This window comes from Dasypus novemcinctus, chromosome 2 (assembly GCF_030445035.2).
Source record: "Dasypus novemcinctus isolate mDasNov1 chromosome 2, mDasNov1.1.hap2, whole genome shotgun sequence".
In the NCBI taxonomy this organism is placed as follows: domain Eukaryota; kingdom Metazoa; phylum Chordata; class Mammalia; order Cingulata; family Dasypodidae; genus Dasypus; species Dasypus novemcinctus.
The window spans coordinates 19,589,153-19,661,241 of NC_080674.1; the positions used below are offsets into that span (position 1 = coordinate 19,589,153).

A 72,089-nucleotide genomic window follows, 5' to 3' on the forward strand; every position below is an offset into this window, starting at 1 on the left:
TGTTGAGTTATCTTGTGGTGTCAGCTCTGTGTGTGTGTGGTGCCATTCTTGGGCAGGCTGCACTTTCTTTCGTGCTGGGTGGCTCTCCTTACAGGGCGCACTCCTTGCGTGTGGGTTCTCCTACACCAGGGACACCCCTGCATGGCATGGCACTCCTTGCGCACATCAGCACTGCACGGGGTCAGCTCCACACTGGTCAGGGAGGCCTGGGGTTTGAACTGCGGACCTCCCATGTGGTAGACGGACACCCTAACCACTGGCCCAAGTCTGCTTCCCTGCTATCCTAACTTTTGACCTAGCTCCATCACCAGCACCTGAAGAGTTGGAGCCTAATCCAAGTATGGATTTTGGACCAGCTTTGGAGGAAACTTCACTGTCCAATCTTGGGACTTTAGCCCTTACTGTGCATTTGAGGTCAGCTCCCAAGATTGGGCACAAATACTAACAGGGACAGGTATGGGCTGGATATAACACCAGTCCTGGTTCCAGCATCACTGACTCCAGGAGAACTATCTGAAGAGCTGGAGCCAGCCCAAACAGCAGATGAAGCCTTAGACTTCCTCTTCCATCTTGAGCCAGACCAAGAAAAGGAGCCTTCTACTGTGGAGGCCATTTTTTCAATGTTTGTAACAGTTTTCTTTGTTTTCTATATTTTTCATGGTTATATATTCTTTCATTGTAAATACATTTTAAATTAATTTATTTATTGTTGCCCTGTCGTAGTGTGCATATCAATGTCTTCGTTACATTTAATATTGAGCAACTGTCGTCACTACCTTGTCCAGAACCTATCTTCATCCCAAACTGGATACTCAACCTATCAGGCAGCACTCTTCATTCCCACCTCATTTGCATGCTAAGACCCAATGATCTACTAATTTTTCCTTGTATCCACATGGCATGGGCCCTGCTGTCAACATGTGGGGGGTGGATTTTAGGGCCTAGCCCAGAGATGAGCATGGTTAAGGAGGCATTATCATTTTTGACATTCAATGACACTGCGGCACAAGGAGGTTGAGAGATCAGCCAGAATGTCAGCAAACAGGGATTGGAACCCAAACCAGGGCTCACAATAGGACGAGGTGTCTGTTGTCTCATTTTCCTCTTTGTGGAAGTGATTCTCCCATCTTCTGCCCCTTGCCAAGTGCTCAACCCCACACAACTTTTCCAGTTCTGGCAGGATCTGTCCATGAGATTATGGCCTTATTGACATGACATATCCATAATCAAACTGAAAATTGTCCACATGATCTCCCCCCACAAAGTAGGGCAGGTGGGTATCCAGTAGCATAGTGGAAGAGGTAGGCGGAGGTCCTGGTCATCCTGAGGATGTCAGGGGTGAATGCCCAGTTTGGATAGGTACTCACTGAGGGTACCCATCCTAGAGAATTTCCTGGAGGAAGGCTGTTAGGGGAGCATATAATGGTCTGCTGAATATGCCAGAACTCTCAAAGAACTGGATTCTTAAGCCTGGGCAAGGAAAAGTTATAGGCCTTATTTATGGATTTTACTATTTTAATTGAATTTATAGCTCACCTCCATTCAACATTTTGAGGCATCTTCCTCCTCTAATTCTGTACCAAGAAAGATTTTTTTGTTATCTCTCCAAGTGAATTTGTATTCTGAATTTAGTTGGATAAGATTTGTGCCCTCACCTTCTCATTTTAACCTTTCTGACAGGAAACTCAGAGCTACATTTTCACCTGTCTTGCTGCAAAGCTTCTTTACATATTTCTATGTATATTTACCTTATCTTTTAAGAAATTCCAACTTAAAAAAATTTTTAATTGACTATTTGTTTATGGAGATCTTTAAAGTGTTCACAGTCTTGAGCACTTTTGATAGGGATCAAAAAATAAAGTCTTTAAGAGTCATTAAGCAGAGTCCATCTTGCCATTTTCCCTCCATCCACACATGAGACCAGCAAGAAAGACTTAAGAATTTTCCAGTTGATGGACTAAAGTATGCAGAAGTGTATGCAAGGAAGGGTGGGACAGGCAATCATGGAAGGGTTTTGTAAATACCTTTAAGACTGGGAGGTTAGAAAGGGAATTCTCAGTTCTCATCAGATGTGGTCAAATCTAATGAGGAAGGAATACATGGGATCATGTGCCAGACTTTTCCAGGAGTCCCAGAATTATGTGAGCTGCCCACTGCAAGGTCATGGCAGGATTGTGATGGGTCTCCCCAGGGACCCAACCCACACCCAAGTCCTTCCTTGGTGTTGGCTTTTATGCCTAGATCACTGTGGGTGGTCATTTAGGAGAGGAGCTTTCCATGGGGAGCTAGAAGAAAAGCAGCAGGAATCTCTGAAAGAGATGGAAATACAGGTCTCAATAGCAGAGTCAGCCCCAAATGCCCAAGGCATCCCAACTTCCAGTAATAATGATTTTATATCAATGTCCTCCCTTGGTCAGGCATTAAGTATTCACTCCTGGGACAGGACGGAAGATGGAGGGAAGGGAGGGTATCCTACAGAGCTTCATCTGCATGTTTGGGAACAATGAATAGTTCAGTCCAGATCAGTGTGAGGAGCCACAGCTGACACATGTGTGATGATTGGGACTTCACTGCAGAAGGATGAGCACATAATGTATGTGTGGAGAGATATTGTGAAGGTATAAGTGGGCAAAGGGGTCAGACAAAAGAGCTTCTGGTGAGCAACAGGGTAGAGCAAGAAAACTGATCTTATCAAAGAGGGCACCATGCCTTTTAATTGCAATGTGCATTTTGGACTCAGTCTAATTGGGATGGAGGGCTCAGCTCCGGGAACAAGGGAAAGGACTAGGTCAAGGGCATGAACACATGACTGGGAGGGTCCCATGGCCAGGTCAAGTACATACTAAGCCTCCTGGGCTCCCAAGACACAGGGACAGGGTCCAGGGTCCAGTGAACATGTTGCCTGGGGGATCTCCAGGTTCCCAGACAGCACTTAGGGTATTCATTTGCTGCTGTCTGACCTCAAGGTAGTATCAAACATGACAATGTACTTGCTGACTGATGGAAACCCAAGGATGGGATGGCCAGCTACACCTTCCCCAATCTTACCTCCCATCAGGAAGGGATCACTGCTGAAAAGGACTGTGTTAGGGGAGAGTGGTCTCCATAGAATATATAATCATAGATATTATAAATAAGTCCTGCCATTTTATGGGATCTTATCGCTCAGTAGGATCAGCAGCTATGGGGCTCATAGAGAGAATTTGCTGGGTCGCTAGAGTGGATGAATGAATAAGCAGACTGGATGTGGACAAAAAGCAGAAAAATCTCCCTTTACTTCCTCAGAAATGGCTTTGATTAAAGAGGACTTCAATTGAGCAGAGGTTTAAATATATTTGTAACTAACAACAATAGTAATTCTGAGAAGTGTGCATTCTCAAAATTTTCAAAACATTGTATTAATAAATTGACTTCTACCTGTTCAGCTAGAATTTGGTCATCTCTTACTGACTCTCTATTACCCTCACTGCTCTGTCAAATGGACAAGAATTTAATGGTCTTGAACTGACATCTGACCAATAGTAACATGTGGTTTTGCTACCCAGGGTTAGATCTCTGAGCATCATGCAAGATGTGACCCTAGGGCCTCCTGGGCAGCTTTCACACAGTTGGCAAAACCAACCCTCCCCAAGGAAGGGCATTCAGTATTGGTCACCTCTCTATAGGTAGGGAATCTCTGATGGATCCTGGTTATGTCCCTGAGTTCACATCTACAGTCAAGTGATTTTAATGTCTCTTCAGCCCACCCAGCTGGGCCTGATCAGTCTATTCCACAAATAGTGCTGGGAGAACTGGATAGCTACATCCAAAAGAAAAAAGAAGACCCCTATATCTCATACCTTATATAAAAATTAACTCAAAATGGATGATGGCCCTAAATATCAAAGCAACAACCATAAAAATCCTGGAGGAAATAGTAGGAAAATACCTTCAAGATCATGAGGTAAGTGATAGTTTATTAGACCTTACACCCACAGCACAAGCAACAAAAGAAAAAACAGATAAATGGGACTTACACAAAATTCAACACTTTTGTACCTTAAAAGACTTGACTAAAAGGTGAAAAGGCAACTGGCTCAATGGGAGAAAAGATTTGGCAATTACCTATCTGATAAGGGTTTATTACCATGATATCACACAACTCAACAATAAAAAGACAAATTTTGCATTAAAAAATGTGCAAAACACTTGATAAGACAATTGTTAATATTAAAACACTATTATATTTATACAACTTGAAATGATATTTTGGATGTACTAGATGAATTAAATACATTCTTGTAATTAATTTCACCTGCTTTTCAGTTTTTTGAATAGTGGCTAATAGCTAATATAAAATTACGCATGTGACTTTCATAATTCTCTTTTGCAGAAATGGAGTAGAGTGTGCTATAAGCTAACACACACAATTTTGCAGTATGCCTTGAAAATTTCTAGAGGAATTGAAATTAAACACTTAATAATGATTAGCTCTGGAGTAACATACTGGAGGTCTGAGTTGGAAGAAAACTTACTTTACATTAAATTTTACAATGTTTAACCAAAGAATAGGGTGTAGGATGGTTTGGTCACCACTAAGAGATAAAAATATAGACAGAGTGCTAGTACCTTAAGATTTGTAAGGGGCTTTTTCTCATTTCTCATTTCCTTTGCCATAATTCTGTAAACATGAAGCAGAATGTGAAAATAAAATACTTGGCAAGATAATATATCTGTGAGTTTCTTTGATCAGTAACAATTCATGAATTGAGGCAGCATCCAAATCGCACATGCGTAGGAGATCCCACAAGACAAAAAGAGATTATAGAGGGTGAATGTGGAAATTTAAAGGAAATATTGATTTGGTGATTTGGGGGTTACCTAGTAGGCATAAGGCTTCCTTATATTGCATTTACCCTCATAGGACCTGTTAGTGAATTTTCTTGTACTCATCAATGTTCCTCTTTGATCATATTCTCAACAAAGAGTTTTTCAGAAGTTATATTGTACCAATCACCATCTGCCCTCATTTGCTAGATTCAGTTGTAGTGGGTTAGCCTCACACCCATCATATCCCTCTTTCATTTCCCTTTTAATGTTTTAATCACAGAGATATCACCTGCAAGGTAAGTGGCTGCAACTCTGCATCTAATACTTGGACAAGGCACAAGGTCCAGGAAGGGTGGAGTGATAGTTATCAGATAATAAACACAACAGACTGCAGTTGCCTCAAAGCCAGGGACCCAGTCCCCAAACTAAGCCCACTGAACAAGTACCAAGGACTGGGCACACCCAATTCATCCAGTACATATGTTTTTTGTTTAATGTCATCTACTGACTGTTCGATGCTTTTAGATTGGTGTGTACATAACAACCTTTTCTACTAAAAGGTCACAAGTACTCTCAGATGGTGTTAATAACTAGGGCCCTTTAGTTCTGGACACTACTTCTGCCACACTATTTACTTTTGGTTACACATTTTCAATGGCTCTGATGCTATCATTAAAAGCTCCCTCTACAAATATAAATACTTTGGATGGCTTGCTCAGTTGGAAAAATTCCAGGTAGGGAAATTTTGATCTGAGACAATTCCATCTTTCACTGGTTTTCAATGAGGGAATTTTCTTAAGTAAATCAGGTTTCCAAAATTGGGTTCTTAAATTATAAGAAAACAATGCTGAATTTAATGTATATCAGATTTTAAGGTAGAAACTAAAGTGAGGCCAAGAATCAGGGATCCAACATTAGATTTCCCTAACCAGTAAATGGGAAAGGACTTGTATTACTCATGGTTCTCTAGGAAAACAGACAGAGGGAATATCTAAATATTTTGAGATTTTGTACAATGATCTCACATGACTGTGGAGATGTGGAATTACAAATCTTATAGGACCGGCTGTAATCCTTGAACACCAATGAAGGTTTCCAATGAATTTCCTAGAAGAATCTGACTGGCTGATGTAGAGATGAAAATTGTCTCTTCTGAATTCATCACTTCTTCTATGAAGGCTTTCAAATGATTGCATGAGACATTTCTCATTGTTGAAGGCAATCTCCTCAGTTGAATGTGGATGTAATCAGCCATAGGTGCAACCAAATACTAATGATTAAGACAACAAAATATCCTCACATAACAATTACACCAGTGCTTCCTTGACCAAATAATGGGACACCATCACATGGCTATGTTGACACTTGAACCTAACCATAAAAGTCTATCACTTTTCAGTTGTCACAATATCTTAAACCACACAATCTCTAAATAAAACTAATAACAGAAATGAAATGTATTTCACCAAACAATACTCGACTGACATGTGTATAACCTTAAATGCACTAAATTGCTCCAGAATAGGGTGCCAGCCCTTAGCTTGATATTATGGCATGAAACTAATACAACAAATGTTATTTGATAAAAGGATAAGATATGGAAGAAAACAAAGATATTTTATTTATGTACACTTACATACATACTTATAACAATACTAGGAAGAAAATCCATAACCATTATAGTCCTAATTTCTGGAAATGGTCACATGTTTATGATTCATACCATCTTCCCGTATCCAATTCTCACTTTTTCTCTCAGCAAGCACTTCAGATGGCTGTGGTTCTCGCATTGCCAGGGTGACCCAAAACTTCATCCCTGAAGTTTCTGGGCCATTAGCAGTCCTGACTGGATTGGGTTCTTGGAAGTTTCCATTAACTTTAATCTCAGAGCATAGTAGTACTAGAAAATCCCTTAGGGGATCTCCTACATTCCAGATAAACTCTTCTTTACCTCCTTTGTGTACTTTCAATACTATTTCCCATGGATAGTCAGGGTCAATCCCCTAAACTACACAGTAATTTCCAAATTGGCCTGTTGATTAAGATGCATGGTGAGCCAGGTGGCAGTTCTTAATTTCCAGTTTCTTGGAATCATTGTTTTGAATCTTAGAGGAAGTACTCCTTTTGGAACTAAGACTTATAGTCAAGCAGAGTTTAAGGTAGCAGGGACAGAAACAATTATTTTTTCTAGTGGATCATAAGGGATTCTATTGAGTGGTGCCACTCCCATCACCGCCCCTTGATTACTGGACTCATGAATACTGGCAATGGGAGAAAGAGCCCCATAGAGTGAATGCTAATTTAGAACATATAGAGCCACCGGGAGAACACCGCCCCACGCAATCAAGAAAAGCCCAGGAACAGATATCTTCACAGGTGAATTCTACCATCAATCTCCAGAGAACTAATGCTGGTCCTGCTTAAAATCTTCCAAAAATAGAAGTAGACGGAACATCTCCAGACTCATTCTATGATGCCAACATCACCCTAATACCAAAGAAACATATAATTGATCCAAGAAAAGAAAACTACAGACCAAAATTTCTAATCATCCTGGATACTAAAATTCTCAACAAAATACTTGCTACTCATATTTAACAACACATCAAACAACTCATAAACCATTAGAAGGAGGTTTCTTCCCTGGTACGTAAGGATGGTTCAACATAAGAAAACCTATCAACAGGATAAACCACATTAACAGACTAAAAAAAAAAATCACATGATCATCTTTATTGATGCAGAAAAATCATTTGACAAAATACAGCATCCTTTCTTGATAAGAAATACTTCAAAAATAGGAATAGAAAGAAACTTCTTCAAAATGATAAAAGGTATTTATGAAAAACCTCAGCTAACATCAATTCAATCATGATTTCTAGGCTTTCCCTCTAAAATCTGGAACAAGAAAAGGATGACCACTATTACCACTCTTCTGTAAAACTGGGTTAGAAGTACTTGCTTGAGGAAATGAAAAAGATGTAAAAGGCATCCAAATTGGAAACGAAGATGTAGACCTTTCACTATTTTCAGATGAAATGATCCTATATGGAGAAAGCCTGAAAAATCTACAGCAAAGCTTTTAAATAAATGAGTTCAGTAAAGTAGCAGGATATAAGATCAACATGTAAAAATCAGTAGCACTTCTGTTCACCAATAAGTAATCTGAGGAGGAAATCAAGAAAAAAATTCCATCTACAATAAAAAATAAAGTAGCAAATACCTAGAAATAAATTTAATTGAAGATGTAAAGGATTTGTTCACAAAAAAATAATTAACATTGTTAAAGGAAATCAAAGAAGACCTAAACAAATGGAAGAATATTCCATATTCATGGACTGAAAGACTAAATATCATTAAGATGCCTGTATGATACAAATTGATTTACAGATTTAATGCAATCCCAATAAAATTACAACATTTTTTACTGAATTGGAAAAACCAATTATGAAATTTATTTGGAAGGTAAAAGGGCCCTGAAGAGCCAAAAACAAATAGAAAAATAAAAGAAATTGGAAGAATCATACTACATGACTTTAAATCATACAACAAAGTTGTATGTTTTGAGCTTCAAAGAAGTTTGTTAAGAAAGTGAAAAGGCAGCCTCCCAAAGTGTTTGAAACTGAATGGCATTGGTGCAAGTACAAATACTGACCCACGGAAATGAATACAGAATTCTGACATAGATCCTCACATATATGTTCAATTGATATTTGACAAGTACAGCAAACCCACTCAATTGGGACAGATGTACACTTCAACAAAATGTGCTTGGATAACTGGTATCCATATTCAAAAGAAAAAGAATCACCATTTCACGCCTTATACAAAAATTAACTCAGATGGAACAAAGACAAAAATATAAAAGTCAAGGCCATAAAGGTCCTAGCAAATAATATAGGGAAGACTCTCCGAGACCTTGTAGAAGGAAATAGTTTAAAAACCTTTAAACCCAAAGCACATGCAATGAAAGATAAAATAGATAAATGGGACCTTCCCAAAATTAAAAACTTTTGAGCATCAAAGAAGTTTGTTAAGAAAGTGAAAAGGCAGCCTCCCAAATGGGAGAAAATATTTTGCATTCATTTATCTGAAAAGGGCTTAATATCCAGCAATTATGAAGAAATCCTACTCTCAAAAATAAAAGGATAAAAAAACCCATTTAAAAACTGGGCAGGAGATTTGAATAGAATCTTCTCCAAAGAAGAAGTACAAGTGGCTAAAAAGCACAGCATCACTAGTTAGGGAATTGTAAATCAAAACTGTAATGAGATATCATCTTATACCTATTAGGTTGGAAGCTATCAAAAACAAAAACAAAAACAGAGAACTTCAAGTTTTGGAAAGGATATGGAGAAAAGGGAATACTCATCCACTGATGGTTACCGTAGGTTCTGAGGGGGAGAGAGAGGGAAGAATAGAATAATAGATGGATTATAGGACACTGGAATTTTTCTGCATGATCTTGCAAGGATGGATACGGTATATTTCAAATTTTGTCAAAACTTATAAAAGTGTATGGTGCAAAATGTAAACCATAATGTTAACCATTGACTATGGTTAGTAGCAATGCTTCAATATTTGTCCATCAATTGTAACAAATGAACTACATACATATAAAATGTTATTAATAGAAGAGAGGAGAGAGAGGGGTATGCGGTTCAGGGTATGGGAATCCCCTGTATCTTCAGAGTGACTTTTCTGAAACCTAGAGAGAAATCCCAAGATAAAGTTGAAACAAAATAAGACAATGGGGGCCATATGGAAGAAATTGACACTGTACATAAAAGATACCAGATCTTAGGATGGTGAAAGAAACATCAAAATTTTTTATTTCACTTTATATTTTAATTTTTACTTATATTTCTTATATTTTATTTTATAATTTAATTGTTATTATTATTTTATTTCCTTATTATTTTTTCCTCTACCTTTGGGGAGGTTTTGGATCACAGAAGGGTCATAACTGTGGCAGGGGAGGATCACTGTTGTGGGGTGTCTGTGACAGGGAAGATGTGTGGGGACAGTTGACATGAGGCATCCCTCTAAGACATATGAAATTGTTCTAGTGGTCATGAGCACTGTCCCGGTGGGTGGTGGTCTACACAATAACCAAAGAATATTGAATTCCAATCCTGGTAATTCCTGCTACATACTCTAACAGAGCGGCAAGAATCCCCTAGTAAATGGGCAAGGGCTCAGCAAAGGAGGACAGACCATTATGCTGGTCCTTGATACTTTTTCTTTTTTATTTGTTTCTCTCCCCTCCTCCCCACCCAGCCCGCCCCCCCACCCCCACCCCAGGCGTTGTCTGCTCTGTGTCCATTCACTATGTTTTCTTCTGTGACTGCTTCTATCCTTATCAGTGGCACCAGGAATCTGTGTTTCTTTTTGTTGCGTCATCTTGTTGTGTCAGCTCGCCAAGTGTGTGGTGCCATTCTTGGGCAGGCTGCACTTTCTTTCACGCTGGGCGGCTCTCCGGACAGGGCGCACTCCTTGCGCGTGGGGCTCCCCTACGTGGGGACACCCCTTGTGGCACGGCACTTCTTGCACGCATCAGCTCTGCTCATGGGCCAGCTCCACACTGGTCAAGGAGGCCCGGGGTGTGAACCACGGACCTCCCATGTGGTAAGTGGACGCCCTATCCATTAGGCCAAGTCCACTTCCCATGGCCCTTGATATTGATAGTTGTACTTATGAACCTTCACTAGAGAAATTGAAACTTAGCCTTATATTATATATTGCCTAAGAATTACCTCCTGAAATCCTCCTTGTTGCTCAAATGTGGACTCTAGCTAACTCAGCATATAAATGCACTACTTCCCCATGGCATGGCACATGACTCAATGGGATGTGCCTCCTTGGCACTGAGGAATTACAACCAAGCAGCAACTAGTGATGCATTTGGAAAAGAACCTTGAACAAAGAGGGGAAATATTAGATACAAATGTGTTTTTATGAATTTGAGATTTCAAAGTGACCTGGGGGGGTAATTCCAGAGCATACACTTATGCACGTCACAGCAGGATCTCATTGACTTCCACAGTAAAGAGTGCCTCAAAAAGCAGAGCTCCTGAGGGTCCTCAAGACATGTAGATACTATAGGCAGGGCAGAAAATCTCAGGAATTTGACACCTTGTCAGAGGCCATACTTTGGAATACATGCTCCACAAAACAACAGTTAATTCATTTATAATTTCCCTACACATGACTCCTCTGCTCCTTTAATTGAACCTATAATTAGTCCATAATCATTAAATGTATGTCCTAGAGCCTTAAATCTTTGGTCTGTTCACACATCAGTTGAGCCCTGAATCTTGGCAAGACGTGCAACTCCTACTTTCCTGTTTATTGGACTCACCCAGGACAACTAACAAAAGGATGATGATGGGCAATGCAAGCAAGAAACTGATAGTATCTACAACTGCAAGCAAGAAAATTCCATCCATTTGTCCCATGGGATCTAAGGCCCCTCTCAATCAGAAACAGAGTGGGCATCACATCCCCAAATCCTCAAGATTGAGGAATAAACAAACATAAGGGGGGAATGCACCTACAAACTTAAATACACTTATGATTATTCCAGCAATGGAAGAAATTGTATCTTTGATAGGAAGACAGTGGCCACCAGAGGTTGTGAGGGAAGGGAAAGGGAAGCATAGGTGAATAGGAGAATTTTGGGGACATTGGAATTGTCCTGTGTGACAATGCAATGATGGATACAGGCCATTATGAATTTTGTCAAAACCTACAAAATTGTGAGGTGCAAATAGTAAGCTATAATGTAATCTATAGTCCATGGTTAGTAGCAATGCTTCAGTGTTCATCAATTATAACAAATGTACCACACTAGTGAAAAATGTAGTTATTTGGGGAAAGGGATACAGTTGGTGTATATGGGAATCTCCTATATTTTGACATAACATTTGTATAATCTAAAGCTTCTTTAAAAATAAAAAGATTAACTCAAAAAAATATATATTTACCTCACCAAAAAAATAAATAAATAAATAAATAAAAGTACCACTGGTCATTTCTCTTTCCAAGGCAAAATGAACAAGCAGGGTCACTTAAAATTTCTGCCCACTGGGAGGATTCCTCTTCATTACTAACCTTTGTGGATGTACCAGAATGGGGCTATAATACTGCAGCAGTCCATTTTCAGTGTGGTCTTGTGTATTACGCAGAACCATCTGTAAACCAGGCCACAGTTTTCCCTTCCTCAGTAAACAATTTTAGGGAACTCCACCAAAAGCCCTGGAATGAGAGAAGGTAATGTGGCAGAAATGGGGACTGTGGTATTTGGGCCAATTCTTCATGTAGCTTATTTGTGCCTTCAGAGTCTACTCAATCCCTATCTCATATACATTACTTCCATTTGATGATGGAGTGCTGCTGTACATACTGAACATAATGGCTTGAAGGGCCAGACAAAACCTATTTTATGAAGGGCGACTCACATGTCATGGTAATTTAGTGGCCAATTGTTAAGGGTATGGTCTGTACTGAGACCCAGTAGTAGGCCAAAGCTTTTTCTTAAAAGAATAGTTATCTACGGAAGATTGCAGGGTTTTGTTACAAATTCGTAAGGTTCTGGGCTGTGATTCTCCTATAGAGGCCCACCAAGTGCTCTAAACAGCCTCTCTATTTTCCACTGCAACTTAAAGGACAACTGGATCTGCAGAATCATATGGCTGAAATAGTAGAGCAGTTGCACAGCAGTCTGGTTCTGTTGAAGAGCCTCCTTTTATTCCTCTCCCTACACATAACTTGCAGCATTTTGAGTAATTTGTTAAATGGGCTACAGTAAGATATAGCTTATTTTGCAGGATACCAGAAATAGGTTAGATTTTAAAATGGAATTTGTTTTTTTAAAAACTTACAGTTCTGAGGCAATGGAAATGTCCGAATCACCACATCATCAGAGGGAAATATGGCATCAGATTAATCAGCCAGGCAGGGCTCAGGTCTCTCACAAAAACAATGGTAAAAGAGTCAAACGCAGTCTGATGAAGTGGCTGTGGAGGTCAGTGGATCAGGTCAGAGCTTCCCAACTCCCAGGAGGGTGAGGGACAGAGAGGTAAAGAACCTGAAACAAACAAACAAAAAAAAAAAATGTGAGTTACCAAGCACCTGCAGCAGCCAGGAAGGGCTCCCCTCACACACCCCCAGGGAGTAAGCTGGGGTAAAAGCCCTGGCTCACTGGACATGACTGAGCGTGAAATGGTCTTCTTCCTCCCTGTCAGGGAAAAGGGAGCAGGATTCGGGGGCTTTCAGCCAGGAGACTCCACTTTGAACCTCAGTTTGGCTAGACCAAAACACAGGAAAACAGGGACTGAATCTTCTCTGTGGAAAGATGCTATGACACACGCCATCTGCTGGCCAGTCTGGAAATTCATGGACAAAAACTGCTTTTGGTGCTCTCTACTTGAACTCCTGGGAGAAAATCTTTGCCCCTTTTGTGAATCCCTGGCACGTTTTTGATAATTTAAGCTGGAAAATTCTAAAGATGTAGAACAGGTTGAACAACATATCAAAGAAGAGCTATGAGGATAAAATGATAGACAAGAAAGAGAAATTGTCTATCAGAGTAAATTCACCAACATACTCAGATGCCAAACATCTGCAGAAAATTACAAACTAGACTAAGAAACAGGAAGCAATGTCCAAGCCAAAGGAACAAACCAAATATCCTGAAGAGATACAGAATTTAAGAGAATTGATCAATGAGAATCACACAAAGATTAAGAATCTCTTAAATCAATTAAAAAATTGAAAGAAAATATGACAAAAGAGATAAAGGATATTAAAAAGATGCTGGGTGAACATAATATTTGAAAGCCTGCAAAGGAAACTAACTGATCTTATGGAATGAAAGACAGGACAATGAGATTAAAGATATATAAGAGGCACGTAAGAGCAGATTTAGAATTGCTCAAAAATAAAACTGGTGATTTCAAAGAGAGAAGACCTGAACTGGAAAAGACAGGAGAATGGAAAGAGAAGAGAATGGAAAAAAATGGAACAAGGTCTCAGGGAATTGGAGACAATGTGAAACTCATGAACATACAAATCTTCACTTTCCCAGAAGGGGAAAAAATGGAAAGGGGGCAGAAAGAATATTTCAGGATATAATGATAAAAACTTCCAACCCTTATGAAAGACATAAATATCAATATCCAAGAAGGACAATGTACTCCAAACTGAATAAATCTGAAGAGAACTACCCTGACACCTACTATTCAGAATGGCAAATATCAGAGATAGAGGATGTTGAAAGCAACCAAAGAAAGGTAAAGTACCACACAGAAGGGAAACTTGATGATATGGAGTGCCAAACTTTCATCAGAAACCATGAAGTAGAGAAGAAAGTGGTATTATGTATTTAAGGTATTGAAAGAGAAAAACTGCCAACCAAGAATTCTATATACAGCAAAATTGTCCTTCAAAAATGAGTGTGAGTTCAAAGTCTACACAGACAAAACAAAAACTGATAGAACATATTATCAAATACCAGAATTACAAGAGGTAATAAAAAGAGTGCTGCAGTAAGAAAATATAGTCTGAAAGGGAAAAAAAAAAAGGGTGAGAGACTTGGAGAAAAATATAGAACTACGATTATTAGAAATGGAAAACTGAGAGGTGAAAAGACATGCAATAGTATATCATGACAACAGAAAGTCAAAGAACAAAATGGATGAATAAATAATGCATTTACAGTAATGAGATTGAATGCTAATGGCTTGAACTCCCCAAATCAAAAGATATAACTATAAAAGGATAAAATTATATAAGCCATCTATATGTTGTCCACAAGAGACTTCCCTTGAACATAAGTACACAACAAGGTTAAAACTGAAAGTTTGGAAAAAGGTATTCCATGCAAATAGAAACTAAGAAAGAGCTGGAGTTGAAATACTAATATTGGACAAAATAGATTTTAAATATAAAACTATTATAAGGGATGAAGGTGGTCATTATATACTAACAAAATATGTAATTCCCCAATTAAAAAATAACTATTCTAAATATTTATGCACTTAACCTGAGTGCCCCAAGATATATAAGGCACACACTGACAAATCTGGAAGTGAGAAAGAGATGCCTCTACAATAATAGCTGGAGATTTCTATACACCACTCTCAGCATTGGAAAGAATCTGGAGAGATTATAAGCAAAGAAATAGAGACTGTGGGGAGATTATAAGCAAAGAAATAGAGAGTCTGAAAAATATGACAAATGAACTAGACCTAACATATATCTACAGAGCATTACACCACAAAAAAGCAGGATATACATTCTTTTCGAGTGCTTATGAATACATGTCAAAGATAGGCCATTTGGGTTACAAGAGTAATCTCAATAAACATACAAAGATTGAAATTTTATAAAAACACACTCTCTAATTACAGAGGACTGAAGCAGAAATTAATAATGGATGGAAAAAGGAAAATCCATAAACATATTGAGATTAAACAACACATTCTTTAAAAAAAGCAGTGGGTCAAAGAAGAAATTTCAAGAGAATATAGCAAATATCTTGAAGAGAAAGAAAATGAGAAAACAGCATATCAGACCTATGGGACACCAGAAAGGCAATGTTAAGAGGTAGAGAAATTTATAGTCCTCAGTGATTACGTTAAGAAAGAAGAAAAAGCTAAAAATTGAAGATCCACTTCACATATGGAGGAACTGGAAAAAGAGCAGCAAACTGATCCTAAAGCAATCTGAAGGAAAGAAATAGTAAAGAATGAGGCAGAAATAAATGAAATTAAGAGCATAAAATCAATCGAGAGAATCAACAAAACCAAAAGTTGTTTCTTTGAGAAGAGCAACAAAATCGACAAACCCTTAGCCAAACTGACAATGAAAAAAGTGGAGACACAAATATGTAAATTCAGAAATGAGGTGGGGGACATTACCACTGACTGCACAAATAAGAAAGACCATAAGAGGATACTGTGAACAACTGTATGCCATAAAAGTGACAATCTAGATGAGATGGAAAATTTTCTAGTAATATATGAACAACCTACACTGACCCTAGAAGAAACAGAAGGCCTCAAAAAACAAATCACAAATAAAAAGATTGAAACAATCATAAAAAATTTCCCAAAATGAAAAGCCCAAGACCAGATGCTTCACAGGTGAGTTCTACCAAGCATTCAAAGAAGATTTAATACCAATCCAAATATTGAACAAGGAATGCTACCAAACTAATTCTATGAAGCCATTATCATCCTAACACCAAAGCCAAGCAAACATATTAACAAAAGAAGAGAGAAAATTACAGTCCCATAAATCCAAAAATCTTCAACAAAATACTTGCTAATCAAAGCCAACATCATTAAAAGAATTATTCATCCAGTCTCTAGCTCTCTGAGACAGCTTGGTTTATTTATTTTATATCAGAGAGGTCATGTAGTATTTGTCCTTCAATGCCTGGGTTGCTTCACTCAACCTAATGTCCTCAAGATAAATCCATGTTATCATATGTGTTTGGACTAGATTCATTATTATAGCTGAGTAGTATTCCATTGTATGTATTTATCCACATTTTATTTATCCATTCATCTGTTGATGGGCATTTGGGTTGATTCTAACTTTTGGCAATAGTGAATAGTGCTGCTATGCACATTGGTGTGCATATATCGGTTTTTGTCCTTGTTTTCAGTTCTACTGGGTATATACCCAGCAGTGGAATTACTGGGTCATATAGCAAATCTATAGCAGTTTTTTTGAGAAACTGCCAAACTGTCCTCCAGAATGGCTTGACACTTCTGCATTCCCACTAGCAGTGGATGAGGGTTCCCATGTCTCCACATCCTCTCTAGCACATGTAGTCTTCTGTGTTTTTGATAGCTGCTAGTCTCATGGGATTAAGACGGAATCTCATTGTAGTTTTGATTCACATTTCCCTAACAGCTAGTGATTTTGAGCATTTTTTCATGTGCTTTTTAGCTATGTGTATTTCTTCTGGTTTAAATCTCTAGCCCATTTTTAAAATGGGTTTTCTTTTTCTTTTTTAAGATATAGGAGTTCTTTATATATGCAGGATATAAGTCTTCTATCAGATATATGGTTGTCAAATATTTTCTCCCATTGGATAGGTTGTTTTTTCACTTTCTTGACAAACTCCTTTGGGGTGCAAAAGGCTTTAATTTTGAGGAAGTCCCATTTATCTATTTGTTCTTTTGCTGCTTGTGCTTTTGGTGTGAAGTTCATGAAACCATTTTCTATTACAAGATCCTGTAGATATTTCCCTATATTGTTTTCCAAGGTCTTTATGGTCTTGGCTCTCATACTTAGGTCTTTTGTCCATCTTGAGTTGATTTTTGTATAAGGTGTGAGTTGGTAGTCCTCTTTCATTCTTTTACATATGGATATCCAGTTCTCCAGGCACCATTTATTGAAGAGGCCATTCTCTACCAGTTGAGTGGGTTTGGTGGCCTTATCGAATATCATATGACTGTATATATGAGGATCTATATCAGAACTCTCAATTCAGTTCCATTAGTCAGTGCGTCTAGCCTTGTGCCAATACCATGCTGTTTTCACTATTGTAGCTTTGTAGTATGTTTTGAAGTCAGGTAGTGTGATTCCTACAATTTCATTTTTCTTTTTCAATATGTCTTTGACTATTCAGGGCCTCTTTCCTTTCCAAATAAATTTCTTAATTAGTTTTTCTAGTTCATTAAAGAATGCTATGTTGATTTTTATTGGGATTGCATTGAATCTGTACATCAGTTTTGGTAGGATAGACATCTTAATAATATTTAGTCTTCCTATCCATGAACAGGGAATATTCTTCCTTTTATTTAGGTCTTATTTGATTTCCTTGAACAGTGTTGTGCAGTTTTCTGTACATAAGTCTTTTATATCTTATTTAAATTTATTCCCAGGTATTTGATTTTTTATTTACTATTGTAAATGGTTTTTGTTTCTTGATTTCTGCCTGAGATTGCTCAGTATTGGTGTACAGAAATGTTACTGATTTTTGCACATTGATCTTATAACCTGCAACTTTACTGAACTCATTTATAAGTTTTAGAAGCTTTGTTGTAGACTTCTCAGGGTTTTCTATGTATAGTATCATGTCATCTGCAAATAGTGAAATTTTTACTTCTTCCTTTCCAATTTGGATGCCTTTTATGTCTGGTTCTTGCCTCAGTGCTCAAGGAAGTACTTCTAACACAATGTTAAATAGAAGGGGTGATAGTGGGTATCCTTGTCTTGTTCCTGATCTTAGAGGGAAAGATTTTAGAATTTCACCACTGTAAAAGATATTAGCTGTGGGTTTTTCATATATATCCTTTTTATCATGTTCAGAAAGTTTCCTTCTATTCTGATCTTTTGCAGTGTTTTTATCAAGAAAGTGTACTGTATTTTGTCAAATGCATTTTCTTCATCTATAGATATGATCATGTGATTTTTTTCCTTCAATCTGTTTCTATGGTATATTACATTAATTGATTTTCTTATTTTGAACCATCCTTGCATACCAGGAATGAATCCCACTTGATCATGGTGTATAATTTGTTTAATGTGTTGTTGAATACGATTAGCAAATATTTTGTTGAGGATTTTCACACCTAGGTTCATTAGAGAGATTGGTCTTTTATTATCCTTTCTTGTGGTGTTTTTGTTTGGCTTTGGTATTAGGATAATTTTGGCATCATAGAATGAGTTAGGCAATGTTCCTTGTGTTTCAATTTTTTGGAAGAGCTAATCAAGATTTGTGTTAGTTCTTTCAGGAAAGTTTGGTAGCATTCACCTGTGAAGCCATCTGGCCCAGGGCTCTTCTTAGTTGAGAGGTTTTTAATGACTGAGTCTATCTCTTTACTTGTGATTGGTTTGTTGAGATCATCAATTTCTTCTTTTTTCAATGTAGGCTGCTTATGTGTTTCTACGAATTTGTCCATTTCCTCTAAATTGTCTTTCTTGTCAGAATAAAGTTTTTCAAAGTATCCTCTTATAACAGTCTTTATTTCTGTGGGGTCAGTGGTGATATCTCCTCTCTCATTTCTTATTTTGTATATTTGCATCTTCCCTCTTTTTTTCTCTGTTAGTCTAGCTAAGAGTTTGTCAATTTTATTGATCTTCTCAAAGTACTAGCTCTTGGTTTTATTTTTTCAGGTGCTTTCTTATTTTCTATTTCATTTAATTCTGCTCTGATCTTTGTTCTTTCTTTCTCTTCTTTTGGGTTTAGTTTATTGATCTTTTAATGATTCCTCCAAGTGTGCAGTTAATTCTTCAATTTTAGCCTTTTCTTCTTTTTTGATGTATGAATTTATGGCTATAAATTTCCCTCTCAGTACTGCTTTTGCTGCATCCCATAACTTTTCATATGCTGTGTTATCATTTTCATTAGTTTCAAAGTAGTTATTGATTTCTTTTGAGAATTCCTCCTGACCGACTATTTTTCTAAGAGTGTGTTGTTTAACTTCTATATCTTGTTGCCAAATCTGGGTCTGTGGCCCTTGTAGATTTCCAGCTCATTACACTGTTTTCAGATAAATTATTTTGTATGATTTTGATCTCTATGAATTAAATGAGACTTTCTCTGTGGCCTAGCATGTGGTCTATCTTGGAGAATAACCCATGTGCACTTGAGAAGAATGTATATCCTGTTGTATTTGGGTGTAATGTTCTGTATATGTCTATTAGGTCCAGCTCCTCTAATATACTGTTCAAAGTCATTGTTTCTTTACTGATCTTCTTTTGAGATGTTCTGTCCGAAGTTGATAGTGGTGTATTAAAGTCCTCCACTATAATACAGAACCATCTTTGTGGGGGCATTTTCAGGACCTAAGAGTTATCTTGGGTGGTACTGCAGCAACAGATGTTGGACATTGTCTGTTCTGCCATGGCCCACTGGGTGGACTGGGGGAGAGTGTAAACTACAATGTAAACCATTATCCATGTGGTGCAGCAGTCCTCCAAAATGTATTCACCAAATGCAATGAATGAAAGAGGTTGTTGTGGAAGGAGTGTGATGAGGGGTTGGAGAGTATATGGGGACCTCTTATATTTTTTTAATGTAACATTTTTTAAAAACAGAGAAAAAAAGGAAGAAAAAAATGTAAAAGAATTATTCATCATGATCAAGTGGGTCTATACCAGGCAAGCAAGGATGATTCAACACAAGGAAATCATTCAGTAATACACCACATTAATAAATCAAAATAGAAAAATCATGATTTTATCAGTTGATGCAGAAAAGGCATTTAACAAAACAGAACATCCTTTCTTCATAAAAATACTACAAAAGATAATAATTGAAGGAAATTTTCTCAACATGATAAAGGCCATATTTGAAAAACCTACAGCAAACTATGTACTCAATGGTAGAAGACTGAAAGCTTTCCTGTTGAGATCAGTAAAAAACAAGGATGCCTACTGTTGCCATCGTTATTCAACATAGTGCTAGAGGCCCTAGCTAGAACAATCAGGCAAGAAAAAGAAGTAAAAGGCATCCAAATTGGAAAGGAAAAAATAAAAGCTTTTCACACACAATATGATCCTATGCCTAGAAAGTTCTGAAAAAATAACAACAAAGTTGCTAGAGGTAATAAACGATTTCAGTAGAGTGTCCAGATATAAGATCAATAGTTGAAAATCAGTGGTGTTTATATACACTTGTAATGTGCAATCTGAGGAGGAATTCAGGAAAAAATTACTTTTACAACAGCAACTAAAAGAATACAATATTTAGGAATAAACTTAGTCAAGGATGTAAAAGTCTCGTACTCAGAAAAGTACAATGTACTGTTAAAAACTTTTTTAAAACACCTAATCTAAAGCTTCATTAAAAATTTAAAAAAATAATTTAAAAAGAGACCTAAATAATAGAAGAATATTTCATTCTCATGGATTGGAAGACTAAATATCATTAATATGTCAGTTCTATCCAAACTGATATACAGATTCAATGCAATCCAATAAAAATACCCCAGCATTTTTCAAACAAATGGAAAACACAATTATCAAATTTATTTGGAAGGGTTAGTGCCCTGATATCCAGAAATATCTTAAAAAGGAAATGCAAAGTTGGAGGACTCTTACTTCTGGAGTTTAAACCATACTACCTAGCTACATAGTAAAACCAGCATGGTACTGGCATAAAGATAGATGGTAGAATAGTCTATTTAACAAATGGTGCTGGGTGAACTGGATATCCACAGCCAAAAGAAAAAAAAGAAGATCCTCATCTCACACCTTATTTGGAAATTAACTCAAAATGGATCAAAGACCTAAATTTAAAAGCTAGAACCAGAAAGCCCCTACAAGAAAATGCAGGAAAACATCTTCAAGACCTAGTGGTAGGTGGTACAATCTAAAACCTTACACAGAAAGCATAAGCAATGAAAGAATACATGGACAAATATGACCTCCTCAAACTTGAACACTTTTTTGATTCTAAGGACTTTGCCAAGAAAGTGTAAATTCAACCCACTCAATGGGAGAAAATATTTGGAAACCACATATTTGATAAGAGTTTTATTTTGATTCTATATAAAGAGATCATATAACTCAACAATAAAAGAGCAAGCAATCCAATTAAAAATGGGCCAAAGACTTGAATAGATATTTCCCCAAAGATGAAATACAAATAGCCAAAAAGCACATGCAAAAGTGTTCAACATTACTACCTATTAGGGAAATGTAAATCAAAATGTCAATGAGATATCATCATACATGGCATAGAATGGTCATAATTTTTTAAAAAATACAGAAAAAAAGTAATTGCTAGAGAGAATGTGGAAAAATAGGAACTCTACTTCATCATTGGTGGGTTTGTAAAATGTGCAGCCTCTGTGGAAGAGTTTGGTGGCTCCTCAGTAAGTTAAATATAGAACTTCCATATGATTTAGCAATTCCTCGACTAGGAATATATCCAGAAAAACTGAAAAATGTGATATGAACAGATATCTGCACACCAATGTTCATAGCAGCTTTGTTCACAATTGCCAAAATATGGAAATAACCCAAGTGTCCATCAACCAATGAATGGATAAACAAAATGTTATATATATATGATGAATATTGTGCTGTCATAAGAAAAAATGAAATTGGGACACATATGATAACATGGATGAATCCTGAAGACATTACACTAAGTGAAGTACACCAGACACAAAAGGAAAATATTGTATGGTCTCACTAATATGAACTATATAAAGAATAAATGCATGGAGTTAAAACCTAGAATATAGGTTACTCGGAGATAAGAGGAGTGCTGTGAAGGAGTACTGATACTGAATGTAGGTAGGAGTATTAATTCCCTTGAGTAAAAGTGTGGAAATGGATAGAGTTGAGAGGTAACATTATACTGAGTAGCAGCTGGTATATAAAAGGAATTGTGGTTAAAAATAGTCTAGGGATGTAAATGTGGGTAGAAATAGTCTAGGGAATAATCTAGGGACTGAACAACACAGCGAACCCAGAGGTGAATAAGAATAGTTGTTGATCACACAAATGCAAGAATGTCCTTCTGTGAACTACTATGGATGCATGTCACTATTGCAGGGCTGTGGGAATGTGGAGAAGTATGGGAAAAATAAAATTGATGTAATTTATGGACTATAACAACAGCAATATCCTTGCATCAATGCCAAAGATGTACAGTGTTAATAATAGGGGGGGTATGGAAAAAATATCAAACATACGATATGGGCCACAGTTAGTGGCAATAGTCTGATGATATTATTTCATAATCTCTAACAAATGTTCCACAACAGTGTGGTGTGTTGGTGAAAGGGTGTTGTATGGAATTCTACACATATGTCTGATCATTTTGAAAGTCCATAACTTCTGTAATAAAATCACATTTAAAAAAATAAATAGATGAAAAGCAGAAAAAAAAAAGTATTAAGAAAAAAAGCATATGTCCGATCAAAAGCTGCACATGAAGTACCAGGGAAATTGTTAATTTTGCGCAAGCAATGAAACAACACCTGAAGTAGCAGCTGAAATTGGAGTCACCAGCTAGTTAAGTTTACTAGAAACCATTAACATCCTTCAAGATCAATCTGTTTTCTATGAAGGCCAAACAGGAATCTCACATGCAGTAGTGGAGGTAATCATCATTTCTGCATCCTTCATCCTGATGACAGGGTTAATCTCTGCAAACCTTCCAGGAATGCAGTATTGCTTTGGTTTACTCTTTTGCTAGGTACAGGCAGTTCTTATGTCTTCCACTTGGCCTTTTTATCATAATATCCTTCACTCCTCAGGTCAGGAAACCATTTTTGGGAATGGCAGTTGCTGAGTATGTTTATTTCAACTTTGCTATGTGAAAAAGGGGAAATAACCACAGAATGTGTTCAGGGACTCAGTTAATCCATTGTGAGACAGACTGGATACTATTCCATTGATCATTTGAGATCCATAAGCCCCATCCTGAATGGTAGACCACAGTGGCATGTTTGGTCTCTGCCATGTCTATGGAGTTCTCTTTCTTTTATGTGTATCTTTTTCTGTGTGTCTTTTTGAGTGAGTTTCTATTTATGTAGCCTACCAAGGGGGTAGGAACTTAAAGTGAGTAACACCCTATTGATATATTTGAATCAAAGCCCTAATCTTAATGTAATTTAATCAAAGATATCTCAGTGGAGTCTAACACAAAGTGTATCACGCCCAGAGGAACAGACCAGTTTAGAAACATAATCAATCCATTATTTCACTTCATGAATAATCTCAAACTGCCACAAGATGCCCATCCCAGAGAAGGACCCTGGAGGAATTTTGCAGAAGGAGCATAGAATGAATGGTCTGAGGAATTCCTCAGGATTCAAAGAAACTAGGATTCTTAAGCCTGGACAAGGAAAAGCCGTGGACTTTATTTATAGTTTCTACAATTTTCTTTACATCAATGCGACAATTTCTTCTATTACTAGTCATGATTGTTCTATTGTAGGATATCAGTAAGTCCACTCTAATCCATATTTTATTCCTCCATCCTGGACACTGGAATGCTGATGTCCACTCCACCTCTATCTCGAGAGAAAGCTTAGATCCCACATGGTTGATGGATGCGATTCTCCTACTTGCAGTTGTAGGCATTCTCAGTTCCCTGGTGTGGTGGTTGACTGTTCTCACCTCCGTTAGCTGACCTGGGTAAGTCCAACAAACGAGAGAGTAGGAGTTGAAATTCTGCTGAAGCTCAAGGCCCAGCTGGCACATGGACAGTCCAGAGATTCAAGTCTCCTGAGTACACACCAATTCTAGTACCAACCACAGGTTCAGTAAAAGCTACAAAAGAAGCATGTGTAGAAAGGTGGTCATGGTAGTTGCTGAGGGCAGGGAGAGGGAAGAAGAGATGAGATGTGTGGGCATTTTCAGGTTTTGGAGCTGTCCTAAGTGATACTGCAGGGACAGATGCTGGATATTATATATCTTGCCATAACCCACTGAAAGTACTGGGGAAGAATGTAAAGTGCAATGTAAAGTATTATCCATGTGATGCAGCAGTGCTCCAAAATGTATTCACCAAAAGCACTGAATGTGCCACAATGATGAAAGCAGTTTTCATCTGGGAGGAGTGGGGTGGGGGAGATGGGGTATATGGGAACCTCTTATATTTTTTAATGTAACATTATTTGTGATCTATGTATCTTCAAAAAAATACAATTAAAAAATAATGGGGTTAGGGGGTGGGGCATTGGGTATATGGGAACCTCGTGTTTTTTAATGTAACGTTTTGTGTGATCTATTAAGTTTTTTAAAAAGATAATTAAAAATAAAATTAAAAAATAGTTTCTGCAATTTTAATTGAATTTATACATCACCTCCACTCAACATTTAGAGGCATTTTTCCTCCTCTAATTCAGTACCAACAAAGATTTTTTTTCTCTCTCTCTGAGTCTATTTTTCATTTAATTGGGTAATTTTTGTGCCCTGAGTTTTCCCTTTTGACCTTTCTGACAGGAACCTCAGAGTTACATTTTCTCCTTTCTTGCTGCAAAGCTTCTTTCTACATTTATAGGTATAACTATTTTTTATCTTTTAAGAAATCCCAACAATTTTTAAAAATTTAATTGACTATTAGTTTATGGAGATCTTTAATGTGTTTACAAGCTTAAGCTCTTTTGATAGGGATCAAAAGCCCTAGAGAGTCTTTAAGCAAAGAATGTCTTGCCATATTCTGTTCATCCACACAACATGAGGACTGTAAGATAGACTGAAGAACTTTCCAGTAGGATAGACTAGAGTATGTAGAAATATCTGCAAGGAAATGTGGGGCAGGTAATCAAGAAAGGGTTTTATAAATGACCTTAAGACTGGAGTTTAGGAGAAGACACTCATTTCTCAGTTTTCAACATGTCTGGTCAAATGGAATAAGGCAGGAGTACGTGGAGACCTAAGCAAGGCTTCCACAAGAGTTTCAGATTAATGTGAGCTGGCCACCAGCAAGGCAGCATGACATAATGGCAAATAGTCCTGGATGGGTTTACCCATGGATCCAGCATAACATGACGGCAAATAGTCCTAGGTGGGAATACCCATTGAACCAATCCACACCCAAGTCCACCCTTAATGTTGACCCTGTGCCTAGTGCACAGTGGGTGGTCATTTAGGAAAGAGGTCTCCTTGGTATGTTGGAAGAAAAGCAGCTAGAATCTGTGGTAGAGACTGATGCACTGCTCCCAACAGCAGGGTCAGCTCCAAATGCCCAAGGCAATCATGGGGATGAGAAGAAACCTCCACAACTTCCAGTAAAAATAATTTTATAACAAAGTCCTCCCTTAGCCAGGCATTAAATGTTCATTCCTGGAACAGGATGGAGGATGGAGGGGGGGTAGTGTGTCCCACAGAGCTGATCATTTGCATCTTTGGGAACAGTGAGAAGGATGGTCCAGATTGGGGTGAGGAGCCACAGACTGACACATAGTTGGTGGGTGGGTTTCTGAACATAATGCAGAGGACAAGATATAGGTGAAGAGAGATACCATGGAGGTGTAACTAGGCAAGAGGGATTGTTGAGAGAGTTTCTGGTGAGCAACAGGGAACAGCAAATAAACTGAGCTCATCAAAGTGGGCATCAGGACCATTAACTGCAATGTGCACTCGGGACTCAGGTTAATAGGGAATAGAGGGCTAGCTGCAGCAACAAGGGAAAGGACCAGGTCAAGGACAAGGAACTTGGCCTGGGAGTGTCCCATGGCCACATCAAGTGGGAGCTAGGCCTCCTCAGCACCCAAGTAGAAGGGCTCCCAGGACAAGGGTTGGGGAGAGCGGGCAGGAAAGGTGGTGGCTGGGGGATCCATAGGGGTGCCAGAGAGGTCTTAGGGTATTTATTCACTGCTGTCTGAACTAGAGGTAGGTTCAAACATGAAAATGTTTTTGCTAACTGATGGAAGACCCAAGATAGGATGGCCTGCTACACATTTCTCAACATGGTTCTCTCATTAGAAAGGGTTAAGAGCTGAGGAGCAAAGGTTAAGGGATAGTGGTCTCTATGGAATATATAATCATAGATATTATAATCCAGTCATGCCATTTTGTGGGACTTTATAGATCAGTGGGGCGAGGGCCAGCAGGGCTCATACATAGATGGTGCTTGGTTCCCAGAGTGAACAAAGGAAAGAGCAAATTGGATGTGGACAAGAAGCAGAAATATCTGCATTTGCTTCCTCAGCAATGGCTTTGACTAGGGAGGACTTCAATTGAGCAGAGCTTGAAATAAATTTGTAACTAACAATAGTAACAATTCTGAGAAGTGTTCTTTCTCAAAATTTTCAAAACAATGTGTTACAAATTGACTTCTACCTGTTCAGGTAGCATTTGATCATCTCTTACTGACTTTCTATTATCTCTCATTCATCTGTCAAATGGACAGGAATTTAATGGTCTTAAACTCATGTATGACCAATGGTCACATGTGGCTTTGCTCCCCAGGGCTAGAGCCTCTATCTGGGATGAGCTCTGAACATCATGCCAGATGTGACCCAAGGGCCTCCTGGGAAGCTTCGACACAGTTGGCAAGACTAGCCCTCTCCAGTGCAAGAGCATTCAGGCTTGGTCACCTCTCCACAGGCAGGGAATCCCTGATGAATCCTGACAGTATCCCTGAGTTCATGAGATCGAACTGGGAGCACAAGAAGGATAATGTGAGTTTATAGGACAGAGTGCTCATGGGAGGGAGCTGGAAACAGTGCAGAGAGCTATCTAGGGAGAGAAAAGGAAAGGAGAGAATGTGTACAACAGAGCTGGGTACAGGTCTCCCAGTGGGCTTCAGCTGAGCACAGTGCCTGTACATACAGCTATGCATGGCCTCCCCAGACAAGGCCACAACCACCAAAGAACAGGCAGAACAATCCTCACAGTTCACAAAGACTTGAAATAGTCATGTTCTCATAATTTAGGGTGGAAAATCTCAAAACTCAGGTGTTGTCAGGTAGACCACTCAGAGTCATGCCTCTGTTAAGGAATAATTGGTATGAAGTAAATACTGTAAAGCATATCAATAATTGTACATCACTTCAAAACAAATAGAAATAAAAAATTCAACAAATTGGCAGGTTACAGGATTAACATGCAAAAACCAATTGTCTTTCTAAGAACCAAATAGGAGCTACCTGAAATTAGCATCTGAAAGAATAAAATATCTAGGAATAAATTTAAACAAGAAACTGAAGGTGATGCACACTAATAAATACAAAACACTGATAAAAGAAATTTAAAAGACTTAAATAAATGGAAATGAAACCCTGTGTTCATTGACAGGAAGACCTAATATTGTTAAGATGTCAGTGATACCCCAAAAGAGCTGTAGATTTAATGTAAAACCTATCAAAATTCAGCAGCATTTTTCAGTAATGGGAAAACCTATTCTCAAATCATATGGAAATGCAAATAACCCTGAACAGTCAAAACAATTTTGAAATAGAAAAATGAAATGGAGCTTGATGCATCTTAATTTCCATTTTATTACAAGTCACAGTAATCAGAAGAGTGTGGTTATGGAATAGAGATAGAAATAAAGGCCAATGATATAGAATCGAGCATCCAGAAACTAACTTACACATCAAATGTTGACTGATTTTGGACAAGGCAAATAAGTATATAAAATGGAAAGAATTGTCCCTTTAACAAATGTTAAAGGGAAAACCAAGTGTCCACATGCCCCGTCCTACAACATTAATAAAAATGAACTCAAAATGTTTCAAGGACCTAAACTTTAGAGCTAAAATCTGAACAGTCTGGAAGAAAACATAGAGAAAACACCTCATGACCTTTGATTTGGCAGTGATTTTAGAAATGACAACAAAAGCATAAATACCGAAAAGCAAAAATAGATAAAATGGACTTCATCAGAATTAAAAACATTTTTTAAGTCAAAGGACAATTATCGGGAAAGTGAAAATACATCCTATAGAATAGGAGAAATTACATCTGATGAGGGGTTAATATCCAGAATACAACAATAACACTTTCACTTATACAAGAAAAAATTGAAAAATATAATTTAAAAATGGACAAAGGGCTTAAATAGACATTTCTTCAATGAAGACTTTCAAACAAGCACATGAAGAAATGCTCAACAGAGATAGTCATTAGGGAAATGCCACTCAAAACCACTATAAGGCATGACTTCACTCACACTACTGTGGCTGTTATTTTTTAATTCATGGAAAATAACCAGTGCTAGCGGAAATATGAAGAAATTGGAACCCTTACCCTTTATTGGTAGCAATGTGCAACCCCTTGAAAATTAGTCTGGCTGCTCCTCAGAAAGTCAAGTATAGAGTTAACATATGAACCAACATTCCCATTTTTAAGCATATATCCACAAAAATTGAAAGTAAAGGCTCAGGTAAATATTTATACATCATTGTTCACAGCAGCATCATTCTCAATAGCCAGAGAAAGAAGCAACATAAGTGGCCATGAAGCAGATGCAAGGATGAACAAAATGTGGTTTATACATACAATAGGATATTATTCAACCAATAAAAGATAAAGTTGTGATACATTTTACAGCATGAAACTTGAAGATATTTTCTTGAGTGGAATAAGACAGAAATGCAAGGGTATTTGTTATTTCATTTGTTGGAAATACCCAGATTAAGCAAATTTATGAAGACAGAAAGTAGACAACAGGTTATCAGTGTCAAGAATGGGGCCAGAATATGGAGTAATTGCTTAATATATAAACCATTTCATTTTGGTATGTTGAAAGAGTTTCAATATGGATACTAGTGATGGTAGGATCGCATTGTGAATGAAATTAATACCACTGAATTATACACTTGAAAGCATTAAAATTGGGTGTTTAAATTGTATAAAACTCAGTACAATAAAAAGTTAAAACATACTTCTATTTATAATGTCTTGAAATGATATTTTTATTGTATTGGATGAAATAAAATACATTCCTATAATTAATTTTACCTGTTCCTTTTTGTTTTTTGAATACTGGCTAATAGCTAATATGAAATTACATATGAGACTTGCATATATATATATTTTTTGCAGGAATGGAGAAGAGTGTGCTACAAGTACACACACACAAACAAATTTACAGTGTGCCTCAAAAATTTCTGGAAAAATTGAAAAGAAACACTTAACAATGGTTAGCTCTGGGGTAACATACTGCAGATCTGAGTTGGAAGACAATTTACTTTACATGAAATTTTATAATGATTAACAAAAGAATAGAGTTTGCAGGATGGCATAATTGATTCTAAGAGATATAAAATATGGGCATTGTCCTAGTGCTTTACAATCCATAAGGGGCTTTCTCACCTAACATTTCCTTCACCCCCATTCTGTAAAGAAGAAGCAGAGTGGTAAAATAAAATACTTGGCAAGATGATATTTCTGTGAGTTTATTTAATTAGTAAACCATTCATGAATTGAGGAAACATCCAAATCACACAAGGATAGGAATTCCCGTAAGACAAAAAGAGATTATAGAGAGTGAATGTGGAAACTTAAAGGTAATATTGAATTGGTGACTTTGGGTTTACCTAGGGGGCATAAGGCAATGCTATTGTATTTGTTATTATTATTGTTGTATTTATCGTTACTGCATTTATACTTTCAGGATTTGTTGGTGGCATTTTTTGCATTTATCAATGCCCCCCTTTGTTCTTACTCTCGACCAAAAGCTTTGTCAGAAGTTGGCCTGTACCAATCACCATCAGCTGTCCTTTACTAGATTTCTTGTAAAGGATTAGCCTCATTCTCATTATATCCCTCTTTCCTCTTCCGTCATGTTTCAATCACAGAAATATAACCTGCCAGGTTAACTCCTCATTTAAGATTTTGACAAGGCACAAAGGATCAGGGAGTTCAGAATAATAGTTACAAGGAGAACAAAGCCAACAGAATGCAGGTGCCTCAAAGCCAGAGACCCAGCCCCCAAATTAAACCACTGAACAAATCTCAATGTCTTAGCTTGCCCAGTAAATCTAGAATATTTATTTTTGGCTTGATGTCTTCTACTGAGTGTTCTATGATTTTAGATTGGTGTATACAGAACACACTTTTCTATCGAAAGTTCTCGAATGTTCCCCTGTTGATATGAATATTTAGGGTCCTTCGGTTCTGGACACTAATTCTGCCACACGATTTACTTCTGGATATACATTTTCAATTGCTCTGATGCTATCATTAAAAGTTCCCTCTAGAAATATATAAATGGATGGTTTTCTCAGTTTAAAGAATCCCATGGAGGGAAACATGGGTCTGAGAAAATTCCATCCTTTAACAGGTTTCCAGTGAGTGGGTTTTCTTAAGATCTGGTTAACAAAATTGTGGTCTCAATTTAAAAGAAAATAGCTCCAAAACTAAATTATCTCTTGATTTTCAGGTTGAAACTCAAGTAAGGTCTGAAATCAGGGCTCCAGCATTAGATTTCCCTAACCAACAAGGGGGAAAGGCCCTGTATTAATCATGAATCTCTAGGAAAAGAGAACCCACAGGGGATATATGTGAATATTATGAGATTTTGTAAAATTGTTTCACATGACTGTGCTTATGCACAATTACAAATCTCATAGGGCAAGCTGAAAGCTTGGACCACTGATAAAGGTTTTCAATGAATTTGCTAGGAGAAGCTGGCTGAGTGAAGTAGAGATAAAAATTCTCTCTTCTGAATTCATCATTTCTTTTAAGGCTTTCAGCTGATTGCATGAGGCATCTCTTATTATTGAAGGCAATCTCCTCAGTCGATTGTAGATGTAATCAGCTATAAGTGCAATCGACTACTAATGATTTCAGTCCTCAAAATGTCCTCAAAGTAACAATTATACCTGTGCTAGCATGAACAAATAACTGGGCACCATCACCTGGCTATGTTGACATAACCTTCACAGCCCACCACTTTTCAACTTGGCATCCATACACCTCATCTTAAAACACATTTAAACTCTAAGTAAACTAATGACTGACATATTTTTCACCTAACAATACTCAAATGACATGTATACAACAGGGACTGCACAAAATCACTTCATAATAGGGTGGAAGTCCTTGGGTAATTATTATGACATGAAACTAATACAAATTGTTTCATATGATGAGATAAGATAAAGAAGAAACAAAAAGATATTTTATTTATGTACATTTATATACATACTCATAACAATACAAGGAAGAAATAACCATAAACATTACAGTCCTCATTTCTGAAAATAGTCATATGATTGGAATTTGTACCATATTCCTTACCTAATACATGCTCTCTTTACCCTCAGCAAGGATTTTACATGGCTGTCATTCTTTCAATGACAGAGTGACCCAAACATTCATTTCTGAAGTTTCTGGTCCATTGGTAGTCCTGCCTGGATGAGGTTGTTTTAATTTTCCATAAAATATCATCTCAGGGCATGGTAGTACTAAAAGATGCCCTGGGGAATCCCCTGTATTCCACGCAAGCATTCTTTACTTCCTTTACGTAGTTTCAATCCTATTTAATTTGATAGTCAGAATCAGTCATCCCAGCCAATACAGCAATTTCCTGTAGACCAGCAGATTTTAATGTTGCAGGGACATTTTTTCCTACTGGATCACTAAGGGTAATACAGAGTGGTGCCACTCCTATCCCCCTTCTTTGATTATTGGACCCATGAATACTGGCTATGGGAGAAACAGCACCATAATGACAAAAAGAGAAATAAAAAAATAATATATGGCATATATAAACCTAAAAAAAATATGGTTAATGTAAGTAATGTCTTGACAGTAATAACACTGAATGTTAATGAATTAAATGCTCTAATCAAGAGACACAAATTGGCAGAATGGATAACAAAATATGATGCTTCTATGTGCTGTCTACAAAAAACTCACCCTAGACCCAGAGATGCAAGGAGGTTCCAAGTCAATGATTGGAAAACCATTTTACAAACAAACAATAACCAAAAACGCATTAGTAGCTATACAAACATCAGACAAAATAGACTTTAAAAGGAAAACTATTATAAGAAACAAAGCAGGATACTATAACTCATAAAAGTGATAATGTATCAAGAAGAAAGATCTCAGCAGGATCTTATTGACAGCCAAAGTAGACTATGCCAAATAGCAGGGCTCGAGTGCTCTGGAGACATCTAGACACTATAGTCTGGGCAGGTAGATCAGGATTTGGTGCCTTGCCTACTCTGGAATTTATGCGCCCCTGTGAGACAGAGTTGGATGCAGTCGTGGTTCCCCTACACATGGCTCTACTATCCCCATCCAAGACACTTAAATCTTTGGGCTGTCCATGTGCCAGCTGGGCCCAGAATCTCACTTGATTTGCAACATCTACTCTCTAGTTCATTGGATTCACCCAGGACAGCTAACAAGGAGGAGATGATGGACAACCCCCAAACCAAGGAACCAAGACAGTCTACAACTTCAAGCACAAGAGTCCCATCCATCAGCCTTATGGGATTGAAGCCCTCTCTCAAGTAGAGGTGGAGCAGATATCACCATCAGAATCCTCAGAATTGGGGAATGAACTATGGACTTAAGTAGACTTACTGGTGTTCTACAATAGACATTGTGATTCTGCCAATGGAAGAAATTATATCATTGATGTAGAGGCAATGGTCACTGGAGGTTCTGAGGGCAGGGAGAGGGGAACAAAACAACAATCATAAACATTTATGTACCTAAGCAGGTTCCAAAAAATACATGAGGCAAACATTGAAAAACTAGTGAAGAAATAGATGCCTATACAACTATAATGGGGGATTTAATACACCATTATCACCTTTACACAGAACATCTTGATAAATGGTCAAAAAAGAAACAGAGAACTTGAATAATACATTAGGGATCTATACCTAATAGACATATAGAACATTACATTCAAATACAGTGGGATATACATTCTCCTCAAGCTCACATGGATCATTTTTTAGGCTAGACCACATGCTAGGTCACAGAACAACTCTCAACAAATTCTGAAAGATTGAAATAATACATGTAATTTCTCTGACCAAAATGCAATGAAGCTGGAAATCATTAAGGGGCAGAAAAAGAGAACAGGGACAAAGATATGGAATTGAAATAACAAACACTTAATCAATCAGTGGGTCAAGGAGGACAGAGCAAAATAAATCAGTAACTTCTTGAAAGTTAAGGAAAGTGCAAAGGAAGTGCTTCGAGGAAATAGATAGCCATAAATGCTTCTATTAAAAAAGAAGAAAGGTAATCAAAGACCTAATTGCACATGGGGAGGAACTAGAAAAAGAACAGCAAATCCCCAAACAAGCAGAAATAAAGAAATAACAAAGAGGAGAGCATAGCTAAATGAAATTGAGAATAATAAAAAAACACCAAAAAAAACTTGTAAAAATGAAAGTTGTTTCATTGAGAAGATTAATAAAATTGTCAAATCCTGAGGAAGAGAAGACTAGAATAGAAGAAATATAGGACATTGGAATTGTTCTGGATGATCTTGCATGGTTGGATACAGATCTTTCAAATTTTTTCAAAATCTATAAAAGTGTACAGCGCAAAATGTAAACCATAATGTAAACCATTAAGCATGGTTAGTAGCAATGCTTCAATATTTGTACATCATTTGTAACAAATATACCATACACATGTAAAACGTTACTAATAGATGAGAGGGGGAGGGGTAAGGGGTTGGGTGTATGAGAAGCCCCTATATTTTTAATGTGACTTTTCTATAACCTAAGGCCAATTTTAGATAAATAAAAAGTAAAAAAAATAAGACAATGGGGAACACACAGAAGAAACTGTCACTACACATAAAAGGTAACAGATCTTATTGTGGTAAAAACATAGAAAAAGTGTTTTATTGTACTTTTAAAAAAGTTGTAGTTATACTTCCTATTTTTCATTCTTTTTATTTTTGTAATTTATTTGCTATTATTATTTTATTTCCTATAGCAGTTTGATATGGTTATGAATTCCAAAAATAATATTGGATAATGTTTGGAATCTGGTCTGTACCTGGGCATGATTAAGTTATGATTAGGGCTTTGACTGGGCCACTTCATTAGGGCATTGAGTTCCCACCCACCGGGTGGGAACTTACAGAAAAAGGCATTGCTAAGGACAGAGCTGAGGGTTTTGGATGTTGGAGTTTGATGCTAAAGCCTTAAGCTGGAGCCCCGTGAAGTAACACACAGAGGAGAGAGAAGCAAGACCCTAGAAGGGAGGAACCCTCACAGACATCAGCAACCATCTTGCTCCAACATGTAAAAATAGACTTTGGTGAGGGAAGTACATTATGCTTCATGGCCTGGTATCTGTAAGCTCCTACCCCAATTAAATACCCTTTATAAAAACCAACCAATTTCTGGTATTTTGCATCAGCACCCCTTTGGCTGACTAATACAGAATTTGGTACCGAGGAATGGGGAAGTGCTTTTGTAATTACCAAAATGCTGGAACACTTTTATAAATGGGTAAGGGGTATTTTTGGAGGAATTGTGAGATACTTGGAAGAAAAGACCTATAGTGCTTTGAAGAGACTGTTGATAGCAATATGGATGTTAAAGAGAATTTTTTTGATGTCACAGAAGTAAATGATGAAACTATTATTGGAAACTAGAGGAAAGGTAATCCGTGTTTTAAAGTTGCAGAGAACTTAGCAAGACTAACTCCTGGTGTTTTATGGAAGGCAGAATTTGAAAATGATAAGCCTGCGCATTTCACTGAAGAAATTTCCAAAGGAAACCCAGAGAATGTGGCTTGGCTTCTGCTTGCACTTATAGCAAACGGCTAGACTAGTGAGATATGCTGAGGACTGAACTGTCAGGCACAAAGAAAATAGAAACTAACTCTGGAAATCCCAAGCTTCTGGAAATCAAGCTACCAAAAGAAAGAGCCCCATTGGAGGGTTTAACTAAACTTGGAACTTATAAATCAGGATCAAAGATGCAATTATCTTGGAAAGATTTGTGGAAAGTCTTACTGTCTGATGGCTTGTACCCCTGGTACTTGCATGCTAAACCAACAAGGTTTTTGAGAGAACTGTATGAACAAAACCACTGCCAGCTTGGACTAAAAGGGACATGGAAAGGAGAGATTGGATGAGAAACAGCTTTAAGAGGAAAACTAAAAAGATCTGGAATTAAGACATCACCTTGGGCCAAGAAAGGAACCCTACCCATATGTTCAGAGAGGGTAAGTTTGCACCAGCAGTTGAAGGTGGATGTTCCCACCTGATGTTCTGGAAGAGTTTTGCCACCCCAGGATGCAGAGAGTGTGGAGCATATTCCCCAAGGATTATGGTGGTTAAGGTCAGCACCCCATAGGTCTGAGAAGGGTGGACCTGTCCCCCATGGAATAGGGAAGACCAGATGGCCAACTCGTTGCTCCAAGAGGGTTGAGCCTGCATGCCAAAGGTTAGGGAAGGCCAGGTGATCAACTCATTGCTCTGAGAGGGTTGAGCCTGTATGCTAACATTCAGGGGGAATGTTGTCTTCATATCACTATACTGGGGGGGTTAAGACTCAAACCCAAAGATTAGGTAAGGTGTGGCAATTACCCCCACCCTCTTGGAGGGTGAGGTCTGGAGCTTGGTTGACATCCAGATGCAGAGGAGCATCACTGTTGTGGGGTGTTTGATGGGGAAAAGTGCAGGGAGAGGTGTACATGGGGCATGCCTCTATCACATATGAATACATTGTTTGTTCTAATGATCATGGAGCATTGTCTCAATGGGTACTGAAAAGTAAAAGAAACCAGACCAGTATGCCAAGTCCTCAAAATTATTGCATTTAACTCTAGACCTTATTCTATAACCAAAGAATACTGAATTCTCATCCTGAGCAGTCCTGCTATATACTCTAATAGAGCAGCAAAATAAATATTTAACTAAAAAAATACATAGTTAACACACATACACACAAAAAAGTAACACCGGTCATTTCTCTTTCCAAGGCTAATTGAACAAGCAGGTGCACTATTCAAATTTCTGCCCCCTGGGAGATTCCATTTCACCACTTTTTTTTCCCAGGTGTCCCAGAATGGGGCTATAGTCCTGCAGTTGTCCATTTTCAGGTAGTTCCTGTGTATATGCAGAACCATCTGTAAACCAGGTCTGAGTTTCCCCTTTTTCAGTCAAACAACTTTAGGGAACTCCACAAAAAGTTATAGCCCTGGAATAAGAGAAGGTATTGTGACAGGAATGAGGGCCATGGGCATTTGGGGTAATTTTTCAGGTAGCTTATTTGTGCCTTCAGGGTCTGTTCAAGCCCTATCTCACATAAAATTTTTCCATTTGATTATAGAGTGCTACTTGTACACACTAAACTTATGGTTTGAGGGTTAGACAACACACTGTTCATGAAGGGCAACAAACATGTCATGGTAATTTAGTGGCCAATGGTTAAGAGTATGGTCTATACTGAGACCCACTAGGAGGCCAAAGCTGTTTCTGAAAAGGAGAATAGTTATCTACAGAAGATTGCAGGGCTTTGCTTCAAATTCTTAAGGTTCTGTGCTGCAATACTCTCATAGGGTCCACCAAATGGTCCAATATGGTTGAAGTAGTAGAGCAACTGCACAGGAGCCTGATTCTGTTGAAGATCCTCCTCTTATTCCTCTCCCTAATCAAAACTTGCAGTGTTTTGAGCAATTTGATAAATGGGCTAGAGTAAGATACTGTTTATTTTGCTGAAAGCTCTTGGAGAAGTATACCAGAAATGGGTTGAATTTTCAAATAGGATTCATTTGTTTAAAGACTTACAGTTCTGTCTCTGAGACAGATAAAGTAGATATAACCCCAGGTATTGGTTCTTTTGAGGGCTAAAGAGACCCACGGGTTCTATGGTCATGGCAGATAGGGTTCACTGTCATGTCAGTTGGCCCTTCTTTGGAGCTGGTGTTTCTGCGTGATGGAACTGGACTCAGATGGGATATCTTTTCACAAGACTTTCATGCTACTTTACTGGAATTGTGTTGGGGTTTAAGATATATTTAGGGGATTTGAATCTCTGGACTGACAATATGATAGCCATGCCCTGAACCTCAACAGACTTCAACTCCTACACTCTGATTTATTGGACTTACCCCACTCAGCTAACATGGATTTGAAGAATGTCAACCACCTCACCATGGAGCCTAGAGTGCCTACAACTGAAAGCAGGAGGATTGCATCCAGTATCCATGTGGAATCTAAGCCCCCTCTTGACATAGATGTGGAATGGACACAACCAATCCAATGTCCACAGAGAAAATGTGGCATTGGTGTGGGAAGGGTGGCCATGGTGGCTGCTGGGTGCAGGGAACGGGAGGAAGAGATGAGACCTGGAGGCGTTTTCGCGACGTGGAGCTGTCCTGGGTGGTGCTTCACGGACAATTACGGGACATTGTAGATCCCCCCAGGGCCCACTGGATGGAACGTGGCTATGACGTGGACCATTAACTATGAGGTGCAGCGATGCCCAGAGATGTACTTACCAAATGCAATGAATGTGTCATGATGATGGGAGAGAGTGTTGCTGTGGGGGGAGAGGGGGGTGGGGCGGTGGGGTTGAATGGGACTTCATATTTTTTGAATGTAATATTTTTTAAAAAATGAATTAAAAAAAAAAGACTTACAGTTCTGTGGCTATGGAACCATCCAAATCAAGACATCATTAGAGGGGAATATGGCATCAAATTAGTCTGGCAGCGCTCAAGTTGGTCACAAAAAACAGTTGTGAAAGAGCCAAAAGTTGTCTGAGGAAACTGCTGTGGAGGCCAATGTATCAGGACAGAGCTTCCCAACTTCCAGGAAAGTATGGGACAAAGAGGCAAAGAACCTGAAAGGACAAAAAGTAGTTACCAAACACTGCCACAGCCAGGAAAGACTTCCTTTGCCAACCCCCAGATAGTAAGCTGGGATAAAAACCCTGGCTCAGTTCACATGACTGAAAGGAGAACAGTCATTTTCCTCCCTGTTAGCAGTTACAACGGAAAAGTGAGGGGGTGTCAGGGACTTTTTTTCAGTGAATTCAGCCAGAAAAGCTCCCTTGAAACTTCAGGTCTTGTCAGACCAAAACACAAGAATATGGGGACTGAAACTTCTCTGTGGAAAGATAAGCCAATGATCGCCAACTCCTGGTTACTCTGTAAATTTCATGGACAAAAACTGCTTTTGGTTTTCTCTGTACCTGAACTCATGGGAGAAAATCTTTGTCCAGTTAGTAAGTCCCTGGAACATATTTTATAAGTTATACTGGACAATTTAAAAAACTTAGAATAAGTCGAATCACATATCAAAGAAGAACTGTGAGAAAAAAACAATAGGCATGAGAGAAAAATTGTCCATCAGAGTAAATTCACCAATATATTCAGATGCTTTGACCCCCAAAAAGAATTACAAGCCATAATAGGAAATAGGAAGTAATGGCCCAGTCAAAAGAACAAACCAAATAGTCTTAAGAGATACAGAATTTAAGACAATTAATCAATGATAATCACATAAATCTCTTATATAAATTCAAAGAATTGAAAGAAAATATGAAGAGATAAAGGATATTAAGAAGATATTGGGTAAGCATAAAGAACAATTTGAAAGCCTTTAAAGAAAAGTAAAGACCTTATGGAATGAAAGACAGGATGATGAGAATAAATATATTAGAGGCACATAAGAGAAGATTTGAATTGCTCAATGATAGAAATGGCGATTTTGAAGACAGAATCTTCAAAATGAAGACTTTTCCAAATGAATGGGAAAAGATAAGAGAATGGAAAGAGAAGAGAGTGAAAAAAATGGAACAGTGTCTCAGGGAATTGAGTGATAATGTGGAACTCATAAACACGTGTATCATGAGTGTCCCATAAGGAAATAAGAATGGAAAAGTGGCAGAAAGAATATTTCAGGATGTAATGACTGAAAACTTCCAACCCTTATGAGAGACATAAATATCAATGTCCAAAGAAGACAATGTACCCCAAACTGAATAAATCCAAATAGACCTATCCCAAGACACCTACTACTCAGAATGACAAATATCAGAGTTAAAGAGAGAATTTTGAAAATAGCAAGAGAAAAGCAAAGTACCACATAGAAGGGAAACTCTATGAGATGAAGTACTAATCTCTCATCAGAAACCATGGAGTAGAGAAGAAAGTGGTATTACGTATTTAAGGTACTGAAAGAGAAAAACTGCCAGCTAACTATACTATATCCAGCAAAGTTGTCCTTCAAAAATGAGGGTGATTTCAAAGTCTTCACAGACAGACAAAACAAAAACTGATATAATATGTTATCAAAATACCAGAATTACAAGAGTAACAAAGACAGTGCTGCAGAATGAAAGTATGGGAGGTCTCAGATTAATTTATTTCCCTGTGCCTCCCCCCCCAAAAAAAAAGCAATGAGAAGACAATGAACAAATGAGCAGACAATTAGCAAATGCAATGAGTAAACAATGAGTAAAAAGATGAGGAAGACAATTCAAGGGGATAAAACTCTACTGGGGGCATATAACAGCAGATTTGAGGAGGTAGAAGGAAGGATTGGTACACTGGAATAAATGACCTTAGAAAGTGAACACACAAAGCAACAGATGAAGAAAAGAGTGGAAAAATTTTAACAGAGTTTTAGGGAAATAAATCATGGCTAGAGACATGCAAACATATGTGCCACGATAGTCCCAGAAGTAGAAGAGAAAAAGGGAGAAGGAATATTTGAAAAATATAATATATTTGAAGAAATAATGGTAGAAAATTGCCAAACACTATTGAAGGACATAGATATGTGTCCAAGAAGTACAACACATTCATCTGAATAAATCTGAATAGAGCAACTCTGAGACACACACTAAGCAGAATGTCAAATTCCAAAGACAGAGAATGTTGATAGCAGCAAGAGAAAAGTAATGCATATCATATACGGGATACCCAATAATATTAAGTGCCAAATTTCTCATCAGAAACCATGGAGGCAAGAAGGCAGTGGTATGACATATTTAAGATACTGCAAGAGAAAATCTGCCAGCCAAGAAAGTTATATCCAGCAAGACTGTCTTTGAAAAATGAGGGCAAGTTTAGAACATTCACAGATAAATAGAAACTAAGAGAATTTATAAGAAAGAGATTGGCTTTGTAGGAAATATGAAAGGGAATGTTACAGCCTGAAAAGAAAAGACAGGAGAGAGAGGCTTGGAAGAGAGTCTAGAAATGAAGCTTATATTAGTAAAAGTAATGAAAAGTGTAAAATGAATGCTGAAAATAAAATGACAGATAAAACACAAAGGTCAAAATGAGTGAAATAAAAACTGTCTTTATGGTATTGTAGCAGTTTGGTATTGTTTATGAATTCCAAAAATAGATATTGGATTATGTTTATAAACTGATCTGTTCCTCTGGGCATATTATATTGTATTGTAATCAGAGGTTTCACTTTGACTTGATTAAATTATGATTAAGGCTTTGATTGGGCCAAGAGATTGAAAGTGAAAGCTGAGAAAAGATATTTTATACATGCAGTAGCCAAAAAATGTCTGGATATCTATATTTATATCTGATTAAATGGACTTTAAAAGCAAGATTATTATTAGAGCTAAGGAAGGACATTATATATTAATAAAAGGCACAATCCACCAGGAAGAAATAATAACCATACATATATATGCACTTAATCAGGATGCCCCAAGATACATGAGATAAACACAGGCAAAACTGAAGGGAGAAATAGGTATCTCTGCAATAATATTTGAGGACTTCAGTACACCACTCTCAGCATTAGATAGAACATCTGGGTGAGGATGAATAAAGAAAGAGAGGACTTGAATATTATGATAAATGGACTAAAGCTAATAGACATATACAGAGCATTGTCCTCCCAAACAATAGGATATACATTCTTTTCTAGTGCTCATGGATCTTCCTCCATGACCAATGTTATGGATACATTGGATAGACCAATGTTAGGCCACAAAACAGATCTCAATAAATTCAACAAGATCAAAATTATACAAAGCACTTTCTCTGATCATAATGGAATAAAGTTGGATATCAACAAGAAACAGAAAAAGGGAAAATTCACAAATATTTGGAGATTAAACAACACAATCTTAAATAATGAGTGGGTCAAAGAAGAAATTTCAAGAGAAATCAATAATATCTCAAGATGAATGAAAAAAAGAACATAACATGTCAGAAACTTTGGGATGCAGTGAAGACAGTGCTGAGAGAGAAATTTATAGCCCTCAATGAATATATTAAAAAAGAAGAGTGAAAATCAATGGCCTAAGCATTCAAAAAACTTTTAATACCAATCTTACTAAGGGTCTTCTAAAAAATTGAACAAGAAATGCTACTAATCTCATCCTGTGAATCCAATATCACTCTAATACCAAAGTCAGATAAAGATATTATGATAAAATAAAATTACAGACCCATTTCCCTAATGAACACAGATGCTAAAATCTTTAACAAATACTTGCTAATTGAATCCAACAATACATTAAAAGAATTAGTCATCATGTTAAATGATTTTTATACCAAGCACGAAGGGTGGTTCAGCACAAGAAAATCATTATTATTCAATATTGTGCAGAGCTTTTACATGGGTATGACTGTGGTTGAAAGGAAATGGTAAGGACATTTATATTACTAGAAGAAAGGTTTAAAAAATGTATAAAGGTACTGTAGAGCACATTGAAACCTAACATCAAATATCAATATGGTCGATATCGCATATATAACTTTTTTTTTTTACAAAATAGCAATAAGAATTAACAAGAGAGAAGGAAACAGCATAGCAGTTATGTATGGCAGGGGAAGTTTAGAGAGATTCGGAGGTGATCAGTTTTTCTTTGTTTGGTTTTTGTTATTTAGTATAAGTATTATTATTACTGGAATAATGAAAATGCTCTAAAATGATTGAAGTGATGAATGCTCAATTATGTAATTATACTGAATACCATTGACTGTACACTTTGGATGGATTTATATTTATTAATATGTATCAATAAAATTGATTTGTTAAAAAACAAAATACAAAAAAACATCATCTGAGATGCTGTTCTCCTTGATCTACAGCTATGCATGATCAGGCTCTTGGTGGTGTCCACTTATCTGTACTCTTTCCTCTGGCCCTGGTTGCATTCAGTTTTGGATACTCCATCTGTGAATTTTCTCTCTCTGGAGTTTGCTGATGTCAATATCTGGAGGTGTTTCTCGCTGCATCTTTTTTTTTTTTTTTTTTTTTTTTTTTGGTGTCTGGATCTTTTTATTCCTCCATTCATAAAGGACTCCAGTAAGAGGATTAAGACCTACCGTAGCTCATGCCCCACTGGAACAATCTAATCAAATAGCCCTTAACTGATCTAATCAAATCAAAGGATAAATATAGGTTTGATATAAGAACATTCCAGTGTCCAAAAAGACTTAACCCAGCATAAACACCCAAATGTGGAATAGGTTCTTCCAGAATCCCAAAAGGCTAATTACATGTTATATCTCTTTTATATTTATAGGAGAGGTCAGATACAACAGTTTATTCTTCACAGTTGAAGGAATATCTTGACATGTATACACTACTAGATGCCATGAAATTTACTGAGATGAAAGGACGCTGAATTTTTATTGGATTTATCTCTTAACACCCACCACACAATAAATCTACACTAGTTGCTACGTCATGCTCACTAGGTCTAATCACCATAATGTCACCAATAGAGTGGACCAGTGTGAGGCCTTGCAGAAAAGAAAGGGACAAAACGTCCTTGAAGACTAAGATTATGACATAGGGTTTAAGAGTGATATGCCCCTGAGGTAGGGCATGAAGGTGTACTGCTAGCCTTCCTAGTTGAAAGCAAACTACTTCTGGTGGTCTTTATTAAAATGTATCAAGATAAAAAGCATATGCCATATTAATAGCTGCACATAAGTTACCAGGGGAATTGTAGGTTTTGCTCAGGCAATGATATAGCATCTGAAATAGCAGCTGCAATTGGAGTCACTAGTTAGTTAAGTTTACTGGAAACCACTATCATCCTCCAAGATGTTTTCTGTGCAGTCCAAATAGGAGTCATGAATGGGGTGGTGGTGGTAATCATCATTTTTGTATCCATCATGTGCTAAGGATAGGCTCAATCCCTGCAATCCTTCCAAGAACACAGCAGTATTGACTTTGGTTTATTCTCTTTTTTTTTAAGTTTTTTAATAATCATGTTTATTTTTACCCTTACTCCCCAAGATGACTTCCTCATCTGTCTGCTCACTGCATCTGTTCATCTACTTCAGGAGCAACTGGGAACTAAATCCAGGACTTCCCATGTGAGAGGCATGTGCCCAACTGCTTGAGCCCCATCCACTCCCTGCTCATTGTGTCTGCTCCTTTGTCTGCCCATTGCATCAACTCATTGTGTTTGCTCATCTTCTTTAGGAGGCACTGGGGACTGAATCTTGGACCTTGCATGTGGGAGTCAGGCACCCATCTGCTTGAACTACATTTGCTCCCCCAACTTTGGTTTACTCCTTTGCTTCGTACAGGCAGTTCACATGGCTTCCACTTGTCCTTAATTACTATCATGTTCTCCATTCCTCATGTCAGGGAACAATTATTGAGAAATTGCCAGTTGCTGAGTATGTCTATTCCAATCATGCTATGTGGAAAAGGGGAAATAACCACAGAACATATTTAGGGACTCACTTAATCCATTGTGAGACAAAACTGAGATATCATTTCATTGATCACTTGAGATCCATAAGCCCCATCCTGCTGGTAGACCACAGTGGCATGTTTGGTTTCCTGGAATTAATGTTCAATTCTGAGCCGAAATGTTTGACCAGTTCCTTTTCCCCAGCACGAATTCCACACTATAAAAGGCTGTAGCTGGGCTGGAAAAGTAAAAGTATAAATTTTGGGCCATGTAGCTAGGTTCTTCCCCACATTTAAGAAGTACAGAGTCTTGTCTCAAGTCTGGGAATTAAGGGGCCATGGCTCTGTTTTTGTGCTTCGAATTAGATGTCTGTTCACTTGACCTAGAACTCTTCTGCTTATATAGATCAAGTGAGAGTTGAGTAGCCTGACTGTATCACTTCTGGGTACCCCAATATCAACTAGTCAATGACACAGGTCTCTGTGAGTCAGACTATTCTCATTACTGTTTGACTCTGCTGTCCAAATGTATCTATGCCTATCCTATGTTTGTCAATTAATTTCCACCACTTGTTTTCTGCCAACCTGGAATCTGATCATAACCATTCTATTTAACTATACCAGTTCCATAGCAGCAATTCCCACAGTAATATCTGACCTTAAGAGAAGAGTGACCACAGAGCTCATCAGGGAGGATAGAGTTGCTCATACACATTTATTCCTCATAGTCTTGGTGAAAGATTGTCATCTGGACATGCCAGGGATGGGTAAGGAGGCCTCTCACGATAAATTCACTCTAGCATTCCAGTCTCTCCAAACCTTTGGATCCCCTCACTACTTTATACCAGGGCATTTCTGACATTTCTACTTCAGGTAATGTAGGTCACAGTTCCAAAATTTGGGCACCTGTTAGAGCTCTTTCAAAATGCTCGAGCTACAAAATTGAATCCAGAATTTTTGTTTAGATGGCCCCTAAACATAACTAAAGCCTGACCTGACTTTATGCTCTTTCCAGCGTTATTTCTAACTTTTAATATCTATTCCCACATATATTTCTTTGATTTGTGTCTGTACAAATTAGAAATTAATGCAGTTCTTTTGAAGTATAACACTCTTCCTTAAGGGCCATACTTTATATCACATCTTTGGGGTTTTGGCACTTCAGCCTAGTTATATAGGTCTGGGAGAAAAGACGGGTGGTGGGGATGGGCCATGAGAGGAATGAGCAGTGTCTTGTAAGCCAATTATCTCTGGGAATTCTATTAAAGTTTCATCTGGTGAAAGAGTGTTGAATTCTTCAGTGGGACATATGAGGGCTAATTACTCAGGGGAGGCAGTTACATGTTTATCATGCACAGCAGGGTTCATCCCTTCAGAGGAATAGAGGACAGCTGTTTCCTCAGGGCAGACTAGAGTGGGTGGCTGATTGCTCAGGGCAGACCATTACAAGTTCATCTGGCATGGAAGACTCAGCAGAACCTAAGTTTTCAACGTCTCCACTGTCATCATTGTCAGTCCATATGTTCCTATTCCAATTCTCATGATGATATTACTTCCTCGTCAATGCCTCATGTCATCAGGAGACACCTGGCTAGGTTGTGAACTCATTTCATTTTGTAATTTGCCCTCTCACTCAGTGAGAGTATGGTATGTTTTTAAGAAATTGCAAGTATGCAGCTATAAGCAATGAGTGTTTATTAGGGCACATACAGACATTTTAATGTACTTCATGTCATGCTTAAGATGGGAATTTGAAGCCTTAGCTCATCCCTTCCTTTAACAACTGTATCCAGCATATTAAGGAAGAAGCAACCAACATAATTTACTTTTTAACTCCACAAAGCTCTATTAACATGTCAAATTGTCACCCAGAGCCTTGTTTCATAAGCAATTTAGTAGCGGTATTTGTTGGTGATATTTTGCATATTTCTTTTGCTTTTCATGCATGGATTATCAGTACCAACTTGATGACTGGAAATAGACTTTATGCTTTTTAATCTAAACATATATGGCAGTTTGAAGCTTATCTTTAGGGCTAATCCATTCCTGTGCATGTAAACCTCTAATAGGAAGGATCTTTTGATTAAATTACTTCATTAAGAGTCTTTAATTAGATGCATGGTCCAGCATGAGTCTTAATCCTATTATAGTCCTTTATATATGGTAGAATAAAAAACCACGAGAACAACAACAACAAAGCCTGCAGAGACAGAAATGAAGTCAGGAACTTACCAAGGATGCTCTGGAAGCCAGAAGGTGAAATCTACAGAACACAGAAGTTGAGAGGATGCCACATTAGACAGAAGCTGAAAGTAACAAGGCTCAGAGGAGAAGGGAGAGACAAGCTGACACCCTCATGTGCCTGACTGCCCCACAGCTGCAGCTCAGGGAGAAAGGATCTCTTGACGATGCCTTGATTTGGATGGGTTTATAAGCTCAGAACGCTAAGGTTTTAACATACTAAATTCCCATTTCAGTACATTGCTCCCAGAAGCTTTTAGTAAATTAAAACAGATATTGATACCAGGAAAGTGGGGTGCATGCAGCAATGCAAATACCAAGAATATGTGAACAGTTTTATAAATGGATAAGAGGTAGATTTTGAAAGACTTATGAGACGCCTAATAGCAAAAGGTCTAAATTGCTTCCCAGGCTTCAGAGAGGGTGAAGCACATTCCCCTACAAAGGGAGTGTGGCTTCATCCCAGTGTTCTCAGAGGGTGGGGCCTAGAGTTCTGATGCCCCCAGATGGTTGCTGAGTATGGAGCTGAGAACATGGCCACTGGGCAAGGCCTTGGAAAGGGTAGGACTACGAGGAGAAGACACCATGGTTCTGGAGGTGACAATCAGACTTTGAAGCCTAATGGAGTATGCCCTGTAGGTTTTCTGGACAGTTTGAGACCTGAGACTCCTGTTTCCCTTCCAATTTCTCCCTACAGTAATGGCAATGCTTAATCTATGACTGTCCCTTCTTTGTATAATGGAGGCTGTTAATGGATTTTCCAAGTTGCACAGTTGGAGGGGAAGTTTTTGCTCCAGTACAGACTATATGCCTAAACTGATTCTGATGAGATTTTCTACTTAAAACTGTTACTGAAATGATTTAAGGCTTTTGAACTATTGCCGTGGAATAAATGTGTTTTGCATATGGGAAAAACTTGTATTTTTGAGATCCAGCATGTAGTGTGTGATCGTTTGAGCTTTTGAGGACCTTAAATATCCCGTCCTTAGGGCTAATCCATTCCTGTGCATGTAAACCTATTGTAGGTGGGATCTTTTGATTAAATTTCTTCAGTTAAGGGCCTTTGATTAGATTGTGGGGCTCATGGTGTTTCTTAATCCTTTTACTGTAGTGTAGTCCTTTATAAATGGTAGCATAAAAAGTCAGATAACAAAAAAAAAAAAAAAAAAAAAAGCTGCAGAGCTAGAGAGGAATCCAGAAGCTGAGAGTGAAAGACCTAGGAGCCTGAAGCCTAAATAAAAGGAACACAGAATCCGAGAGGAAGCTACTTTAGACAGAAGCTGAAGCAATGAGACTGTTAGAGAGGGGAGAGACAAGAAGACACCACTATGTGCCTCACTGCCCACAGCTGCAGCTCAGGAAGAAAAGATCTCCTGATGATGCCTTAATTCGGGCACTTTCATAGCCTCAGAACTGTCGGCTTTTAACCTAATAAAACCTCATTGCAAAAGCCAAACCATTTCTGGTCTATTTGTCCTAGCAACTTACAGCAAACTAAAACAATATTAGCGGTAGCTCAGAGCACTGATTTGGGGTTCCACCTTCAGGCTGGGCTCATTCCTGACAGCTGGGTGCTTTGTGTGCAGGAGCCAGGGGCTCCTCTACCAAACAGGGCCAGGAGGGGCTCCCTAACCAGAGGACCTGGCCCCACCCCACCCCGGGCAGCACGGGGCGCCTGCCTCCTCCCAGGCTACTTCCAACCCCGTTACACCAGGTGGGATGGGGGATGGTGGTGGAGGATGGAGGAGTGCCTGACCTGTCCTTTTCCTGCACCTTGGGCACCCTGCAGGGTTGCAGATCCACGCCCCCCAGGTGGATCTGACAGGCAGTGGAGTTCTGAAGCTCCTGATTTTACAGGCTCTCCACTTGGACCAACACCTGCCTAGCTAGCCGTGGGGTGTCCCAGGAGCCTCCTGGCGTAGCTGAGGACACAGAGCAGGGAAGTGTACTGGCGCGGTTGAGCCGTTGGCTCGTTGCGCATGACCAGCGAGGCGGTGTCCTGCTCCTGTACCGTCCTCCGTCCCGCGCCAGCCCCGTGTGCGCGCGCAGCTGCGGGCACGAGCCCAACCGCCCTGCGCGGTGTCCTCTACAACCGGCCTCGGAGGGCGCTCAGGACCATGCGAGCCCCGGAGTGTGGCGACCCCCCATGTCCACCCCGGCTGGGGGAGCACTGCCCCCTGTCCTGGGTGAGCGCCCCCTTTCCCAAGGCCGTTTTCAACCCCTCACTGTTCAATTAGGAAACGGTGTCCCGGAGAGAAAGGCCGGTCTCAGGCCAGAAGGGGTGGGCAGAATCCAGAGGCCCTGGAAACTTCGGGCATCCAAGGCTCAACCTCTGCCCTGGAAACTTTAAAAATGGCTGTTAGTAAATCCTGGGGGACCTCTGCCTCCTTCTGCCCATGTGAAGCTGTTTTCCCAAAATCACCCCCCCACACACACGTGTATAGAAACACAGACTAAAGGAACAGTGGAGGGGGAGGCAGAATAGGGAGGTGGCAAGGAGACAGAGGAAAGGGTTCGGAGTCAGCTCTGCGGTGGAGCAGGGGCATCAGTCTCCTGTCAGTGTATCCTTAGCCCAAAGCATGGGGAGAAGATGCCAGCCTGATAGGTGGTGGGATCTGGGACCTTCCCAGGGTATTGCCTGGGGAGGGTCTTATCCAGGGCAAGAAGAAGAGGACAGGACTGAGGTCCTGCCTCCACTGATCCGAAACCTGGAAGTAGGATGAATGCCCAGTGTGGAGGAAGCTACTGGAGAGAAGACCTCAGTTTCCCTCTCTATAAATTGTGGGACTTGCAGTGGGTGAATCCAAACATTCCACTTCCTAGGAGAAGCTTTAGGGTGCAAGGAAAATATGTTCGACACCTGGGGGTTCTTCTGAACAGACAAAGGCTTGGAGGATTGGGAAACTGAGGACTTGGGGTGGCATATAGTATGACAGAACTCAGGACCATGTGTGTCCAGGGACAGGTCAGACCTTGTAGGAGCCTTGGATCTGATACTAAATTGAATGGGAAGTCTTCTGAGATATTTAAACCTGAGGGTGACAATGTCTGTTTTTCACTGAATTTCAAGCCCTTCCTGGTGTGGACTTGGAAATGATGCCAAGGGTTCATGAGTTCACACTGCCAAAACCCTGCCCTGTTTTGAGTTGTGTTACCTGCTACTTCCCACCCCTTCTTGTAATTCATGTTTCCTTTTGCTTGTGCATTGGCTACATGTGAACGACAGCCCTCTTGTTTTCTAGGAATTTTCTCCCATCCACCTGATGCCATGCCTGGGAAGAAGAAGCTTGTGCAGCAGGGGAAATGGGATGTCCTCAGAGGCACAAGGATAGGTCCAGGTTCACAGAACTGGTAAGAAGAGTACAGTTGTGAATCCAGTGCAGTCTCCTCAGATGGTTCCTGGTGCCCCCATACCTTAGTGGGGCAGCCTGGAGGGCTGTGCTGGTGAAATTGTGTACAGATGAAATGACATAGGGTAGGAGAGTAAGCAGTCAACAGTCCAGAGGGCACATTGGGTAGTTCTTATCCAGGGAGGGTGCACAGGGAAGGGGCCCAGAAAGTTAAACCCTCACTTCCTTGGAGATAGAACCCAACAGAACTTGAAACCCTGGTAATCAAGCACCCATATTCTATAGCAGGTTTTTTTTTTTTATTTTAAATTCATTTTGTAAAAATATTACATTCAAAAAAATATGAAGTCCCATTCAACCCCACCACCCTCACCCCACCACTCCCCCCCCAGCAACACTCTCTCCCATCATCATGACATATCCCTTTATAGCAGGGGTTTTTAACCAGGTGTCCACAGACCCCCAAGGGCTATGTGAAATGATGTCAAGGGGTCCATGAGTTTGAATTGAAAAAAGTCAACTTATTACCTTTATTTTCTCTGACCTCTAACTGAAATCAGTTGTTGCATATCTCCAAAAATTGCTTATGCTCTTCCATACTTCAAAATTATGATAGTTTTTCGACCAACAATAGTTGAGTTTCATAAAACTATCTGCGGCTACTTTCTGAGAAGTGGTCCATGGTTTTCACCTGACTGGGAAAGGGGTCTATGGAACAAAAAGATTAAGAACTCTTGATCTAGACACTGTCCCTAACATCTCACTAAGGTAGAGATGCTGAAGACATGTTCTCTTAGTGTTGTCTACTTGCTTCCTGAGGTGTTGACCACAGAAAACCCGACAGCAAGAGCCTTATACAACACTGCAGGCACTGTCTCAGCCCTCACCCTTGAAGGATCTGGCCATTTACCAGGAGGATCTCAAAGGTAACCCTGGGGGCCCAAGGCAGGGGATACAGGCCAGGCTGATACTGTGATCCTGCCCCGGCAGCCTCAGCACCTCCAGCTCCCATTATGGGTGTATAAAGGGGAGTGGCATGAGTGTGGCCAGGCTCTGAGCATGAAGAAATGGTTGGGATGGATACCTGGTGGGCTCATCATGTTCATATACAGGTCATGAATGGCAGGGCCTGAGGTTGGTGTCCCTCTGCTCAGACATTGATTCTGATCTGTAGAGCTCTCATCTCTCTCCTAGGAGGAGATCTATAAAGACAGGGACAGTGCCTTACCTGGAAGTAGAACTTCATGTGAGGTTGTTCCTCTTGGTGACTACCAGGATTGGCCCGGACACCTTGCAGCCCAGCTGATATCCTTATCTTTGCATGCACCCATAAGACAAGCTCAGAACCAGCTGACCATGTCATCAAGACCAGGGTACCTGTGCACCAGGCCACTACCAGGGACTGGAACAGACTGGAGGTAAGTTAGGAACCAGGGTTCTCCACAGCCAGTGGTCTCCAGGACTCAGACCCAGGCCTCGCAGAATCTCCAGGCACCCTGCCAGGGATTCCCCTTTTTAGCCCTTAGTCATACACCAAGAGGAAGGTGGGACTCCATTCCTCACTCCCAACATCCAACCCAAACCGTTAACAGGTGCAATGTTTGTTGGAATATCAAAAATTAGGCATTTGTAATGATTCAAACTCATGTTGAACCATGACAGCCTTTCTTTTTGATCCTGCCTGCCCTTGGGTGCTCCCTGTCTCCAGGTGTCCAAACCCACATGCATTCACCTAAATTGTCCCTCCATCCTTTTGCATCCTCATATTTCCTAGGTTATTTTTAACCTATAAAGGGTGCAAGAATTATACAGTAATACATTTTTTCTGCAACCTGCAATCTCATGGAGCTTAATACCATGACTCTTTCAGTTCAGGTGACAGGGCAGCATCATGTTTCAAAGGTGAGGCCAGGGACCTCACATGTTCAGCCTCACAGTCCTTGGACCTTTTGGGACTCCTTCCTGTTGCCATTTCCCTAGGGCTCCAGGGAACATCATGTGACCTTAAATATCCTAATATTTCTAGTTAACCCAGGATGGGCTCCCAAGAGCCCATGGTTTGGTCAAACCTTTTACTTATTTAAAATTTTAATGACTACGACAAGGTTCCTTGAAACAATTCAGGAAAATAAAAGCAGATAATATGGCTGGTGCTTCCCTGGGATCTGTTGACCTTGGGTGTGAACAGTCTGAAAATTTGTCCATCTGCTGTCAGTGAGGCAGAATCATATTTGCAATTACCCCATTAAGAAGTTGATCTACCCTTGAATATTCTCAAGACCATTTGGAATTTTTCTTCCCTGTGGCATCAGCTCATTTCCTTGGGCAAAACAGGGTCTTTTTCCCACCCTGGAATCTCCAGGAATTTACTACCCCTTACTGAATCAAGTATCACCTTAGCCTCAGGTTTTCAAAATTTCCTTTTATTTGAAGGAGAGAAGAGAAGGCATCTGACATTTTTGAAATCAAACACATGAACCTGGGGAATGTGTCAGGGTGTACTGTCACTAACTAGAGGTACCCATGTTCCACATCCTGCCACAGTCCCTGAGGACAAGGATTTCCAGGCTTGAGATGCAGTTGCAACCATCTTGTTAGATATGTTGGTGCTGCTGACCACATGTACATTTTTGTTCCAATGCTCTACCACCCAGTGTGAAAATAACTATGCTGGGGATGGAAGAGACCAGCCTGGTACAGACCAACTTCAGGTCCAATGGGCAGGAGAAGCTAGGGCAACATCTTGGTGCTTGCCCACTTGTGCAGGGACTGTTTGGACACATCCAACATCCTGACTAAGCCTTCTTCCCCACCAAATAGACCCTGATACAACTGGTCATCATGTCAGTACCCTACCCCTTCCATGGCCTCAACTTTGCCAGACTTTGCCATGGGCCTTGGGAAGTCACTTCCCTTCTATGAGTCTCAGGTGTCCTTGGAAGAATAGGGGGCTAGAGGACACACATCAGTAGGTTATTGAGAAGTCCTAAGGGGATGAGCCTTGGGATGGGCTGACACAGACCAGGCCCTGAATGATGGACTGTTGTAGGCACTGTGGATGGAGAGAATTGTTTTCCTCTTACCTACAGAGAATCCTCTGACTCAGTCCTCAACTACCCCAGGGCCAGGCATAGACCTATCTTCTTATTGTAAAGAAGACTGAAGATTCAGTCCTGAAAGTTGTCATCCAAGGTCTGGTCAAAAGGCATCCAGGGGGCTGACGGAAGTGAAACAAGCCAACTCTGATATTTGGGAGAGTTACAGTGCTTCTCAATCAACAAATATATACTGGGTGCCTATGTGTACAAAGATATTGCAAAATTTAGCATTGTTGGAGGAATGAAGCAGAAAAAAATGCCCATTTCTTGGGTTATTTTCCACTGTGGAGTCAGACACTAGACCTCAAGAGCATGAAGGGCACATAGCAAGATAGGTGTGATTCTTCATGGCTCTCTATAGGTATCGGCAAGTCCTCCAGGTCTCAGAAGGACATGGAAGACCCCTGGAACAAAGGAAAATGTGAGTGGACTATGGGTCAAGAAGGAGGGGCCCCATCTCCAGTTGAGTGGGAAAGGTGGGGTTGAGGTAATGGCTGGGAAGTATTGGATATATGTCTTGATCTCCCAAATCTGATGATTCCCATATTGATTTGACTTATTCCCACCCATACCATCCTCCATATAGGATCCATGGTCCAAGGAAAGAAGATGTGTTGAGCAAACTACTAATCAGTCTGCCTGGAATCTCAGTTGATGGTGCTCAGCTGTAGGTAAGATGAGGTTAGGCTGTGTCCGTGCTACCAGAAGGACAGTCTGAAGGGGATGAAACTCTCACAGGCACTTAAAGAATATGGGCAGTACTTGGTGCTTGAGCCTTAGGTTGAAGATGGAACAGGAGGTCCCCATTCACCAGGTATTCAAAGAGTTCTGTTTTGGAAGCACAGTGCAATGAGTAAAGCATTCTCTGCCCTTCACTGCCTTCCTGGAGCCCAGATTCCTCTGTGGAGGGGGCAGCAGAGACAGACAGTAATGTGTCAAGTGTCCCTGTTGTAGGGAATATTTCTATTGAATCATGAGTGCCTATTATTGAATATGTTCCTTAGTCTCCTGCTCTGGGACAGTCAGTCATTATCAGGTCTGAGAGTGTTTGGAGTGTGGGTTCAGGGCCTGGGGATGGGCAGTAGCAGGCACAGGAGCCATCCCCCCCGCCCCCCCCCCCCAACACACACACATTTCCTTCAGATAGGAAGGTGGGAAAAAGGGAAGGCCTATCTGATCTGCTGCCTACACTTCTCTCACAATGCCTCTGGTTCTATAATTCGAAAATGTCTTGACCATCCTAATGGGAATTTTTTTTCCTGGACCCAGGCTCTCTCTTCCTCAAGGCCTCTATGGATATGAAAATTCTAGTCTTGAAATTGAAATAGAGATCCCATCCACTCTGTGCCCAGCTTGAGTTTCTGAATTCAAGAGAGGCCAAGCCAGAAGGTGGGGAGGTCTGAGATTTGGTCCCAGTGAGCCTAAGCAGAGGATACAGCTAGAGAACCGAGGTAGGCTCTCCAAGGCTGGTGTCCAGGAGAAAGAGGAACCTCAGAAGGGACATCAGTTGGACCACTACCCTGGGAAGCTTCCAGGTTGGGGTGTGGTGGGTTTTGTTTTTTTCATCTGCAAAGCTTGGGGATATTTTCTGCCTTTGAAAAGGCACCTGGAAATGCTATAATGGTGGTCAACACTCCTCCTCTTCCAGTTCTAGTATCAGCTGCAGCACCTGATGCAAACCTAGCTCTTGCTCCTGCTCCATCACTTCCAATTTTGAGCTGAAGCCCCCTCAAACTCTGGATTTTAGAACTGCTTTGAAAGTAGAACAAGGATTTTTTTGGACTCTATCACTGACTGTGCATTTGGCACCCCCTTCCAAGATGATGGAAGAATCACCACCAGAGCCAGGTATGGATTTGGGTATAACTCCAGTCTCAGATCCAGCATCACTGTCTCCAGCAGAGGCAAACCAAGCAACAGATGAAGCCTTAGCTCTTCTTCTCTATCTTGAATCTGACCAAGAAAAGGAGCCTTCTGTTCCCTTTCCTGAGAGGGTCATTTTTTCCCTCTTTGTAACATTTTTCTTTGTATTCTGTATGTTTTACGGCTAAACTTATTTTTTCATTTAAAAAATACATTATAAATTATTATTTCTCTGTTGTAGTGTACATATTAGTGTCTTAGAACATTTAATTTTGAGCAACCGTCTTCATTGTCTTATCCAGAACCTATTCAACCCAAAGTGGAACCTCAAACTACCTGGCAGTTACTCTCCATTCTTGCCTCCTTTGCATTTTGAGAACATTGATCAGCTTCTTTCTCCTTATATCCTCATGCCTTGGATCCTGGTCTCTCAGTACATGGAGAGTCATGGGCCAGGCTGAGAGTTGAGTTCATTCAGATAGCCATTGTCCTTATTTGACAGTCAGGGATGGTATAGCTCAAGGAGGTTAAGAGATCAGTTGGATGTCAGTAATCAAGGATTGGAACATAGACCAGAGCTCTCAGCAGGACCTGGTATCTGTCATCTAATTCACCCATTTGTAACCATGACCCTACCATCTTCTGCCCCCTGCCAAGGAATCAAACCCACAAGCCTTTTCCAGTTCTGGTAGAGTCTATCTAGGAGAAATTATGGCCTTGTTGACATGATGTGACCAAAACCGAAGGGGTGGTGAAGGGTATCCCTGTGGCATCCTGGAAATTGTCCACATGATTTCCTCCCACCAAGTAGGGAAGGTGAGCATCCAGGAGGATGGGGGAACAGGTATTTGGAGGTCCTCATACCCTGAGGACGATTGGGGTGATGCCCAATTTGGACAGGCACTCACTGGGGGTGCCCATCCAGGTGCCCATCCCAGAGAAGGACTCTGGAAGGAAGCTGTTGAGGAAGTACGGAACAGTCTGACAATGCCCAGGATTCACAAAGAAACTGGCATTCTTTTTTTTTTTTTACTGTTTATACCTTTTTTTAATTAATTTTTTTTGTCTTTATTTTTTAATATTACATTCAAAAAATATGAGGTCCCCATATACCCCCCACCCCTCTCACCCCCCTCCTCTGCCCATAACAACAAAATCCTCCATCATGAGACATTCATTGCATTTGGTGAATACATTTCTGAGCACCACTGCACCTCATGGTCAATGGTCCACATCATAGCCCACACTCTCCCATTGTCCACCCAGTGGGCCATGGGAGGATATACAATGTCTGGTAACTGTCCCTGCAGCACCACCCAGGACAACTCCAAGTCCCGAAAACACCCCCACATCTTATCTCATCCTCCCACTCCCTACCCCCAACAGCCACCATGGCCACTTTCTCCACACCAATGCCACAATTCCTTCAATTACTAATCACAATAGTTCATGAATAGAATATCAGTAAGTCCACTCTAATCCATACTCTGTTCCTCCATCCTGTGGACCTTGGAATGGTTGTGTCCACTCCACATCTATATCAAGAGGGGGCTTAGATTCTACATGGATGCTGGATGCAATCCTCCTGCTTTCAGTTGTAGGCACTCTTGGCTCCGTGGTGTGTTGGTTGACCTTCTTCACCTTCATGTTAGTTGAGTGGGATAAGTCCAATAAACCAGAGTGTAGGAGCTGAAGTCTGTTGAGGCTCAGGGTCTGGCTATCACATGGTCAGTCCAGAGATTCAGGTCCCCTGGGTATACACTAAACCCCAGCACCAACTTCAGTTCTGGTAAAAATAACAGGAGAGGCTTGTGGACAAAGATCACATCTGAGTCCAGCTTCATCACACAGAAACACGAACTCCAAAGTAGGGCCAACTGACATGGCACTGAACTCCATCTGCCATGACCATAGAACCTGTGGGTCTCTGTAGCCCTCAGAAGAACTAATACCTGGGGTTGTATCTACTTTAGATGTCTCTGGGACTCTGCTGAGGAATGCATAAGGGCAACCCCTCTGATAACCTCCTGGCTCTTTTTGGAGACTCATCGCCATGTAAACTCATCTGTCCTTTCCATTTCCCCCTTTAATTAGCTCAAAAAGCATTTTTAACTCCTGGTATTATATATAGATTGAGATATTCTGCTGGTCCGAGTTGACCCTTAGAAACTGGGATTCTTATGCTTGGGCAAGAAAAAGCTATGAGCCTAATTTAAGGTTTCTACAATGTTAATTGAATTTATACCTTACCTCCACTCAACATTTTGAGGCATCTATCTCCTCTAATTCAGTACCAAGAAAGACTTTTTTCTCTCCAAGGGTATCTGTATTATTCATTTAATTGGATAAAGTTTGTACCCTGAACTTTCCATTTTGTCCTTGAATGACAGAAAACTCAGAGCTACATTTTATCTTTTTTTGTTGCATAGCTTCTTTCTATATTTCTAGGTATATTTTATCTTAGCTTTTAAGAATTCCAAATTTTTAAAAGTTTTTAATTGACTATTATTTTTTGGAGGTATGTGCACACAGGCTTAAGCTCTTTTGATAGGAATTGAAAATGAAGCTCTTAAGAATCATTGAACAGTGATCATCTTGCCATGTTCTCTTCATGCAACATGATATCTGCAAGATAGACTTAAGAACTTTCCAGTGGGATGGATTAGAGGATGTGGAAATGTGTGCAAGGAAGTGTGGGGCAGGAAATCATGGAAGGGTTTTATAAACAGCCTTAAGATTGGGAGGTTAGAAGGAGACATCTCAATTCTCATATTTTCTCAAATCACATGAGGCAAGAACACATGGAAACCTGTGCAAGGCTTTCCCAAGAGTCTCAGTGTTATGTGTGCTGCCCACCAGCAAGGCCATGACAGGATGCTGAATGGTCCCAGATTGATCTTCCCAGGGGACCACTCCATATCCCAGTCCTTCCTTGAATTTGGACCCTGTGGTTAGTTTATGTTGTGTGTTCATTTAGGAGAGGGCCTTTCCATAAAGAGCTGGAAGAAGAGGAAACTGTGCTGGAGAGGGATGCACTGGTCCCAACAGCATGGTCATCCCCAAATGACCAAGGGAATCATGGGGATGAGAAGAAACCATCACAACTTCCAGTAAAAATGATTTTATGTCAAAGTGTTCCCTTGGTCAGGTATCAAATATTCATATCTGGGACAAGATGGAGACTGGAGGGAAGGGAGAGTGTCCTACAGAGCTGAGCATCTTCATGCTTCAAAAGAGTGAGAAGGATGATCCAGATCAGGGTGAGGATCCACAGACTGACACATGACTGATGAATGAGCTTCCCAGTAGAAGGTAGATCACAGGATGTGAGTAGGAAGAGATACTGTGGAGATGTAAGTGGGCAAGAGGGGTTGGTCAAGAGAGCTTCTGGCAAGCAACATGGTAGAGGAAGAAAACAGCATATTAAAGGGAGTATCAGGCCGATTCACTAGAATGTGCACTGGGGACTCAGGCTAATAATGAGTCCCTGGGCTCAACTCCAGGAACAAGGAAAAGGACCAGGTTTCAGGACAAGGACACAAGCCCAGGAGGAACCTGTGGCCAGGTCAAGTGGGCGCTGAGCTTACTGAGCACCCAAGGAGAAGAGTTCCCAGGACACATGGTGGTGGCAAGGGGCAGGGATCACAGAGAGGCCTGAGGGTGTTCATTTGCTGCTGTCTGACCTCAGGCTAGGTTCAAACAGGTCAATGTACTTGCTGACTGATGGAAGCCCCAGGATGGGATGGCTTGCTATAGCTCCCCCAACCTTGGCCTCTCATCAGGAAAAGAGCATAGGGTTAGGAGATAGTGGTGAAGAACATAGGGTTAGGGAATAGTGGTTCCCAATGAATATAATTGTAAGTATTATAATCCAGTACTGCCATTTTATGGGAACTACACTCTAAGCAGGACAAGAACCCACAGGAGCTCATACAGAGTAAGTGCTTGTTCCCTAGAATGACTGAACAAATGAACAAACTGAACATTTGCAAGAAGAAGAAATATCTACCTTTGCTTCCTCAGCAATGGCTTTGATTAGACAGGACTTCAGTTGAGCAGAGCTTTAAATAAATTTGTAACTAACAATAGTAATTCTGAGAAGTGTTTTTCTCAAAAATTTCAAAGCAATGTGTTAATAAATTGACTTCTATCTGTTCAGCCAGAATTTGATCATCTCCTACTATTACCCTCACTGTTCTGTTAAATGGACAGGAATTTTAATGGCCTTGAACTGACACCCGACCAAAGGTCACATGTGGTTTTGCCCCCCAGGGTTGGAGTCTCATCTGGAATGAACTCTGAGCATCATGCAAGATGTAACTCAAGGGCCTTCTGAGCAGCTTTCACATAATTGGCAAGACCCCCCATCTCCAGGGCAGGGCCATTAGGGGTTGGCCAACTCCCCACAGGTAGGGGATACCTGACAGATCCTGGCACTCTCCGTGAATTCAGGAGATGGAACTGAGAGCCAAAGAAGGACAGTTTACAAGAGTACCTGAAAGAGGGAGCTATAGGCAATGCAGAGAGAGGGAGAGGTGAAGTTAGAGAGAGCTCTACAGAGCTATGCAGAGGTCTCCCAGTGGACTTGAGCTGAGCACAGTGTATGTACACAGAACTATGCCAGGCATCCCCAGGCAAAGGACAAAACACCAGAAAGGAGCAGGCAGAACAATCCACAAAGCTCATAAAGTACAGGGAATATTTCATGTTCTCACCAGTCAGGGTGGAATATCTCATAATTCAGGTGGCATCATGTAGAGCACTCAGAGGCTTGCCTCAGTTGAGGAATAATTGATAGGAAATAAATATTGTAAAACATATCAATAATTGCATACCACTACAAAACAAGTAGAACTAACAAATTCAGCAAATTGCTGATTACAAGATTAACATGAAAAAATCAGTTGTCTTTCTAAAAACCAAAAATGAACTTCTGAAATTGAAACCAAGAAAACAATTCCACTATATTACCTTCTGAAAGAATAAAATATTTAGAAGTAGATTTAAATACGAATGTGAAAGACAGGTACACTGATAAAGACAAAACACTGATAATAGAAATTTTAAAAGATTTAAATAAATGGAAAGAAGCCCTGTCTCCATGGATAGAAAGATCTAATATTGTTAAGATGTCAATAATACCTGAAAAGGACTATAGATTCAATGCAAAACCTATTGAAATTCAACTACATTTTTTTTTCTGTAATGGGAAAACCTATTTTCAAATCATACAGAAATCCAAATATTCCTGGTAAAAAATTTTGAAATAAAAGAACAAAATGGAACTTTAAAATTCTTAATTTCAAATTTACTACAAGACTCAGTAATCAAAGAATGTGGCTATGGCGTAGAGATAGACATAGAGATAAATGGAATAGAACTGAACATCCAGAAATTAATTCACACCTTCAGGGTTGGATTAATTTTGGACAAGGGACCCAAGTATATAAAATGGAAAAAGAATTGTCCCTTTAACAAATGTTTAACAAATGTTACAGTGAAATGTTACAGATGTCTACCTGCCCCTACCTACACCATAAACAAATATGAACTCAAAATATTTCATGGACCTGAATTTTAGAGGTAAAATCTGAACATTCTAGAAGAAAATATACAGGAAAATACTTCACAACCTTGCATTTGGCAGTGACTTCTTAAAATGACACCAAAAGCATGAACACCAAAAAGCAAAAATTGATAAATTGGACTTCACTCAGAATTAAAAACATGGACTTTTATAAATCAAAGGAAATTATCAGGAAAGTGATAAGACAGCCTATTAAATGGGAGAAATTATATCTTATTAGGGTTTTAATATCTAAAATACATAACCCTTGCATCTATACAATAATAAAGTGAAAAATACAATTTAAAAATAAGCAAGGGGCTTAAAGAGAATTTTCCCAATGAAGATTTTAAATCAAGCACATGAAAAGATGCTCAACAGAGATAGTCATTAGGGAAATGTCACTCAAAGCCACTGTGAGGCACCACTTCACTCACATTACTGTGACCTATCCTAAAAAACAACTCATGGGAAATAAGTGTTAGCAGAGATGCAGAGAAATTGGAACCCTTACACTTTGTTGGTAGCAATATGCAGCCCCTTGAAAATTTGGCTGGCTGGTCCCAGAAAGTCAAGGGTAGAATTAATATATGAACCAACATTCCCACTTCTAAGTATATATCCCCCAAAATTGAAAGAAGGGACTCAAGTAGATATTTTATACATCATTGTTCACAGCAACAGCATTTTCAATAGCCAGAGGAAGAAACAATGTAAGTGGCCATGAAGCAGATGAAAGGATGAGCAAAATGTGGTTTATACATACAATGGAATATTATTTAGCCAATCAAAGATAAAGTTATGATACATTCTACCACAGGAATGAATATGAATGAAAGAGTTGTAGTATGGGTGCTGAGAATGTTAATGCCACTGAACTATACACATGAATGTTGTTAAAATGGGATGTTGACATTGTATAAAAGTCAGGACAATAAAAATTTAAAACTTATATTTATAACAACTTGAAATAATATTTAGATGTATTGGACAAAATAAAATACATTCTTACAATTAATTTCACATGCTTGCTTTTAGTTTTTTAAATAATGCCTACTTGCCAATATAAAATTAAGTATGGCCTTTCATATTTCTATTTGACAGGAATGGATTAGAGTCTTCGCCTGACCTACTCTTTCAGATTGGTGTATACAGAACAAACTTTTCTATTAAAAGATCACAAGTGCTCCCATGATATGAATACCTAGGGCCCTTCTAATTCTGAACGTTACTATTGCCACATGTTTTGACTTCCAGTTGCATATTATCAAGGACTGATGCTATCTTTAAAAGTTCCCTCTATGAACATAAATATTTTGGGTAACATGCTCATTTGGAAGAATTTCCTGAAGGGAAACGTGTGTGAGACAATTCAGTCCTTCACCAGGTTTTCAATGAGTGGGTTTTCTTAAGTAGATCAGTTTTCCAAAATTGTGGTCTTAATTTATGAGAAAATAACTCCAGATTTAGAGCATCTCTGGGGTTTCAGTTAGAAACTGAAATGAAGTTGGGTATCAGGTATAATAGTCAGCCAAAGGGGTGCTGATGCAAAATATTAGAAATCAGTTGGTTTTTATAAAGGACTTTTATTGGGGGTAGAAGTTTACAGTTACCAGGCCATAAAGTTTAAGTTACTTCCCTCATCAGAGTCAATTGCCATGTGTTGGAGCAAGATGGCTGATAACATCAGGCAGGTTCAGGGTTCCTGGGTTTCTCCCTTCCCAGGGCTCATTTCTCTGGCCTCAGCTGCTTTGCTTTCTCCACAAGGTCAGCTGTAGACTATTATGTGAATGGCTCTGTCTCCCTGAGGCCTCTGCCTATGTTTAATGGAGACTTCTCTCCTTCCTGATGTATCTGCTTCTCTGTATGTTTACTTCCCAGGCTCCAGGATCAAAACTTGAACCTTCTTTCTCTGCAGTGCAGTTTCTCTATGAGTCCCCGTCCAACCACAGGGGGACTAAATGTTCTATTGACGTGTCCCAATCAAAGCCTTAATCATTATTTAAGCAAGTAAAAGTAAAAACTCTGAATAAAATACACTCTACTATACCCAGAGGAAAAAAACAGTTTACAAAAATAATCCATTATTTCTTTTTGGAATTCATCCACAATATCAAACTGCTACATCAGGGTCCAGCATTAGCTATCCCTAACCAGGAAGGGGGAAAGGCCCATTACTAGCATTCTGTAAGAAAATAGAGCCAATAGAAGATATCTGTGAATATTAGGAGATTTTGTAAAATTGTCTTACGTGACTGTGGGAATGCACAATTTAGAATCTTGTAGGGTAGGCTGCAAGCTTGGAACCATTGAAGGTTTTAAATGAATTCCCTGGGAGAAGCTGGTTGGCTAAAGCAGAGATGAAAATTCTCTCCTCTGAATTCATAGTTTCTTCTTTTAAGGCTTTCAACCAATTGGATGAAGCATCTCTTAGTTTTTAAGGCAATCATCTCAGTTGATTGTAATGTAATTAGCCATAAGATGCAATTAAATACTTGTGATTTAAGGCCACAAAATGTCCTCACAGTAACAATTAGGATAATGCTAGATTGACCAAAGAACTAGGTACCATTATCTGACCAAGTTGACACAAGAGCCTAACCATCACAATTCAACCTTTGGCAACTTGGCAGTGATACACATCAGCACCCTTTTGCCTGACTAATACAGTATTTGGTACTGAGGAGTTGGGAAGTGCTTTTGCAATTGTCGAAAAAGTGGAATGGTTTTATAAATGGGTAATGGGTATCTTTGGGTAGAATTGGTACATTTGATGGAAAAGTCCAAGATTGCTTTGAAGAGACTGTTGTTAGTAATGTGGACATTAAAGAGGCATTTAATGATGTCTTAGATATAAATGATGAAACTATTATTGGAAACTGGAGGTAATGTGATCTATGTTTTAAAGTTTCAGAGAACTTAGCAAGATTGGCTCCTGATGATTATGGAAGGCAGAATTTTAAAATGATAAACCTGGGCATTTAGCTGAAGAATTTTCCAAAGTAAACCTGGAGAATGTGGCTTGGCTTGTCCTTGCAGCTTATAGCAAAATGTGAGATGAGAGAAATACTCTGAGGACTCAACTTTTGGGCCCAAAGAAACCAGGAAGTGATTCTGGAAATTCCAAGCTTCTGGAAATCAAGACCCTAGATGATAGTGCCCTGCTGTGATCAGCTCACAATAGGTTGGCTTGAAGGGAAGGTAATGTAGAACTTTATGAAATAAAGGACAGAGAGAGAGAGACATGAGACAAGAAACAAAGCTGGAACCAGGGGACTCATAGCTTCTGGAACTGAAAGCCTCAACTCTAGTTTCCACCTTGTATTTACTGGGAAACTGTCAAGCAGCTGTTTGCTATCAGAACTGCAACATCATCTATAGTAAGGAACTACTGCAAAATTTACAATAGAACAGGTGTAACATTTACAATAAGGCACAGGTAATTATTTTCCCATAGTGCCCCACTTGAGGACTTACCTAAACTTGGAACTTGTAATTCAGGATTGAAGATGCAGTTATCAAGGAAAGACTTGTGCAAAGTCTTATTGTCTGATGGCTTGGACCCCTGCTTCTTGCATTCTAAACCAACAAGCTTATTTAGAGAGCTGTATGAAAAAAAACACTGTTAACTTGGACTAAAATGGACATGGAAAGGACTGATTGAAGGAGAAATGCTTTAAGAGGACAACCATGGAATCTAAGATCTGGATTTAAGACATTGCCTGGGGCCAAGAGGGGGACTCCACCCATGTGTACAGAGAGGGTGAGTTTGCACCAACAATTGAAGAGAGTGGATGTTCCCCCTAATGATCTGGGAGAGTTTGTTTGCCCCACAGTACAGAGAGGGTGGAGACATTCCTCAAGGATTAGGGTGGTTAAAGTCAGCAGTCCATAGGTCTGAGAGGGGTATGCCTGTCCACCTTGGATTAAGGAAGGACAGGTGGTCAACTTGTTGCTCTGAGAGGATTGAGACTGTATGCAAAAGGTTAGGGAGGATGATGCCTGCACCTCACTGTACTAGAGGGGTTAAGTCTCTAACCCAAAGATTGGGTAAGGTGTGGCAATCACAGCAATGCTTTTAGAAGGTAAGGTCTAGAGCTTGGTCACCACTAGATGCTTGATGAGGGTGGAACCAAGAAAATGACCATTGGGCAAACCTGTGGAAAGAGTGGATTCTTATGAGGTGCCAAGGAGAAGAAACCATTGTGTTAGGAATGACTCTCAGACTTTGAAATCGAATAGAGGATGCCCTTCAGGTTTACTGAGCCATAGAGGACCCATGGCCTATGTTCCCTTCCAATTTCTCCGTATTGTAATGAAAATGTTTATCCTATGTCTGCCCATTTGTGTATTGGAAACAGATAAATTGTTTTGTAATTTCAGAGGTCTTAGAGCAGACAGAACTTTGCCCCAAGACAAACTTTCTTTAAACTAATTATGATTTTGTACACTATTATTGTTACTGATTTAAGGTTTTTTGAATATTGTAATGTTTTTTTGAAATTCAGAGAGTGGAATGAAACAGTTTGATATTATTGATGAATTCCAAAAAGAAATTGGATTATGTTTGTAAACTGGTGTTTCATTCTGGGTGTATTAGACTGTATTGGATTCAGAGGTTTTACTTGGTTAAATTAAATAATGATTAAGACTTTGATTGGGCCACATCAGTAGGGGCAGGGAATCACAGAAGCTGCACTGCAGAGAAAGGAGACTGGAGTCTTGACATGGAGCCCTGGGAAGTAAACACACTGGGGAGCTTGGTTGTGAGGAAAGAGATGCAATCCCTGGGAATAGAGGAACCCTGAGCAATGCGAGAAGCAAGCCCCAGGAAGAGAGGAAGCCAGGAACCTGAAGACGAAGACGTCAGCAGCCATCTAGCTCAAATCCGTGGCAAAAGACTCCCTTATGTTAATTCACTCTTCAATCTTGAGGATCATGGGATGGTGATGCCCACTCTGTTTCTGACCGAGAGAGACATACATCTCATGGGGTAGATGAATGGAGCTGTCTTGCTTGTAGTTGTAGACACACTCTGTTTTTGGGATGGCATTTTCCATTCTCCTCATTTTGTTGTCCTGGGTGAACCAATGAGCTGGAAAGTAGGTATTGTCTGGAAGTGTGAGTGTGCCAATGTTATTCTTCTTTTTCAAGATGTATTTAGCTATTTGGGTACCCTTATGCTTCCAAATACTTTTGTTAATTGGCTTTCTGAAATATGCAAAGAAGGCTTTTAGAATTTTGATGGGGATTGTGTTGAATCTGTAAATAATCTTGGGTAGAATTGATATTTTAATAGTCTTTAGTCTTCTAATCCATGAGCATGGAATGTCTTTCCATTGATTTAGATCATCTTTGATATTTTTGCAAAGTTTGCAGTTTTTCATATATGAGTCCTTTGCATCCATGTTAAATTTTATTCTTAAATATTTGATTCTTTTAGATGTTATTGTAAATGTATTTTTTTTCTTGACTTTTCTCCTCAGATTGCTTATTACTAATGTATAAGTAAAACACTGATTTTTTGAGTGTTAAACTGGTATGCTGACACTTTGCTGAATTGACCTATGAGCTCTAGTAGCTTTGTGGTAGGTTGTTCAGGACTTTCTACATATAGGATCCTGACATCTGCAAATAGTGACAATTTTACTTCTTCCTTTCCCAGTTGGGTGCCTTTCATTTCTTTTTTTTTTCCTAATTGCTCTGACTAAAATTTCCATTACAGTGTTGAATAACATTGTTGACAGTGAACATTCTTAACTTATTCCAGATCTTAGAAGGAAAGATTTCAGTCTATCACCATTGAGTATGATGTTAACAGAGGATATTTCATATATTCCCTTTATTATGTTGATGATGTTTCCTTCTCATCTTTTTGTTTGAAGATCTTTTATCAAGAAGGATGCTTGGTTTTGTTAAATGCCTTTCTGCATCAATTGAGATGATCAAACATTTTTCCCTTCATTGTATAATGTGGTGTATTACATTAATTGATTTTCTTATGTTGAACTGAAGTGGCATACCTAGAATAAATTACACTTGGTCTTGTTGTGTAATTTTAAACTTGTGGTTGATTTGATTTGCTAGTATTTGGCTAAGGATTTTTTAATCTATTATTCAAAAAGATATTGTCCTGTAGTTATCATATTTAGTTATCTTTTTTACTTTAGTATGAGCATGTATTAGGACTCATAAGATGTGTTAGGTTGTGCTTCTCCTCTTTCAATTTTTTGGAAGTATTTGAACAGATGTAGTATTAAATCTTCAGGGAATGTATGGTACACTTCACCAGGGAATCCTTCTGGTCCTGAGCATTTCTTTGATGGAATGTTTTGATGACACATTCATTCTCTTTACTTGTTATTCATATGTTGAGGTCTTCATGTTCTTCTAGAATCAGTGTAGGTTGTGCAAGCGTTTCTTAGAATTTTCTTATTTCATCTAGTTTGTGTATTTTGTTGGCATCCAGTTACTAATTGGATCTTTTTTTCTATTTAGTCAGTAGTAATGTCCCTCTACTATTTCTGATTTTATTTATTTGTGTCATCTTTTTTTTTTTTTCTGTCAGTCTAGCTATGGGTTGTCAGTTTTATTGATCTTTTCAAAGAACAAAATTTGGTTGTGTAAATCCTCTCTATTGTTCTTTTATTCCCTATTTCATTTATTTCTGCTCTCGTCTTTGTTGTTTTTGCTCCCCTTCTGCTTGCTTTGGGTTTAATTCATTGTTCTTTTTCTATTTCCTCCAGTTGTACATTGAGCTCTTTGATTTTAGCTTGTTCTTTTCGAATATACTTATTTTGGACTATATATGTTCATCTTACAACTGCCTTCACTGCATCCCGTAAGTTTTGATATGCTGTGTCCTCATTTTCATTTGTTTCATATACTTATTGATCTCCTTTTAATTTCTTTTTTAACCCAGTGATTGTTTATAAATATGTTATTGAACTTCCATATAATGGTGGATTTTCCAATTCTCTGCTGTTACTGATTTTCAGCTTCCTTCCATTGTGATCAGAGAACATGCTTTGTATTATTTCATCTGTTTTAAGTTTATTGAGACTTATTTGCTGACCCAAAATGTGGTGTATCCTGGATCATGATCCATGTGCCCTTGAAAAGAATGATCTGCTTCCCTTTTGGTTGAAATGTTCTGTATTTGTATATGAAGCCTAGTTCATTTATCACATTACTCAAGTTCTCTGATTCCTTATTGGTCTTCTGTCTAGATGTTCTGTCTCTTGATGAATTAATGTCCCCAGTTATTATTGAAGAGGTTTATATTTCTCCCTTCAATTTTGCCAATGTTTACCTCATGCATTTTATTAATAGTTTGGTAAAGATTCTCAAAACTGATACATGGGGTAGCTTTCAAAAGTGGAAATTTCTCAGTTTACAAGCTTACAATTTTGAGGCTGAAGATAATGTCCAAGTCAGGGTAAAATCACATGTTTTCTCCTCGAAACTGGCCTCCAGTAATCCTGGACTCTTCATCACCTGGCAAGGTACAAAGTGGCATCTGCTGGGTTCTCCTTTTTCTTCTGGATTTTGTTGCTTCAAATTCTTGCTCTTTGGCTTTCTCTCTCTTTGTCTGAATTTCTTTTTTTTTTAATAAAGGACCCCAGTAAGAGGATTAAGACCTAGCCTTAATGAGGTGGATCATATCTTAATGTTAGGTAAGATCCTACTCACCAAAAGATACTACTTACAATGGGTCCACACTGATGGGAAAGGATTAACTTTTCTTGGTTTCATCTAGCTTCCAACCATCAAAACATGTATGTTAGGGCTCTGTGGTTAGGTGCATAAATATGTATGATTGTTATTTCTTCTTAGTGGAGTAATATTTTTGTTAATATATTTTGTCTTTCTTTGACTCTTATAACAGCTTTTGACTTATAGTCTATTTTGTCTGATATTAGTATAGCTACCTCAGCTCTTTTTTGGTTATTGTTTGCATGGAATATCTTTTTCCATCCCTTCACTTGCAACTTTTTTGTGTCTTTGGGTCTAAGGCAAATCTTTTTAAACAACATGTACATTATTTTTGTTTTTTTTTAAATACATTCTTCCCATCTGTGTATTTAGATTAGAATGTTTAATCCATTGACATTCACTGTTATTACTGTAAAACGTACTTACCTCAGTCATTTGTCCTTTGGTTTTTATGTCATATCATTTTGTCTCTCTTTGCCTTTACTGCACCTCATTTTCTGTATAGTTGATGTTTTGTGATGTACCTGGCTGATTCTTCTCTCATTTCTTTCTGTCTGTATTTTAAAAAAATACTTCCTTTGTGGTTACACTGGGGTTTATATTACACAACCTACCTCTATAATCTACTAAATTGAAAATATACCAACTAAGCTTCAATAGCATGCATAGTCTCTGCTACTCCCTTCATTTTCCCTCTTTATATTGTTATTGTCCCACTTCTCTATATATTATACATCCATTATTAGGAAATATGTTTTTTTCCTCTTCAATTTTCCTGATTCTTATAGGAATTCAAGAGTAAAAATATATTGAAAATGGTAGTATTGTGTTTTATATTAATCCTTTTAGTGACCTGTACTGAAGAGCTTCCTTCTTCACACTACTACAGCCATTCTCTCATGACTTTTACTATCAAACTGAAGCATTGTCATTAGTGATTCCTATAGGGAAGGTCTTTTGCTGAAAAACCCTCTCAGATTCTGTCAATCTGTGACTATTTTAGACTCTTCCTCTTTTCTGAAGGACAAGTTGTTGCATAAATAATTTTTGGTTGTCAGCTTTTCTCTTTCAGTAAGTTAAATATATCATAGTATTGCACTCTCCCCTATGATTTCTATGAGAAATAGGGACTTAGTCTTATCGAGGATTCTTGTATGTGAGAAAATCACTGCCTCCATTTGCTGCTTTCATAATTCTGTTTATCTTTGGCATTTGACATTCTGATTAATATGGGTCTCAGTGTAGGTCTACAGGGTTTATTTTGTTTGGAGTACTTTGCACTTTTGGACATGCGTATTTATGTTTTTCATAAAAGTTGGGTAATTGTTGGCCATTATTTCCTCAAATATTCTTTCTGCTTCCTCTCACTTCTCTTCTCCTGGGACATCCATGAAGTATGTTTGTTTGTTTCATACCATCACCCATGTACCTGAGACATTGATCAAATCCTCTGTTGTATGCTTCTAGGGTATTTTTAATATCCATACTGTGATTTCAATTCCCATAGTTTTTATTATGATTCCTTTCATTTCTTTTGGTATCTTGACCTGACTTTGGTAGGTTGGTCTCATAGAATGAATTGGAGAGTGTTCCTTCACTTCAATTTTTTGGAAGAGTTTGAGCAGAATTGGAGTTAAATCTTCTTGGAATGCTTGGTAGAATTCCCCTGTGAACCAATACGGTTCTGGGCTTTTCTTTTTTGGGAGGATTTTGATTATTGATTCAATCTCTTTACTAGTAATTGGTTTGTTGAAACCTTCTATTCCTTCATAAATCAGTGTTCATAGTTCATGCTTTCTAAGAATTTGTCCATTTTATCTAGGTTATCACATTTATTGGTGCACAGTGATTCATAGTATCCTCTGGGAGTCCTTTTCATTTCAATGGGGTTGGTAATAATGTCCCCATTTTCATTTTGTTTTAATTTGTATCCTGTCTCTTGTTTTCCTTCTCAGTCTAGCTAAAAGTTTATCAATTTTACTGCTTTTTGCAGAAACCAAACTTATGGGTTTTTTAATTTAATTTAATTTTTCTCTTTCATTTATCTCCACTCTAGTCATTGTTATGCCCTTCCTTATGGTTGCTTTGGGTTTAGTTTGCTCTTCTTTATTTTGTGTTTTTAAAGAAGCTTTAAATTACATAAATGTGCATAAAAAATATAGGGGGATTCCCATATATCCTGTCCCCTCCCCCTCGCACACTTTTCCGCATTAACAACAACTTTTATTACTGTGGTACACTTGTTACAATTGATGAACACATACTAAAGTATTGGTATTAATCATGGTCTACAGTTTCTATTATGGTTTACACTTCACAACACACAATTTTATATATTTTTGACAAAATGCACAATGTCCTGAATCTGTCATTGCAAGGTCATGAAAAAAAATTCTAAAGTCCAAAAAATGCCCCATATTACACCTATTCTTCCCTTTCCTTTTCCTCAGAACCCCTGGTGACCACTTCCTTTATATCAATATTACAAGTTATTCCATTATTAGAATAATAAATCTACTCTAGTCTATAGTTGCATTCCCCCCTTATGTTTCTTCATTCCTCTTTCCTGAGGATTTTTGGATGGTGATGCCCACTCTGTTTCTGATTGAGAGGAGGCTTAGGTCCCATGGGCCAGATGGATGGAGCTGTCTTGCTTCCAGTTGTAGATACTCTCCATTTCTTGGGGTAGACATTGCCCATTATCATCATTTTGTTAGATGTGTGAGTCCAATGAGCAGGATAGTGGGTGTTGCAATTCTGCTGAGATTCGGCGCTCAACTAGCCTATGAACAGATTTAAGTCTCTTGGACACATACATAAATAGGATAGTGATAATTATAGTTTCAAAGAGAAGGGGCAGAAGAGTCATGTGTAGAGAAATTATGAATGAGGTTATCTTTGCCACATTAGGGAGCATATATTCCAAGATAAGGTCCATAGTCAGGGTGCCAAATTCCTGAGATTGTCTGACCTGCCTAAAGTGTCTAGATGCCTCTAGAGTCCTCAGGACCCCCTCACAGTTGAGGCACTGTTTACTGTGGCAGTCAATGAGATCCTCTTGAGTTGTGCATAAGCATAACCTCTGGAATGACTTCCTGACTCACTTGCAAATCTCTTAGCCATAAAAAACTCATTTGTATTTTATATTTCCTCCTTTTGGTCAGGGTTGTTTTCCAAATGCATTGCTAGTTTTTGCTTGATAACAGAGAGGCTTATCCTTGGGAGTCACGTTCCATGCCCTGGAGAAGTAGTGAGGCTACAACTCCATTTTTAATTCTTTCTTCTTTTTCAATGAAAGCATTTAGAGCTTTAAATTCCCCCCTCAATACTACCTTTGCTGCATCCCATAACTTACAGTAAGTTGTATTTTTAGTTATAATTATCTGAAGATATTTCTTAATTTCACTTCTGATTTCCTATTAAACCCATTGGTTCTTTAGGAGTATATTGTTTAATTTCCACATATCCATGAATATTCCATTTCTTCCTGTTATTGATTTCTAGCTTCATTTCAGCATGTTTGTAGAATTTATATTGCATGGTTTCAATATGTTTAATTTACTGAGACTTGTTTTATGATCCATTATATGGTCTATCCATGTGCACTCAAGAAGAATGGTATTCCATTTTGGTTGGGTTAAAATTTGACATACTAAACAATCATTTTGAGTTTCATACCAACTTAACTTCAATAGCATACATATTTATATTTCTTATAACCCTTTGTTCCTGCACTTTTTTATACATTTTACAACTTATATCTTTGTGCATTCAATTTCCAAAACCAAAGATTTTGCATACCTTTTTATGCATTTGCTTTTTAGTACCCTACAGGAAATAAGAAGCAGAGCTTCATATCAAATAATATAGTACAAGAATAATGGCATTTATAATTAATCAGAATGTTAACTTTCCTGCAGGTATTTATTTATTTATGCTGCTTTGAACCCCTACCTGGTGTCCTTTCCTTTCAGTCTGAAAAACTCCCTTTAACATTGCTTATAGTGCACATCTGTGGTAGTTTGAGATTTTATGTACCATAAAAAATATGTACCACACTTCTTGAAGCTGTCCATTCTTGTGGGTGAGATTGTTGCTGGGACTGTTTGATTAGAGTACTTCAGTAAATTTTGACCCAGGATGGATTTTAATCCTCTTCTTGGAGTCCTTTATAAATTGGATGAATAAAAGAGAGACAGAGATAAAGTCCAAGGGGCAGAGAGCGAAAGTCATGAGATACGGAAGCTGAAATCAATGGAACCCAGGAAAGAGGAAGCCAGAAAGCGAAGTAGTGGAACCCAAAAGAGAAGGGAGAGAGCAGCAGATGCCTCCATGTGCCAGTCTTTGGGGATAAAGCATTGCTTGATGATGCCTTGGTTTGGACACTTCCATGACCTCAGTACAACAAGCTTGCAACCTAATAAATCCCC

General features: G+C 38.9%; 2 long non-coding RNA genes across 3 annotated transcripts; one reads left to right on the forward strand and one right to left on the reverse strand.

Annotated features, from left to right (window-relative positions):
* Nucleotides 1-12,699: 12,699 nt before the first annotated feature.
* On the reverse strand, nucleotides 12,700-47,987 carry LOC131280048 (uncharacterized). Of its 2 annotated transcripts, none has more exons than XR_009187612.2 (3): nucleotides 47,823-47,987; nucleotides 37,828-38,030; nucleotides 12,700-12,898 (listed from the first exon to the last, which is right to left on the reverse strand). It is a non-coding gene; the product is annotated as an uncharacterized lncRNA (long non-coding RNA). The 2 variants fall into 2 exon arrangements; XR_009187614.2 differs by lacking the exon at nucleotides 47,823-47,987 and adding an exon at nucleotides 46,058-46,090.
* Nucleotides 47,988-53,127: 5,140 nt separating this feature from the next.
* LOC139440143 (uncharacterized) lies at nucleotides 53,128-54,604 on the forward strand. The gene is made up of 2 exons (XR_011650233.1): nucleotides 53,128-53,185; nucleotides 54,163-54,604. It is a non-coding gene; the product is annotated as an uncharacterized lncRNA (long non-coding RNA).
* Nucleotides 54,605-72,089: the final 17,485 nt, after the last annotated feature.